Source organism: Manis javanica, chromosome X (assembly GCF_040802235.1).
Source record: "Manis javanica isolate MJ-LG chromosome X, MJ_LKY, whole genome shotgun sequence".
Taxonomy (NCBI): domain Eukaryota; kingdom Metazoa; phylum Chordata; class Mammalia; order Pholidota; family Manidae; genus Manis; species Manis javanica.
This window is the reverse complement of record NC_133174.1, coordinates 134,896,154-134,968,242: the sequence shown is the minus strand read 5'-3', so window position 1 is coordinate 134,968,242 and position 72,089 is coordinate 134,896,154.

Sequence of the window (72,089 nt, the reverse complement as noted above, 5' to 3'; positions counted from 1 at the left end):
GAAGGATTATATCTGTCTTTTTCCTTCTCTCAATCTGTAATTTACTTGAACATGGCTATTAATCATGGATATCTATGCAAGGAATGTAACAGGCAAGAATAACTGATAATGGCTTGGTGAATGCATGTCAGTTGCCTTATGTTCATGTGCACATTCAAAGCTGTGTATTCATCTAGAAAGTGTGCTGCTCCATATAGGTTGATGTGTGTACAAATGTATACATGCACCCAAGTATGTTTGCTCTTTTAGAGCCATGATATTAAAATATATTAGCATGGTGTTTTTTAAGTTATCATAAATACTTTCATTCAGTACTTTTAATGTGACTAATTACAGATTGGGAAACTGAGGCCAACATTAGTAATGAGTGCACATCTATGTTCCAGGGGTAGTACTGGTCCCTTAGGCTAATAATGTATCATGTAATCCATTCAGTTGCCCTCATGAGGTAGGTTACCACTTATAAATACATATTATCTCTATTTTACTGATGAGGAAAATATGACTCATAGAGATTAAGGAATTTTCCCAATATCTCCTAGCTGGTTAGTTGATGAGGTTGGATTAAAATACAGGTGTGCGTGCCTCCAAAGTTTATATGTATCTTATCAGAAAACTCACATAACTCCTCATACATCAGAGAATAGTAAACAATGGTGCTGGGACTCTAACCACATGTATGGATGACTCTTAGTTCTATTTGGTAAATATAGTGCAAATGACAAGATGCAATATTAGATCTCTTATGAAATTACAATACCACTTTGAGAAGAAATAAATTTAATATTGTCAATTTAAATTATTTTAAATGTAACCATTAAAGTGTTATATCTTGTTTTCAAAGGAAATCTTTAGTTAAAATTATCACATATTCTCCTAAGTTTTCTTTGGTTTAATACGTGTTAAACAAATGCTGGTTTCAGGTCTGGGATTATTGAAAGTCAAATAAACTTCATGTTGTAAGTAATGGATATGGAACTTTTCACCACACCTCTGTATATTAGATGTCCTATGCTCTAAAGTGACCATTTCATGTAATATCCCATGACACAATTTTAGATATAAACTGCCAATTTGAATGAATAAGAATGCAAATTAGTTATTCATGAAATAATATTACATAATTATTCTCCTTGATTGACATGGTTTAATCATTTATCACTAAAGTGAACTATACTACCCCTATAGGCATTGATTTGTGCTGAGATTTTATTTTCCTCTAATTGTTAGTCCTATTTATATGTGTTCTCAATTGCACTTTTCAATGGAAACTCCTCTACTTATGAAGAAAACAACTGCTGCCATAAGTAGGGTTCATTTTGAAGGAAACTAATGTCATCATGTTTTCTTTTAAATCAAAGCATTAGAATACTTACATAATAATTGGTAAATGCACACAATGGAAAATTCAGCAGCTATTGTGAAGAATTTGATGACATGGCAAAATGAAAGTTGAAAATCACAATACAAAATTTGTACTTGCGCGTTGATCTCAGCCTAGTTATAGGTATGTATAAAAGAAGGAGTGGGCAGAAATTAGAATTATGAGTAGTTTTTATCCTGTATAGCATGTTTTTCATAACCAGGGAAAATGGAGACTATTGAGCCTAATTTGACCACTGGAGAGTATAGGTTTTTCTTTAATACAGTATGCTTACTAAGAGTCTCACAGGAGATCCAGTTTCTGCATCTTTTTTCTGTACTTCCCTCCCTCTTCTCTCTCTCAATGTCTCTCTTTCACTTTCTGTCTTTCTCCCATGTTTATTGCATTGCCTAGAATACCTTTATGACTGTTCCTTATTATAGAAATAATGTAAACTCGTTCTGTAAATTATATCCTGGTCTTTTCAGCAGGAACACAAATTATCCATATGTTGACTCTCCCTTTTCTATCTTCACCCACTCCTGTAACCTTCCCTCTTGTCATATGCTTTTCTCTGTAATATTCCTCTGAATTATTTGCCTCTCTGGCTTATTTCCACATGAATGATTCCATATTTTACAGTGATAATTTGAGTTAATACTCAATCTTTATACAATTTTAAATTCTTTATGGCATTTACAATTAACCCATGTTTATTGCTTATCTCATCCAATATCCTGTGCATCTTAACCTGCTGTCTCATCTCAATTTTTATCTCTTGCTTCCAAGCATATATCTTTCTTCGATTTAGCTGAGAACCAAGCACAGTATTATATTTCTTCTTTATCTTTTATGATACAGCTTTCCACATTTGATACTCCAAAGACTTTTAGTTCAAAAATAACAAACTGAATAAATATGCTTAACTCTGCTCCTTTCCCAATCCCTGTTAAATTTCAAAAGGAATATAAAATTAAGAAAAAAAACCAGGATAAACTAGAGAAAGATATTATCTACAACTAGGTAGAATTGATTACATTTTTTTTCAGAGTACAGTACAGAACACAAAAATATGAGAGAAGAGTAATGCATCCCATAAGTCTTTGTGCTACTAGACAGAACTCTGAAGCAGCCTCAACCTCAGAGCAGTAGGGCCTAGAGGAGAGGGCACAGAGTCGCATAGTTCATGGGATCCAAGTCCCATGCATCAGTAGACTAATATGAGCACTGGGACTGAGGGTGCAACTCTACCTCTGAGCATTTTCTTGACTTGGCCAGCATTTGATGCTGCCCTCATGGATTCCTTTAGTTAACAGTCATTTACTTAGAGAATGTGAGCACTATTCCAGCTACATGAAAGCTAACAAAGCAACAGAGAGGTCACACTCTCTATTCACTTTGAGTGCTCAGCTTAAGTATCCCTTCCTTGGAATGGACTTCTTTGACCTCTTGACTGCCTGCCAAGGTTCAAGGAAGAGGCCTAGAAGAAAACATCAGGAACCCTATTTCAGGGGCAAAGAGAAGAGAATGGAGGCTTTTCTCTTGCTTCTCCCGTCTCATCTGTCACTTTTTACTTGTACTCCTTCATTGTGATGAGCCTTTCTGACTCCTTTTACTTCTTTGAGAATACTAAATTGTTTCCCAACTCAGGGCCTCTCCCATGCTGTTCCATCTGATTGGAGCACTCCTTTCTTCACTTCTGTTTCCCAAAGTCTTAATTGTCATGGGAATCTCAACTTCAATGTCACTTACTCACCAAGAAATAGCCTGCTTACCCAATCTCAAATGTGCTCCCCAAATCCAGGATTCTCCTTAAAATAACCAACCCTATTTCACTGACTCACAACATTTCTAGCAACTGGTAATTATCTGTTCGTATAGATATTTGTTAAATGGCTGTCTCCTCTACTAGACTCTTATGTTTTATGAGGGCAGTTGTCATATCTGTCCTGTCTCTAGTATATAGCACAATGTATAATAGGTATTGAATAAATATTTGTTAAATTAATGAATTTTTAATTCAGCTCAGTGGGGAAATTCATCAGCATATGTTTGACTCCAGTTGTTGGTCTACTTCCAATAAAAAAGAGGCCTTCAGATCTGGCAAATAAATTAAATTTGACAAATAATGAATTTAAAATTTCTCTTTTCTTCTCAGCTAGACCCAAAATATTGGAGCAGGTTTTCATAAAATCTGAGACAGCATCTATCACAAGAACTACCTCCTTCCCCTTAAATTTATTCCATGGACAAGTTGATTTCACAGTGAATTATTCCAAATATTTAAAGGTCTAATACTCCGGATACTACTTAAGCTGTTCCAAAGCATAGAAAGAGAATGAGAGCGGCCAATATTTATTTTTAAGAAAAGAGCAAAGTGCTGAGATTCAAAAATATCAGACAAAAAGAAAATCCCAGAAGATTTTAATATATAAATACTAAGTAAAATGTTAGGAAGACAATCCAGTGGTGCATTAAAAGATTAATTTACCACAGTTTAGCAAGATTCATTCAGAATGTAGGGATTATTTGATACTAGGAAAGTATTAATATATATTTATGTAATTCACCATATTAAATCAAACTCAGTTTTTTTTCATTGTTGGTGACAGAGGAATAGATGGACTCTTCCTTAACATGTTCAATTATGAAATACTGAAAACATCCTTATTAAAATCAGAAATGAGGCAATGATGCCAACTATGTTTTCCTGAGAGTTCTAAAAGTACTAGTCAGTGCAAATAGAGAAGAGAATAAAATCACAAATATGTTAGAAAAGAGAACAGAAAATAAGCATCATGTACAGATGATAGGAATACATTCTAGGTAATCCAAAATAGAATCAACTGCAAAACTGTTAGAGACAAAAAGAAAATTTAGCATGTTGGCTGACCACAGAGTTAATATAAAAAAGAACAGCTTTCCTACATACAAATGGTAAGTAGTCAGAAGACACAGTGGAAGGATAGATTCTCTTTCCCATAGCAGCCAAATGATCAAATAGAAAGAATAATATCAACACAAATTATACAGGTCCTATAGAGAAAATGCAGCTAGCAATGGATTTTCAAATAAAAAATCAACAAAAATAAAACCATTTGGACACTTTGAAACTCTTTTTATATAACTCCTGGAATAAAGCAGTGACCAAAACTTCAATCTTTGACTTTATAGGAAATCACAGGAATTAATCACACTGCAGTTTAAACCAAAGATAATGTGACAAAGTCTGTAGTTAGAGAAAAATCAATAGCTTTAACTGTCTTTATTTTAATACAAGAAGACTTGAAATCAATTTGGCATTCAAGAAGGAGGGAAAAAAGTAAAGTTGAGGATAACAAGAAGTAATAGTTGGAAAAAGATACTAGAGCAATTCATTAAATTGAATTACCAGTAGAATAAAATTGTGGGATCACTAAATAAAAGGATTTGGGTTTAAAAAATAGCAATGAAAGACAAATTAATGAATAAGTCTAAAGAAACAGGAGACATACATAAAATTCATTATTTTTAAAGGTCTATATTGTAGCCACAAATAAAATGTGATAATAAGTATGTATTATTCTAGGCTAAAAAATTTTAAAGCTTAGATTAAAAGGGTTATATTACCAAAAATGGTGCAGGAGACTTTCAGCCAAGGTTGTCCTTTTAAGTCTGTGTATTTTTTTCCTCTTCTGCTTCAAATACATATTCCTATAGAAATATTTTTTATGGAATAATACATAAAAATCACCACTTATTGAAATGACATGATGTAAATTGGACATATAAACAGTTCAATGAAATGTAACCTCTACTCTTACAGATTAAATATCTTGATTTAAGAATAAATAAGAACTAGAGAGTTTTTCTTAGTTATACTAAAAATCTAAATGCACAGGAACAAACAATTTTGTTAGGTGTAAAATTTTAACTCCAAAGTAAAAATTAGTAACAAGGTGTTCAATAATATGCACTATTAAAGCTATCAAGCATGCAAATTTTATTTTCTAGAATCTCTATAGAAGAAGTCCTTTTCTTTTAATTGTGCAAATTGTGCAAAGTATCTTTTCTCTTGACTTTTCCATTTCATAGTAGAGATTAGGTACAATTAGTTAGCTTATTTTATCATTTGCAAGATATAGACTTTTATTTGTCTTTGTTGTTTCCCCATTATGAGTCCTGTTGTGAACGTGCATAAAATCTTTGGAGTTTATGGTCTGAACAGATGCATTAATCATATTAACGTGGGCTCCAAGAAAGCAATTTTATTGTTGCTCTTAAATTCTGGGTTCTAGATCTGAGGCCTGAGGAACATCTCTTAAAAGGTGTATTCTTTGAGCTGTGTTCCTTTTAAAACATCAAAGAAGCCTATCTCTGTATTTCCCAAGTTTTCTTTTCACTTCTTTCTCAAATTATGACTTGTACACACACACAGTAATTCTTAAAAATTGTTCTTGAATCAAAAGAATTGACGAGTCCTCTGTTTCTTTTGTATTGTACATGAAAGTTGAAATATACTTTATTTTGCACGAGTACAAATTTTAGGAACCTAAAACTAATCACAAAATAATAAAAATAGACCAATTCAATTTTCTAGGAGAACTGACCCAGTCTGTAATGCTTTCTCTTCTCAAGACCTCCCCTTCCACAACCACATGTAGCCTATTTGCATGGACTTAACCAATGAAAGAATTGAGTGTTAGTTGTCACTATCACCTTTGAAGTATCAACATATCTCTTTAAATATATGTGTACTCTTTCTTCAAATACTGTCCCATTTGGTAGGAAAAATTCATTAGCATCAAGTACAGACACTGGGTGATAGACAAAATAATGGTTCCCCAAATATGTCAACACTCTAATCCCCAGACCTGTAAATATGTTAATTTACATGACAAAAGGGACTTCATATATGTGGAATTGTACTTATGTATAATTGAAGGAAGAGATATAATTAAGGTCATAGATTTTAAGATAGGGAGATTTTCTACATTATCCATCCAGGTCCAGTACACTCACATGAACCCTAATAAGCAGAGAACTTTCTCCCACTGGAGATAAAAGAGGTGGGGCAGAAGGAAAAGTCAGAGAGATTCTGAGGACTTGATCCACTTTGAAGATGGATGACATTCAGCTTTTGGATTAGACCACTGGGGAAATCAAGGATGGCACTAGATTTTGGCTTGAGCACCTGGATGGATGGAGGTATCATGTATTCAGATGAAGATGGGAAGAGGACAGGATGGGCAGAGAAAATCAAGAGCTTACTTTTGAATACGAAAAGTTTGTGCTGTCTATGAGACTTCTATGTAGAAATGCCAAGAAAACCCTTGTATATTCAGAGTAGAATTCCAGGCTAGATATAAACATTCAGGATTATATGCATATAAGGTTGACTTAGCAATTAGGGTGGGAATGAGGTGAGAAAAGAAGGCCTATGGGGAAAGTAATTCCACACAGAAAAAAGATGGGTTGGCGATTTCTTATTAGCAATTCTGACATTACTAAAGCCATGAAAAAATATTTTTAAAATTGAATTTTCTTAAATGTTGAACTAATCCTAATTAACTTAGTGGCAAAATCTAACTGGCATTTATGTGAGGCTTTTTATGGTCTATTTGTCCGTCATGTAAATATTTAAATGTGGATATGGTTTTAAACCTAAATATCCATGTGTTTGATTAGAGGTTGCTGTTCCAAACTGCACTAAGGTATTAGGTAATATGTAATGTGTATACATGCTCTGTGTTACTTCCTGAAATGTAATATTCTGATTTGTGCACAATAATTGGTCCCAAGTGTTTTAGATGATGTACCTGTAACATGCATTAATACACAAAAGGACAAAAGCACATGGCATGTGTCTGGGGTAAAATGTGGAATGGTGACAATTGAGCTGAAAATATAAGAAGAGGAAAGGCCATGCAGGACTTTGTAAGTCATATTGAGGAACATGATTTTTAGATTAACTCCAATGAAACTATTCGTTTATTTTTTATAGGTGACATTTTCATTCCTATTCTATAAATAACAAACCTGAGGCTCAGACAAGATAATTACCTACCTAAGTCCAGATACCTAAGTGGTTGGATTTCTACCCAAGCCAAAAAATTCTAGAACCGCTCTTAAGCACAGCATTGTAGTGCACAATAATCAGTGTGAATTGGCACATCTCTTACCGGTTTTGAATAGCATATTTGTATGTGTATATATGCCTATGTATTTGCTACTTTTTAAAAAACAGTGTTATTGAGGTACTGTTGACAAATAGCAAATTGCACTTATTTAACATGTGCAATTTCATGTGTGTTCAATCATGAAACAATCATAACAATCTCAATGATGAATCGCTTCCTTGCCTATCCTCCATACCCATCTCTGGGCAACCACAACACAAGATCTGCTATCACTCTTGATGAAGTTTCACTCTCTAGAATATTTGGTAAATGGAATAATAAAATACGTATACATTTTTGGTTTGGGCTCAATCACTCAGCATATAAACTTCAAGATTCCTTCAATTTGTTGTGTATCAATAGCTCACTCCTTTGTATGGCTGAGTGGTATTACATTGTCTGGATATACTATCGTTTATCTCTTCACCATAGTTGATGGGCATTGTATTTGTTTGTTTTCTAGATTTTGACCATGAAAAATAAAGGTGTTATGAACATTCATGTACAGGCTTTGAATTGTCATATGTTTGCACTTTTGTTTGTTCAGTACCTTGATGGTTTATGCAACATACACGTTTAACTCTATAAAAAACAAAACTATGCACCTGTTTTCCAGGCATCTTCTGAGCAGTGTATGAGAGTTACCCTCAACACTTGGTATTGTCAGTCTTTCCAGTTCTACCCATTGTAAAGTTGTGGAGTGAAGTATTATTGTGGTTTACTTTGCATTTCCACAATAACTAATTATGTGTAGCATCTTTTCATGTGCTTATTGGCCATTTGTATATACTTTGTGAAGTGCCTATTTAAATCTTTTGCCATTTTTATTGGGATGTTTGTTTTCCTGTTACTGAGTTACAAAAACCCTTTCTATTATCTATGCTTGCTTCATGGTTTACGTTGAGACTTTTATGGGTGATTCAAATATAATTTCAGTTCTGTTAGCCTTTGCTGCATTGTTTTGGCTTTGTACTAGCATGTGTAATTTGATTTGTGTGGTTCCATGCACACAGTTAGGGGTTTCTGTGCTTCTGGCCTGCTTCCCTGTATTTCTTCCTTGCTACCCACCTTGCTGGGGCTCCTTTCCATGGTTCTTCTAGAAAGTCAGTGTGGGTTCTATTGGATTTTCAGTGCCAGCCCTCCACTGCTCCATGAATGAGGGCTGTCCTAGGGATGAGGCTGTGAGGGAAGGGAGCCTGGTGGGTAGAGGAGAGGGGAGGGTGAGAAAGGGAGAGAAGAGAGAGGAGAAAAAAAGCTTTGTGAGCATGTTTATGACTTTTATTTTGAAATCTTTATTAAGAAGGTTGGTGATATCAGTTTCACTAAGCCCTCTTTCTGGTGATTTTTCTTATAATTTTGTTTAGACCAAATTCATTTGCCACTTCATTTTTTTTAGGGTCTCCTATGGAATAATAACTTTGTATAGGCAGCACCCTCTAGTTCCCAGGAGCTCAATTTCCTGGGCAGGAGACCCAGCTGTTGGAAAGCAGTGGCTGTGGTGCCTTTCTGCCTTGCTTGTAGAGGGCTGTGTAGGCCATCAGCTGATTGCACATGCAGTGAAAATACCCTCTGGAGCTGCCATGCACCTGCAGCAATGGCAGGGGTCTCAGGCGAGCAGAACCAGCACCTGCTGGGAGGAAAGAGCTCAGCTGGGAGGGTTTCTTACCTTCCCAGATGTAACTCCTGCGTCTCCTGCCAGTTCAAGTGGGCCGTGGGTGCAGGAAGGTGCCTCTGTGCTATATCCTGGTAGCTTCTGTGGGCAGGGCCCCCCTTCAGAAGGCCTAGAGTGATGGCAGGTTGGCAGGTGAGCTGGACCAGCATCTGCTGGGAGGAAGGAGCTACAGGCTGCATGTCACAGTAGGGAACCTCAGGGCTTTGTTGTCAGCCAGGGGGATGGAGCATCTGAATCTTCTGAGAGTTCCCAACCTGCTGGGCTGACCATGCCAGGGAGGTTTTGTCCACCTGCCCTTTTTCCTGAGCAGTGATCATGTAATCTTTGCCCCTTAGGTCCCCTCATGCTGCTTGGAAGTCTTTTAAACTGCCTGCCTTTCTTTTGTGCTGGGGGGCCAGTAGCACATACCTGTTCTCCACAAGCAGCTAGAATCTCAGCCTCTCTGAGTGTTCTGCCTGTCTTTGCTTTCCAACCTTACTAATTGCCAGAGCACCATTTAATGTGAATTCATGCTCCTAGAGCAGATCTCCAGGGCTGGGTGTTCAGTGGTCCTAGACTTCTATTCCCTCCCTGCTCCATTCCATTTCCTCCCACCTGTGGACTGGGGTTGGGGGAGGGCTTGGGTCTCACCTGATTGTGGCTTTGGCACTTTATCCTTTTCTGTGAGGTCTTCTCTTCTTTTTCATATGTGGGCAGTCTGTTCTGTAGTCTTCAGGTCACTTTTTCAGGAATAGTTGTATTGGTGTATTTGTGTTTTATATGATTTGGGGAGGATGTTTCTACCTCAGTTCTCACACCAACATCTTTTTTCCCTCCCCCTTGTTTACCATAGTTTTATAATAAGTCTTAAATTAGTAGGAGGAATTCCCAACTTGGTTCTTCTGTAAAAAAAATTCCTTTGGCTCTCCTGGGTCATTCACATTTCCATATAAATTTTAACATCAACTTGTCAATTTATACAAAACAAAATTTTAAAAACTCCTGGAATTTTGATTGGATTTCACTGAATCTACCAATGAACTTGAGAAGAATTGACATCCTAAGAATGCTGAGTCTTCTCATTTATGGCAATGTACATCTCCCTATTTATTTAGGAGTTCTGTAATTTCTTCAGCAATGTTTTAGTTTTCATTGTAGAGTTTTTGGACATATATTATTAGTGTAATTCCTAAATATTTTATTTTTTGGTGATATTGTAAGTGGTTTTATGAAGAATTTATTTTCTAAACATTTGTTGCTGGTATGTGCAAATACAAATGATTTGTTTATGTTAACTTTGTATTCTGTAATCTCAAGTAGTTCTTTTATTAATTCTAGCAGTTGAAACTGTAGTATCTTTGGAATTTTCTATATTAACAATCATATCCTCTGCAGTAGAGCTTGGTTCACTTCTTCCTTTCTGATCTTTGTGCCTTTTCTTTGAATGAATACAAGTAGCAAATATGGTCATCTTCACTTCAATTACAATTTTATGAAGAAATCATTCAGTTTTTCTTCGTTAACTTTAGATGTTAGCTGTAAGTTTTTCAGAGATGTCCCCTACTGAATTAAGTCCCCACTATTCTCATGTTGCTGAGTACTTTTTAAAAATTATGAATGAGTGCATCTATTAACCAGAACGTATTGTTCTCCTCTATTATGCTGATATGTACTTCATTTACATTGATTAGTTGATTGTTAAGCTCACCTTGTGCCACTGGGATAAACCATATTTAATCATGTATTCAATTTCATATATTGGATTTTGGATTTGGATTTATTTGTACCTATGTTCATGATGGATATTGTGAAATTCAATGTCATTGTCTGGTTTGAATGACAGCTTTGTACTGGCTTAATGAAATGTTTTGGTTTTGTTCTACTCTATTTTCTGTAAGGATTTGTGTAAGATGTCTTCCTTTAAAGTTTGGTAGAATTCCCAAGTTAACCATCTGGACCTGGAATTTTCTTTGTGTGAAGGTTTTGATAAATTATATTTCTTTACCAGATACAATCAGATTTTCTATTCTTATGTTATTTTCTGAATTTTGAATATTTCAAATAGCTTTTGCATCCACCAACACTTTCATTTCCTAGAATGAATTTGATTATAATATTATCTTGTTTTCTTTCTCTTTATTTCTTGATCAGTATAGCTATGGGGTTTGTCGATTTTGTTGATCTTTTTAAAGTACTAGATTTGGTTTTATTTTCTCTGTTGTTTGCTAATTTTCTGTATTGCCAGTGTATGCTTTTTATTCTTTCTTTCTACTTGTTTTCAGCATATTTTCCTCTTTTTAAAATAGCCTTTAATGTAGAATAGTTTTTCATGGATTATAATTATTTTTTCTTCTTTCCCAATGTAAGCATTTGAGTTCCCAAGTGTCCCCTCTAAGTGCTCCTTTAACTATATTCCAAAAAGTTTCATGTGTGCTATTTTTATACCAGTCACCTCAAAATGTTTTCTAATTTTGTTTTGTAACTTCTTGTTTGACTCAAAAATTATTGAGATAAATGTTGTTTAATTTTAAAATATTTTGTAGTGCTAATTTAATTCTGTTGTCATGGAATACACTCTGCAATGTGTTGATCTTTTGAATTTATTAATATTTGCCCAACATATGGCCCTTTTTGGTGAATTTACAATGTAAATGTGAAAGAATGTGCATTCTGCCCTTGTTAGGCATAATGTATACATAGCAATTAGGTTAAGTGGTCAGTAATGTTAAATCTTCTATGAATTGACTAACTTTTGTGTGATTTTTCAATCACTTGTTGAGAGAAAGATGTTGATATCTTCCACTGTGATTCAGGTAATGTTTATTTCTTCCTTTAATTATGTCAATTTTTGCTGCATTTATTTTGAGAATAATTTTGTTATTATGTACAGAACACAATAACTGTTAGGTCATCCTAATGAACTTTCCCGTTTATCATTATGAGAAGTTCCTCTTTATCTCTGGTAATACTCTTTTTCATAAAGCCCACATATAATAGAGTTTTATTTTAAGTTCAGAAGAAGCAATCTGAAAGTTAATTTTCCTAGATGTCTGGAAAGTTATTCTTAATCTAGAATAGTATTTCTCATCCTGTATGGTCCATTAACTACTTGCACAAGAATCCCCCATTCCTATAAAATCCAAATGTGTGGGTCTTCTCCCAAGCTGAAGCAATCTTATTCCAATTTTGGGGGATGGAGCCCAGGAAAAGACATTTTAATAAGTTTGACTAGTCAAAGCATATGTACCCTAAAGTCTGAGTGGTCAAGATTGTTTTATTGTGAAAATAAATGAGCTTGGATCATTTTTATATTGTATGAGATCTATTCTATTTTTACAACACTGGACATGATTTTTCCTCAACAATTACCTTGTAGACTTTTTGTACAGCAAGTTGTAAATTGTGAGACTTCGATTGTTGGATTTGCCCGCAAGCTCTAATGCAGATTTTCTCATCTATTTGGATACTGATATCTTTTTATCTCTAAGAATATGTCAGCTGGTTCTGAGTAGGAATTGTTATATCAAATGCTTTGTTTGTGTATAAATGTCATTATATTAATGAAATTTAGTTGTGTTCATTAGCACTTCATATTTTGTATGTGAACATGTTCTGCAGAATCACTAAGTATTTCAAATGCCTCAAGTATAAATTGAGTACTTATTTATTTCAAATATGACACTTCAGACAGAGATAATTTGTTTGCTTTTGTTTGGCCTCCTAGTACTGAGGCAGAGAGTGACTTTTATCTTGAACTATTCACTCTATGGTTCCATGAAATTTACTGAGCAAATATTAGGAATCAGGGGGCTACAAAGAAGAGAACAGATACAGATTATGCCTTCAAGGAAATTACAGTGGATCTTTGAACAATGTGAGGCTGGGGCACCAATTTTCACCCCACCCCTGACAGTTGAAAATCCATGTGTAACTTTTAACTCCCTCCAAACTTAACTACTGTTGACCAGAATCCTTACCAATAACAGAAATAGTCAGTTAACTCATATTTCATATATTATATGTATTATATACTGTATTCTTGCAATAAAGTGAACTGGAGAAAAGAAAGTGTTTCTTCAAATTGTCACCAATCTCCAAAAATTTTTTCACTAAATGTATTGAAAAATATCTGCATATAGGTAGATTCATGCCGTTCAAACCTATATTGTTCAAGGGTCAACAGTATTGTCCATCTCCCAACCAGCTTTTAAGCTCCAGGAGGATAGGAACTATGTTAACCAGCACTTGGCACATTGCCTGATACATTGAGTGTGATCAATAAATAATTGTTGCATAAATTGATGAGCAGTAGTAAAAATAATATGGGTATCAATAGTAGTGATTATTTCTTAAATAATGTGGTCTGTGTTTTAAAGTGGGGCACACATCTGACCAAAGAAGATTCAGGGAGGATAGAATGTATCCCAGAAGAGAAGGATCAGAAAAGATTTTGTGAAGGAATGACACATGGACTTGAAGGAAAAGGACCTGCATCTCATCCACTCAGGAATTTCTCCTTAACAAAGGTGAGGTATCTTATTTCTGAGTTTTGATATGAGGGACAGCACATGCATACATCTTTCTCTTTCCCCTTATTATTGTTGATAGTGTAGAGGAAGAAAAAAAATAACTTTCCGTCTATCCTTCTAGGTTCTTGGCTGAGAGCCCCCACCCTCAACCTGTAAAGAAAGATTATCAGGACATAAACAAACAGAAGCTTAATGACATGGTTCTCTCCTGTGTACATGGGAGAAACCAAGGGAAACTGAGTAACTCCCTGAGATGGCTCAAGCCACCACCTTAAATACCATTTCCAGCTAGACAAAAAAGATGTGTCGGGCCACCCATGGTTAGTGGCAGATGGCCAGGAAGAGCACAGTTAGTAAACAAGGGTAAGGTTGTTAGGCAGATTTAAGTCATTGCCTTCTGTATTAGTAAGAGTTTCTAGAGATTTAAAGTCATCCTCTTCCTGGGACAGTAAGGGAGACACCTTTCCAAATGGAGATTTCCCTTGTAAATGTAAATGTCTCTTACAAAAAGGTAACTTCTACGTAGTTTTCAGAGCTTCTCCTGTATCAGCAGTTTCTCAAACTAACCAGCCCCAAATAACCTTATGCCAAAGAGCTATATTTTGTGTTGGCAAATTCTGCTCCCCTTCAGTAGTGAGGCTGAGTATAGAGAGGGCGAATTGTGTCATGTTTTCCCACGCCATAAATTTTACATGATGCCTTTTGTAGGAATAAGACTATAATTGTTCAGTGATGCCTAGGACCGGCTAGGTTAAGAGTACAGCATTACGAAGGCTATTATTGTCAAACAGCTAAACTACATTCTTCAATATTAGTATTATCAGTAAAAAAAGGCTTCTCTGTTGTTCATCTACTGACTTTTTGGTGTCTTCCAATTCTTGGTCCAGTTATTCCATGTGGAAAGGAGTGGTATGCACTAGCACCCTAAGGCACCAACTATTACTATTTAGTGAGTACCTACTGTATGCCAGATATTGTGCTAAGTGATTGTGGGTAAAATTGCAATATTTCCAGAATCTCTTGCCTGGTTTTAATGCATCTCTGTATTCAATAGGTAATTACAAGGTTGAGAGAGGGTGTTTCTGGTCCAGAGAGGTTGGATGGGGCCCCTTCTTCTGCAGTAGGGTCACAAGAGACATAGGAGAGCAGAAGTGGACAACTGCTTATGGGCAATAAATGGTTTCTCCCACTTTATTTCTCTATTTGACTGATTTCAGTTTCAAAGGTATTTTGCTCTGGGATTTCCACCCCCCAGAGTTACAATGATTAATGTATAGTTTTGCTCAGTCTTCATAACAATTGTTTGGGGCAGTGGGGGAAGAATCACTTCCATTCTACATGTGAAGAAATTGAGTTCACAGGAGTCAGGCCTCATATCCAAGGTCACACATCCATATAATTGATGAACCTGGGGGCTAAAACCTTAATCTGTCTGGCTCGTTTATATTATGTAGAACAGGTGTAGAGGTGAATGGCACAATTGAGTATAGTCAAAGATACAGAAAAATGGGCAGGGAATTAACTATAGAATAAATACTTCAGTTTTATTGGTGTGTAGGATCTGAAAAGTATGCTATAGACACATGATTGAGTTCTCAGTGCAATGTACTTATAGTTTAACATTAAAGGCTAAAAGTATAGAAACAAACACAATCAAATAGTAATGATTAGCTTTCATAAAAATTTAACTATGTGATGGACAGTGACTGTAATGAGGTTTGTGGGGGGGACTTGGTGAAGGGGGGACCCTAGTAAACATAATGTTCTTCATGTAATTGTAGATTAATGATAACAAAATAAAAAAATTAAAAAAATTTTTGAGTTAGAGTTACTGCTATTTGGTGGGGGACATGCAGTGGATGGATTGCTATCATGACATAGGGAGTAATCATGACACCAGGGTTCTTGTTCACGGAGTCAAAGAATGAAGTTTGCAAACACTCAAGGTAGGAGAGCAAGGCACAGGCTTTTATTTACATAAAGTGAGAGGAAAGAGCTCCTGGCTCATGCCAGGAGGGGACAAGAGAGTCCAGCGTGGTGCGTTGTCTAGGGGATTTATAGGTAGTTGAGGACTTTTAGGAGCTGAGCGCTTAGGGTGTGGACTTGCACCACCTGCTCTGCCCTCAAGGTGGGCTGGGTTGTTGTCTGTTTGCTAGGGCTGTTTAGTGAAGTCAGGAGTTATGCTGAGATACCCTTGCCCAATACTCAAACACTCCAGGCCGAGTTGCTCCTGGTCTTTTGAGCTTTAACTGATCTCACTGAAGATGTCCACATTCCTAGTCTGGTATCTTTACCCTAGACAATTAGTGTGACCTTGACTTTGCATAATGCTTAACACAGAGTTTTGATAGGGACTTCTTTACATTGTTACATTGCTCTGACTGTAAATATCCTGCCTTGCTTTTTCCAGAGGTCCTCACCCTACTGTGACTACACCCAAGGTCCCTGTCTCAATCATAGTATAAATTATTTCAGAATAGGGTCTGACTTCCATTTAGCTTTCAAATTGGAAGATACTATCTTCCCTGATAAAGGAAAGGACGGATAGTCTATGGAACCTCTCCCACTGCAGCTATAGAAGGTGATTTTTAGTAAGGAATATCTAGACAATCAGAGGTAGCTTCATGGAATATTTTTCAGAATTGGAAGAAAGTAATTTATACATTGAGGTGGTAGTGAGGAATTTCTCAGAACTTTGAAATACATTTTCCTTTGGGAGTTTGTAGCTCCAGGGGGAAAATCTGAGGGCAAAATACTTTGAAACTGAAATAAGTGAAAGAGAGAAATAAAGTGGGAGAACCCGTTTATTGCCTACAAGCAGTCATCCACTTCTCTCCTTTGTCTCTTGTGACCTGGCTGCAGAGGAAGGGGCCCCACCCAACCTCTCCTGTCCAGATATGACCTAGCTCACCCTTGCCCTTGTAATTACCTATTAATATGCAGATGGACCACTTCTCTCCACCCCCTGAAATAACTATTGATTTGGAGATGGACTACTTCTCTCTACCCCTTGGAAACACCTATTGATATGGAGATGCACTAAAGCCAGGCAAGAGATTCTGGAAATATTACAGTTTTACCCACAGTGATAGTGACATATCAAAAGACAATGATTTAAAAATACCAAATGCTGAAGAATTAATCCAGGCCTAGCATGTAAACATTTCTATATCCTGTTTGGCTAGGGATTTTGCCCAGAATTAGGAGTGGAGACCTTGGTGTTGCACAACAGAAATCATGCCTTATCTTGACCCTGATCACTCTTATTATCTTAATCAGGAATGGATTCACTTTTTTTGAGCTAATCTTTGTTTTTGTCTTTATTATCTCCCCAAAGGAAAATAAACTTCAAATACTGCTCTGGGAGAGAAACCTGAGTTGGGTGGGCATAGTGAACAACTGGAAATACTATCTTGCTGCCAAGCATGGGTAGACCAAGTGAGCTGAACCATTCCAGACTGACAGCAAAACGGGACTTCTTCATGTCAGTTGAGTGCATGATATCTGATGAGGTCTTCAGCTTTACAAAAGATAATCATCATCATAATTATAATTGGTGAAATTAACTGTAGTATTTTTAAGGCATTATCTCATTTTATAAAGAAGATGGCATATTCTTAAACGTTTTAATCTGGTAAATAGCATGAACAATGATGCAATTCATACAGAACAGTTTCAATCTGAATATGCAGTTCTGGATTTTAATCAAGCTTCAGGTTATATACATTCTAAAAGTTGGCCCAGAAGATACAGTTTGCCCTTTTCAGAGGAATCTAAACACATTTAATCATTTTTTATTACTTTATTCACTGAATATAATAAATACAAATTACATCCAATTACAGCACAATGGGATTAAATCCAGAAAGTTGCTGTGGTCCAGGATTTAATGTATCAACCCTATTGACTTTTCAATTTTCATAAACGTAACCCATATTATCTGAAAGGAATGTTAGCAGAAATAATTGGTGAAACATACTATGAGGACATTGCATTTTTATGAATATGGTAAAAGATTCTATATGTTAAGTCCAATACTAAACAAATCCTAAATTAATTTGTAAGAAAAAAGACATATTTACTAAATTAATAACTGGCAATGCTTGAATTAACATATAGAAATGCTTCTGAGGTTGATACCACACTGTATTTCAGTTTTCTATTGACTTTAACAGGAAGGCCACAGTAAACTTAGCAAGAGCCATTTCAGTAAAGTGAGTGGGCAGAAACCAGACTGAGTGGGTTGAGGAATGAATGGAAAGCAGAGAAGCAGCCATTCTAAACAGCTGGTGAAAAGTTGTCAATAAAGAAGATAGAAGTTAGGTACTAGCTAGAGGAATGCAGTCGATGATGAGGGAAATTTTTCTTGCTTTTTATTCTTTATTTTTAATACATTAGAAGCTGGAATATGTTTCAGTTTACAAGGGAAGACAAAGTTCCACCACAATGTGTTTATTCATTATTTGATGAATACTTGTCACGTCCCCTACCCACTGTCCCAGTTTCTGGTGACTTTTAATAACTGTTGCAAATAGTTGGATATACGATTTTATATGGGAATAGAGCAAGCAAACATTCCCAGAACGTGTTGTTCTTACTAATATTTCACTCTGTTTTTTCTTTCTAACACTCCTTAGATGGCTGAAAGCCTTTTGGTTAATTTCCAAAGTTATTTAAAGTTGACCATGTCCATTTTTTTTGCAGTGTCTTTACTGTTTATATGGAGGATTGGCGTTACAGTGTTCCAGCCACTTTGCTTGAATAACTGCTCCCTGGATTGCTTCAAGCTTTTCATTATTTTTCCAGAGTTCTGAATTGTTGATTCTGGCATTTCTTTTTTCCATTTTCTCATTGATTTTATGGTGGAGAGAATTTTTGTTGGTTCTTATTGTACTTTTGCTGACAGCCTAGGCTTTACTTCTTTAAATATTTTTTCTGCCCTTTACCTCTCTCCAGTTACACACATATGTTCGACTGTTGCATATTTCCCCGTACATCTTTGAGACACTTTTTATTTTTACAGTATTTATTCTGTGGCTTAGATTGCCATGTCTACAGATTCAGCTACTTTTTTCTCTTGCGGTGTCTTAACTGTTGTTAAATCCATGTAGTTTTTCATTTCAAATAGTGAATTTTGGAGCTCTAGAAATTCAGTTTTATTTAATGTCTTCTGTTTCTTTACTTACTTTATTTATGCCTTTCATTAAAAACTTGTACATTGTTGGAAGAACTGTTTTAATTTATATGACTGTTGTTTTCATCCTCTCTCTCATATCTGGATCTCTTTCTAATGACTTATTTTTCTCTTAGTCATGAGTATGTCTTTCTGCTTCTTTGCATGTCTAGGAACTTTTTATTGTATACCCAACATTGTCATTTTACATTGTTGAATGTCTGGATTTTGATGTCTTCCTAAAAGAACAGTGCTAATGTTTATTTTTCAGCAGTGATTCAGGTTACTTGCAAGCCTGCTTGATCCTTCTGAGACCGATATTTAGGCTTTCTTCCATCATATTTACAGCAAACTTTACTCCAGGTGTATCCTATGCCTACTCTTAAAGCATAATCCTCTGGGTCTCCACTGGGTCTAAAGATGTTCAGTATAGTCTTTCCATATTGGCTGATTAGAACTCAGAAGTCTCCATTTCCTATGTAAACTCTAGCAATTGTTAAGCTTATCAATTTCCAGGATATGTTATCCTCTTGGAGTTTTCTACATGCTATATATGCATAGCTTAATATTCAAATGAAAACTCAGGGGATCTCTACAAAGAAACCTGCAGTTCTTCTGCATATCTCCTGTATCTCTAGTTACCTACTCATTATTTCTAGATGCTTCATCCTCCTCAAACTCTGATCTTTGCTTCCTTGAGTCAGCAAGATCACTAGTCTAGCTTCATTTCACCATGCCTGTTGTGTGGTCCAGAAATACCTCCAGGCACACAGCTGTGGTGGTCTTAGTGCTCAGTTGATTTATTTTATTTGTTTGCTTTGGGATTCACAGTCCTAAACGGACTGTTGTCCACTATCTGGAAACAACTGTGTCATTTATTTTGCCCAGCTTTCCAGTTTCACATCAGGAGAGGATGGCCACTATCAGCTAATCTATCATGTCATGTAGAGAATAGAACCCTCTTTGTAATTGACTTGTTATTTCTTCCTGAATTCCCACATGTATCTTCCTTTATCCTTGAAATGTATTTACTTCTCCAGATAGGTTCTCATGCTGAATGTTCTGTACTATTTGTTCCTGGGATACAATATACCCTTTTAATCTGCATAGTCAGGCCTTTCTCAGCCTTTGGGTATCCTGCTGCATTCTTCAGGAGCCCCAGTTCTGTGCAAGTTGGAAATCTTTTCGGTGTCTGTTTTCAGGTATTGCTTTTAATAATTTAAAATCTCTTTTGTCTTTTGCTTTTACTTGATGTAATTTATCCATGCTTCTCCATTAAGTCTCACTATATTTTCAATAAATTTTGTGTCTAATTTTATTGTTCTAATATGATCTTTTATCTATATTGTTTAATTCTTTCTTTTCCTCTTATTTTCTGGGTTCTTATTGGAGTTCTTTTTTTTTTGTGATCCAGCTCATGCTATTTGCAATTTTTTTGAGACTGTGAAGAAATAATTGTCGAAACCTGCCTTCTGATTCCTTGGATAATTTTTCCTATGATGTGTGTTATTCTCTGGCCTTTTGCTTGCGTTAAAGTCCTCCTCTTAATTGAAAATAACATTGTTTTCAATTTCTTTGGATAATTTAATGTTTATTTCTTTGCGATGATTGCTCATCTTTTAATGGGGTCAGCTATACTTTAGTGGTAGGGGCAAAGATAATGATGTGAGAATGCAAATATCTTTGATGGTTTATTTCCTGGGCTAACTTCTCACCAAAAAGATGTCTGTCCTTTTTCCCTAGTAGCGTATCTTCTCTCCGTTATTGCCGTTCAAGTGATCGGTCATTCATAACAAATCCTTAAGCTGTGGGCTCTCTGTTGTATATGGTAGTGATTATTGTTTCCCTTCTGTCGCTTATTCCATTTCACCTCTGGCAGTCGCAGCTCGGTATAAGGTTAAGATCATGATTAAAATGTTATTTCAGCATGCTTTCTTCTTCAAGTCCACATCCCATGCTACTCTGCAACACCAGTCTCACTTGCTGCAGAAGTATTCCCTGTTTATCTAATTGTCTGCCCATTCTTCTAAATTTAATTACTCTAAAAGATTGTTGAATAGATGCTAAAGATAATAATTGTTTTTAAGGAACTCAGAAGTCTTTACAGAGTGTAAAGAGGTATGTCCTTTATGTCTGAATCCTCTTCTTCCTCGTTTTGCATCACATCTCATGGTGTTTTGTAGACATGTTTCAAAATTTGTGCATTGAGGTTGTGGTCATTTCCTCATGGCTCTGAAGACAGATCAGCCCCTCCCCCTGATAAAAACACATGCATATATACACTCCACTTTGTTCTTTCTATGCTATTCATGGTTATTGATGAGACAGGGGACTAGAACAATAAAGTAACATTGCTCTTCAATTTTTAAGTTGTGATTTTATATTCATTTTAATAGAATTTCTTGTAAAATTAATAGTTTATTATTAAGGGAAGATAAATTGTTGCCTGTTTTGTAGAAGAAATAGGATATACTTTTGTCCTGTTCTACCCCTAAAAATTAACCAAAAGCCATTTATGTAAATGATTTTCAAGAGCTTGGTTCCCATACCAATAACTGGGTAGAAGGGTAGGGGGAGAGTTATTGCTCAATAATTAGAGGGTTTCTGTTTGAGGTGATGAAAAAGTTTTGGAAACAAATAATACGAATGTTTATATAACATCACTGTAAACATAATTAATGCCACTGAATTGTATACTTAAAATGGTTAAAATGACAAATTTTATGTTATGTATCGTTTATCACAATTTAAACAATCCATTGGAAACATACACAAGGCCTCAAAAAAAAATTCACATGGTCATCATGATGCCTTCATTTGTTGAGAATAATCTCTAGAAATGCTCCAAATTACTTTTTCATTCAAACTCTAAGGAAAAGTTTTTTTTTATAAACAGAAGTAATCCTGATAAGAATGTCTAGATTTGAATGGACCTTTTGTAATTAGGGAGAAATTATATTATTTTACAAAAACCCTATTAACCATATGGGGGCCTTTTGATTACTACCAATCATTGTATTCATTTTCCACCAAAGCCAAATTATAATCAGAATTTGAGGTTTGGTGAAATGTTCGTAGTGAGAAGAGTACTCATGCTCAGGCCCAGCCTTTAACTTCCAGTTACTTTGTGGCTTTTCCCTGAGACCTTATATTATATTTACAGACACTTTTACAATCCTCTACAGATGGTCCATCTTTTCTATTATGTGTGTGATTTTACTGATTTGACTGTTAATTCTCAGATTTAAACATTTTATTGCAAAAAAAGATTCATGATTCTCACCATCCAGGTTTGGCACTCCCTGTTGTTGTGCGACCCCAGGGTTTCCCTCTGACTCTCCTTTACAGTCCCTGGCTAATTGATTCATCATTACTGGTAATTATTTAATATCTGTACTTCCTATAGGACTATATGTTCCATAAAGATAAGGATGGAACTTCCCTCATTATTGTATCTCTTTAGTTTTCATTTATACTGAATGTTATTCTCATCATCCAGAAAGACATCTTGTTTTTATCCTCAGGGCTGCTGTGTACGTAACCTTCTGCTTTCACCCTGCCATTCATGTTTCCATTTAACAATACCCATAGAAAGTTTTTTCCTGACCATCCCAATTACATCCCTATTCAACTCACTACTGTTACACACTCTATTTCCTCTAATTAACTTATTGTGTCTTCTATTTCTATATTAATCTGTGTATTTTTTTGTATGTCCAACAAAATTTTTTCTTTTTTTTATTAAGGTATTATTGATATATACTCTCATAAAGGTTTCACATGAAAAACAATGTGGTTACTACATTCACCCATATTATTGAGTCCCCCCATGCCCCACTGCAGTCACTGTCCATCAGTGTAGTAAGATGCCACAGTCACTATTTGCCTTCTATGTGCTACACTGTCTTCCCCATGACCCCCTCCACACCAGGTATTTTTTATTGTCTCTCTCAAGTGATTGTAAGCTCAGTGGCAGGAGAGACCATATGTTTCACTAGCCATTGCATTTGTAACACCTGGCCTAGGACTCAACACACAGTTGACACTCTATATATGTGTTGTCTGCCTAACTGACTATCTACTTAGGGTTCTTTTTAGGAGATGTGGACATAAATAATAAATGAAAGTGAATAACATCATATAGAAAATCTACATGGATAATGCTTATACATACATTTTTTTCTTTTTCTGACATTGTTAAAAGGCATTCTGTAGACATAAGCTAATCGTTGTTATAGTTCATTATTTCAGTTTAAAGTGAACTACAGTACATGGTTAAAAAAATGCCTCCTAATGAGAAAATTTATTCTGGATGTCTTCTTAAAATGGTATTTTAAAAGGGTTGAAATATAGATCTCAACGTGCTTCTGCATTTTCTGAAGGTTGAGAACTTCCTGAAGTTGTTGGAGCAATAAATGGATACCTCTCTACTATTCAATGGATATTCTGGTGAGATACCTACACATTTATTAATATTTTTGAATTCTTGCTGCTTTGCATGTCCAAAGTCTGTGTTTTTCTTGAAATACTGATTTTTTTATGTGTCTCTTGCAAAAGGTTTACTTCTGACCCTGAGGTATTTTTGCTTAAATAAGTCATCTAAAGCATATTTTACTTGGGGTTTTTACTGTAAGTAGCAGTACAGTACACCTACTAAATGGAGTCTTCTGTCTTTGTGGAGTAGAGATTAGGTTTCAGGAAGCAGTGACACAGCTGTGGTGGACTGAGGTCAGAGCTGGATATGTCCCCCTAGGCAAGGTAAACAAAACCCAAAATGAGTAAATGGGATACATCAAACTGAAAAGCTTCTGCAGAGTGAAGGAAACCATCAACAAAATGAAAAGGCAACTACTTCATGGGAGAATACATTTGCAGATTATATCTCATAAGAGGTTAATATCCAAAATGTAAAAAAGCTCATACAACTCAACATCAATTAAACAAATAATTGGATTGAAAAATGGGCAGAGGAGCTGAACAGACATTTTTCCAAAGACATATCGATGGCCAACAAACACATGAAAAGATGCGCACCATCACTAAACATCAGGGAAATGCGAATCAAAACCACAATGAGATACCACCTCATGCTAGTCAGAATGGCTAGTAGCAGAAAGATAAGATATACCAAGTGTTGGCCAGGATGTGGAGAAAAGGGAACCTTGCAACACTGCTGTGGGAATGTAAATTGGTACAGCTTTGGAAAACAGTATAGAAGTTCCTCAAAAAATTGAAAATAGAGATGCCATACAACCCAGTAATTCTACTTCTGGGAGTTTACCCAAAGAAAACAAAGTCACTGGTTCTAAAAGATATATGCATTCCTATGTTTATGCAGCACTGTTTATCATAGCCAAGATATGGGAGTAACCAGTGTTCATTGATGGATAAATGGGTAAAGATGTGGTATAGATATACAAAGGAATGTTATTCAGCCACAAAACAAATGAAATCTTGCCATTTGCAGCAACACGTATGGACCTAGAGAGTATTATGCTAAGTGAAATAGGTCAGACAGTAAAAGACAAATAACATATGACTTCACTTATATGTGGAATCTAAAAAACAAAGCAAATGAATAAACAAATATGAATAGACTCAGATACAGAGATCAAACTGGTGGTTGCTGGGATGGGTGGGAGTGTAGTGCAAAATAGATGAAGGGGATTAAGAGGTACAAACTTCCAGTTGCAAAATAAACTAGTCATGGGGATGAAAAGTATACGGAATATAGTCAATAATATTGTAATGAATTTGGATACTGACAGAAGGTAACTAAACTCAATGTGCTGAGCATTTCATAATATGTATAACTGTTGAATCAATATCTTATACACCTGAAACTAATAAAATATTATATGTGAACCAGTTTTTTTTGTTCAACATTTATTTATTTACTGAATTAACACTGATATACACTCTTATGAAGTTTTCACATGAAAAACATTGTGGTTACTACATTCACCCATATTATCAAGTGCCCCCATACCCCACTGAAGTCACTGTCCATCAGCATAGTAAGATGCCAGGGAGTCACTACTTCTCTGTGCTACACTATTCTCCCTGTGATCTCCCACACCATGTGTACTAAACATAATACTCCTCCATCGCCTTATTCCTCCCTACCCACCAGCCCTCCCACATCCCTCCCCTTTAGTAACCACTAGTCCCTTCTTGTAGTCTGTGAGCCTGCTGCTAGTTTGTTCCTTCAGTTTTGCTTCATTGTTATACTCCACAAATGAGAGAAATCGTTTTTTTATTTGTCTTTATACGCCTGGCTTATTTCACTGAGCATAATACACTCTAGCTCCATCCATGTTGTTGCAAATGGCAGGATTTGTTGTCTTCTCATGGCTGAATAATATTCCTTTATGTATATATGTATATATATATATACCACATTTTTATTCAGTAATCAATTGATGGACATTGGTTGCTTCCATATCTTGGCTACTACAAACAATGCTGCAATAAACATAGGAGTGCATTTGTCTTTTTGAATATGAGATCTTGTTTCCTTTGGATAAATTCTTGGGGTGGAATTCCTGGGTCAAATGGTATTTCTATTTTAGCTTTTTGAGGAAACTCCATATTGCTTTCCACAATGGCTGAACTAATTTACATTCCCACCAGCAGTGTAGGAGGGTTCCCCTTTCTCTGCATCTTCACCAGTATCTGATGTTTCTTGTCTTTTGGATGTTGGCCATCCTAACTCGTATGAGGAGATATCTCATGGTGGTTTTAATTTGCATTTCCCTGGTAATTAGAAATGTGGAGCATCTTTTCATGTGCCTGTTGGCCATCTGATTTTCTTCTTTGGAGAAGTGTCTGTTCATATCCTCTGTCCATTTTTTAATTGGGTTATTTGCTTCTTGGGTGTTGAGGCATGTGAGCTCTTTGTATATTTCAGATGATCACCCCTTGTCAGATATGTCATTTTTCAAATATACTTTATTATTTTTTATGCAATTGTGAATGGAATTGTTTTCCTGATTTCTCTGTCTGCTAGTCCATCATTATTGTATAGGAATACAACAGATTTCTGTGTATTAATTTTGTATCCTGCAACTTTGCAGAGTTCAGATATTAGTTCTAGTAGTTTTAGAGTGGGTTCTTTAGGGTTTTTTTTATGCATCATGTCATCCACAAACAGTGACAGTTTGACTTCTTTCTTACCAATCTGGATGCATTTTATTTCTTTGTGTTATCTGAATGCTGTGGCTAGCACCTCCAGAACTATGTTGAATAAAATCAGGGAAAGTGGGCATTCTTGTTTTGTTCCCGATCTTAAAGGAAAAGCTTTCAGCATCTCACTGTTAAGTATAATGTTGTTTGTGTGTTTGTCATATATGGCCTTTATTATGTTGAGGTACTTACCTTTTGTACCCATTTTGTTGAGAGTTTTTATCATGAATGGATGTTGAATTTTGTCAAATGCTTTTTCAGCATGTATGGAGATGATCATGTGGTTTTTGTCCTTTTTGTTGATGTGGTGAATGATGTTGATGGATTTTCAAATGTTGTACCATCCTTGCATCCCTGGAATAAATCCTACTTGATCATGATGGATGATCTTTTTGATGTATTTTTGAATTCGGTTTGCTATTATTTTCTTGAGTATTTTTGCATCTATGTTCATTAGGGATTTTGGTCTCTAATTTTCTTTTTTTGTGGTGTCTTTGCCTGGTTTTGGTATTAGAGTGATGTTGGCCTCGTAGAATGAGTTTGGAAGTATTCCCTCTTCTTTAACATTTTGGAAAACTTTAAGGAATATTGTCGGTTTTAGGTCTTCACTAAATGTTTGATAATATTCAGTGGTGAAGCCATCTGGTCCAGGGGTCTTGTTCTTGGGTAGTTTTGTGATTACCAATTCAATTTCGTTGCTGATAATTGATCTGTTCAGATTTTCTGTTTCTTTCTGGATCAGCCTTGGAAGGTTGTATTTTTCTATAAAGTTGTCCATTTCTTCTAGGTTATCCAGTTTGTTAGCATATAATTTTTCATAGTATTCTCTAATAATTCTTTGTATTTATGTGGTGTCCTTAGTGATTTTTCCTTTCTCATTTCTGATTCTGTTTATGTGTGTAGGCTCTTTTTTCTTCATAAGTCTGGGTATGGGTTTATCTATTTTGTTTATTTTCTCAGAGAACCAACTCTTGCTTTCATTGATTCTTTCTATTGTTTTATTCTTCTCAATTTTATTTATTTCTGCTCTAATCTTTATTATATCCCTCCTTCTACTGACTTTAGGTCTCATTTTTTCTTCTTTTTCTAGTTTTGTTAATTGTGGGTTTGACTGTTCATATGGTACTGTTCTTATTTCCTGAGGTAGGCCTGTATTGCAATATATGTTCCTCTTAGCACAGCCTTCCCTGCATCCCACAGATTTTTATAGTGTTGAATTATTGTTGTCATTTGTCTCCATATATTGCTTGATCTTTGTTTTTACTTGGTCATTGATCCATTGGTTATTTAGGAGCATGTTGTGAATCCTCCATGTGTTTGTGGGATTTTTCATTTTCTTTGCATAGTTTATTTCCAGTTTCATACCTTTCTGGTCTGAGAAACTGGTTGGTACAATTTCAATCTTTTTGAATTTACCAATGCTCTTTTGGTGGCCTATTACACAATCTATTCTTGAAAATGTTCCATGTGCACTTGAGAAGGATGTGTGTTCTGCTGCTTTTGGTTGGAGAGTTCTGTAGATGTCTGTTTGGTCCATCTGTTCTAATGTGTTGTTCAGTGCCTGTCTCCTTACTTATTTTCTGTCTGGTTGATCTGTCCTTTAGAGTGAGTAGAGTGCTGAAGTCTCATAGAATGAATGCATTGCATTCTACTTTCCCTTTTAATTCTGTTAGTATTTGTTTCATATATGTAGGTGCTCCTGTGTTGGGTGCATAGGTATTTATAATGGTTATATCCTCTTGCTGGACTGACCCCTTTATCATTATGTAATGTCCTTCTTTATCTCTTGTTATTTTCTTTGCTTTGAAGTCTATTTTGTCTGATACAAGTACTGCAACTCCTGCTTTTTTCTCCCTATTAGTTGCATGAAATATATTTTTCCATCCCTTCACTTTTAGTCTGTGTATATCTTTCAGTTTAAAGTGAGTCTCTTGTAAGCAACATGTAGATAGGTCTTGTTTTTTTTTAAATCTATTCAGTGACTCTATGTCTTTTGACTGGTGCACTCAGACCATTTACATTTAGGGTGATTATTGGTAGTTATGTACTTATTGCCATTGCAGGCTTTAGATTCATGGTTACCAGAGGTTCAAGTAACTTCCTTACTAAGAGTCTAACTTAACTCACTTAATATGTGATTGCAAACCCAATCTAAAAGTTCTTTTTTTCTCCTACTATTTATTCCTCTTCCATTCTTTATATATTATGTATCATATTCTGTACTCTTTGTCTATACCTTGATTGACTTTTGGGATAGTTGATTTAATTTTGCATTTGTGTAGTAATTAACTGTTCTTCTTTCTTTACTGTGGTTTTATTACATCTGGTGACAGCTATTAAACCTTAGGAACACTTCCATCTATAGCAGTCCCTCAAAAATACACTGTAGAGAAGGTTTGTGGGAAGTAAATTCTCTCAGCTTTTGCTTATCTGGGAATCATTTAATCCCTCCTTCAAATTTAAATAATAATCTTGCTGGATAATGTATTCTTGGTTTGACACCCTTCTGCTTCATTGCATTAAATATATCATGCCACTCCCTTCTGGCCTGTAAGGTTTTTGCTGAGAAGTCTGATGAAAGCCTGATGGGCTTTTCTTTGTATGTAATCATATTTCTCTCTCTGGCTGCTTATAATAGTCTGTCTTTATCCTTGATCTTTGCCTTTCTAATTACTATATGTCTTCATGTTTCTTGGGTCCCTTGTTTTAGATCTGTCCACCTCCATAGCCTGAGAGAATATGTACTTCCCCAGAGTGGGGAAGTTTTCCGCAATTACCTCCTCAAAGACCCTTTCCATCCCTTTTTCTCTCTCTTCTTCTTCTGGTACCCCCTATATTGCGAATATTGTTGTTTGGATTGGTCACACAGTTCTCTCAATATTCTTTCATTCTTAGAGATGCTTTTCTCTGTCTGTGCCTCAGCTTCTTTGTAATTCTCTTCTCTAATTTCTATTTCATTTATCATCCCCTCCACCATATGTAATCGGCTTTTAAAACTTTCATTTGTGTGTTTCATTTCTGATACTGTGTTCTGTAATGATTGCATCTCCGACCAGAATTCATTCATGAGTTCTTGAATATTTTTCTGTACCTCCATGAGCATGTTAATGATTTTTATTTCGAAATCCCTTTCAGGAAGATTCATGAGGTCGATTTCATTTGAATCTTTCTCACGTGTCATATTCATAATTTTATTTTGAAACAGGTTCCTTTGGTGTTTCATATTTGTATATGGCACCCTCTAGTGCCCAGAAGCTCTACTCTATGGAGCTACTCAGTCCCTGAAGCAATCAATGTTGGAGGTCACGGGGGAGTGGTCTTGGTGCCTTGGTGGGAGGAAAGAGCTGTTTCCTGCTTCCCAGCTGCTATGCCTGCCTCCACTGCCAGAACCAGTGGGCATAGCACACAGGTATAAGCCTCTATGCTTTGTGTTTGTAGTTGCTGTAGACAGGGATTCCCTCTGACTGGCCTAACGCCAGGGTAGGGTTTGCTGGTTTGTGGGCCAAGTGGGGCTTGCTGGGAGAAAGGCGCAGTAGTCTGCGTATCATGGAGGGGGTCCTTGGAGCTGTGTAGCCAGCCAGGGAGCTGGAGCACCTGTAGATCATGAAAGTTCCCAACCTGCTGGGCAGAGTGCACCCAGACAATTTTGTCTACCTGTCCTTTCTTCAGAGCAGTAAGCTCTGTGCAGTCCTTGCCCCTTTAGCAGCCCTCTTGCTGTTAGGAATTTGCTCAGACTGTCCACCTTTGTTTTGTCCCAGAGCAGCCAGGTATGGATCCCTGCTTTCCACAAGTGGCTGGAATCTCAGTTTGTCCAGACATTCTACCTGTCTTAGCTTTCCAACCCCCTAATCATGAGAGTACCATGAAAGCACAATGAAATGTAGTTTTGTGCTCCCAGAGAAGATCTCCCTAGATAGATATTCAGCAGTTCCAGGCCTCCACTCCCTCCCGGCTCCATTTTTATTCTTCCAGCTGGGGAGCTGGGGTGGGGGAAGGGTTTGAGTCCTGCCAGGCCATGCCTTTGGTACCTTACCCTGTTCAGTGAATTCTGCTCTTTTCTCCAGGTGTATGCAGTCTGGCACAGTACTCTTTCCTGTTGCTCTTTCAGGATTAGTTGTATTAATTATATTTTAGTATTATATGTGGTTTTAGGTGGAAGCCTCTGTCTCACCTCTCACGCCACCATTTTTCATCCCTGATCCCTTTATCATTATGTAATGTCCTTCTTTGTCTCTTGTTACTTTCTTTGTTTTGAAGTCAATTTTGTCTGATACAAGTACTGCAAGTCCTGCTTTTTTATCCCTGTTAGTTGCATGAAATATCTTTTTCCATCCCTTCAGTTTTAGTCTGTGTATGTCTTTGGGTTTGAAGTGAGTCTCTTAGAGGCAACATATAAATGGGTCTTGTTTTTTAATCCTTTCAGTGACTCTGTGTCTTTTGATTGGTGCATTTAGTCCATTTATGTTTAGGGTGATTATCAATAGATATGTACTTATTGCCATTGTAGGCTTTGGATTCATGGTTACTAAAGGTTCGAGGTTAACTTCCTTACTGTCTAACCATATAAGTTCATTCATTTACTATGCTATTAAAAACACAATCTAAAGGTTCTTTTTGTTTGTTTGTTTACTCCTTCTTCTTCCTTCTCCATTCTTTATATATTAGGTATCATATTCTGCACTCTTTATCTATCCCTTAACTGACTTTGGGGTAAGTTAATTTGATTTTGCATTTTCTTGTTAATTAATTGATCTACTTTCTTTTCTATTTTATTTTTGTTTGTTTGTTTTTTGGATTGAGAGGAGTGGCCTTGGCCCACAGCACCACTACCCCATCAGCCTTGTCTACTTTCTTTACTGTGGTTTTATTTCCTTTGGTGACAGCTATTTAGCCTTGTGAACACTTCTCTCTCTAACAGTCCCTCAAAAATCCACTGTAAAGATGGTTTGTAGGAGGTAAATTCTCTCAACTTTTGCTTATCTGGAAATTGTTAAATCCCTCCTTCAAATGTAAATGATATTCTTGCTGGATACAGTATTCTTGGTTAAATGTCCTCTGTTTCATTGTATTAAATATTATCATGCCACTCCCTTCTGGCCTATAAGGTTTCTGCTGAGCAGTCTGATGATAGCCTATGGGTTTTCTTTTGTATGTGATCTTTTTTCTCTCTCTAGATGCTTTTAACAGTCTGTCCTTATCTTTGATCTTTTCCATTTTAATTATTGTATGTCCTGGTGTTGTCTTCCTTGGGTCTCTTGTGTTGTAAGCTCTGTGCACCTCCATGGCCTGAGAGACTATCTCCTTTCCCAGATTGGGGGAGTTTTCAGCAATTACCTCCTCAAAGACACTTTCTATTTCTTTTTCTCTTTATTCTTCTTCTGGTATCCCTATAAAGTGAATATTTTTCCTTTTGGATTGGTCACACAGTTCACTCAATATTCTTTTATTCCTGGATATCCTTTTTTCTCTCTGTACCTCAGCTTCTTTTTATTCCTGTGCTCTAATTTGTGTTTCATTTACTGTCTCCTCTACTTCATCTAATCTGCTTTTAAATCCCTCCATTTTATGTTTCATTTTCATTTCTGTATTTTTCAAAGTTTCTATCACCTTCTTGAATTCCTCCCTGAGGTCTTGATTATTTTTCTGTAGCTCTGTGAGCATGGTTATGATTTTTATTTTCAAATCTCTTTCAGGAAGGTTGGTGAGTTCAGTTTCACTTGGCCCTCTTTCTGATGTTTGTGTGATTTTTATTTGAACCAGGTCCTTTGGCATTTTATATTTGTAGGTTGTGCCCTCTAGTCCCCAGAGGTTCTACTTTCTGGAGCTGCTCAGCCCCTGGAGTGATGGTGTGGGTCACAGGTGAGTAGCACTGGTGCCTGCTGTGAGGAAAGAGCTCTTTCCTGCTTCGCAGCTGCAGTGCCTGCCTCCACTGCAAAGGCCAGTGGGTGGAACATGCAAGGAGGAGCCTTTATGTTATGAATTTGTAGCTGCTGTACCTGACCCCCCCCCCCCCCCCCGGCTGGCCTGATGCAATGGCAAGGGCAACCAATTTGCAAGCCAATGCTAGCTGTGTATCGCAGTGGGGGGCCTCATAGCTGCATTTCCAGCCAGCAGGATGGAGCCCCTGAATCTCCTGAAAGTTCCCAACCTGCTGGGCTGAGTGAGCTGGGTCAATTTTGTCCATCTGTCCTTTCTCCTGAGCAGCAAGCTCTGTGAAATCCTTGCCCCTTTAGCAGCCCTCTCACTGTTAGGAAGTTTCTCAGAATGCTGCCTTTCTTTTGTCCCAGAGCAGCCGGTTGTTCTCAGTCTCTCCAAGTATTCTGCTGCCTTAGCTTTCCAACTCCACTATGTTGAGAACCTCTAATGTGCTCTGCAGAGCACCATGTAATGTAGGTTTATGCTCCCAGAGCAGGTCTCCATGGCTGGGTGTTCATCAGTCCCAGGCCTACACCCCCTCTTCCTCCTGCTGGTGAGCTGGGGTGGGAGAAGTACTTGGATCCTGCCAGATCACGACTTTGGTACTTTACCCTTTTCTGTCAGGTCTGATGTGTTTCCCAGGTGTAGGCATTCTGCCACAGCATTCTTTCCTGTTCCTCTTTCAGGATTAGTTGTGTTTGCTATATTTTCATATTATTTGTGGTTTTGGGATGAGGTTTCTCTCTCACCTCTCATGATGTCATCTTTAAGCCAATCTCCTAAACTACAGTTTTTTTAAAAAGCAGACCACCTTGTGTCTAGAGTTTATTTATATCTTTCTTGATAAGGTCACATGCTCACATGTGCCTGTAAGAAGAAGGGTTAGCAGTGGGAGGTCTATTTTAACTTAGCTCATGCTGTGCATCAGATTCAGATACTGGCCCATCTTTCTGTGGGATAATGGAGGACTTGTGCCTTCTTATTTCCTGTTGATTCAGGTCTTGCAAGTTTTTCCTCCTTCCCAATAAAATCTATATTCCTTAACTCATGCCATTTGAAATTGTGGAATTTGTCCAAAGCTCTCTTAAATGACAGGTGGTGACTGCAAACGGACCAAACATGCCTTTCTCTGTATTCCCCTTCACTTACTACCAAATGACCTTTTTCTTCCCTTCTGGGAGGTTTTGGCAGTCATTGATCCTATATCATCCCTTCCTCTTTTCTCTGTATTTTCCTGTCAGAAACTTCTACTTGTACCCTAAAAGACCTCTCACTAATGTCATCAGTGTCCAGAAGATACTCTAATTCTGTTAATGAACAAATAACAGGCTCTAGGAGCCAGGGAATCCTGGTGGTATTAGTTTTTTGTGGAACTAAGAGTTTATGGATAATAGTATATGCATGGTTAAGGAATGAATTACTGTAAAGATTTGTATAGCTCATGAAGTTAAGTTTAGCTCATGCTATAACAATTTTCAAGTCAAATTATCAAAATCCTTTGTCTGCATTATGTGTTATCTGTGGATAATATAACTGGATACTTCCAAATATGCTAGGCCATGTTTTGTCTGATTTTGCATTCTGTGTGTGTCAGTACATTTCATCCTTACCAATTCCTGACATAATTTCTGGCTCATTATACAACGATTAAAAATCCAACTTAGTGATCCAGATTCAGTGAGTTCTGTAAAACCTTCCAACCTCTGACTGACTACAGAAATACATAATCAGGGAAAGTGACATGTGATTTAATGTAATAAAGTTTGGTATATGCACCTTCATTCCTAATGAGATATCAGATGATCCATCTCAATCCTCATGTTGGCGGTTGTGTACCAATGCTGTCGTTTAAGAAACAGTAGCATCACAGCTGCTATTTTCTCCAGTTTCTATGAAGTAAGTGTTCTTCATAGTATTTTGCGGTGTAAATGGCTAAGTTTGTTCATGTGGCTCCTCATTCTCATGCTCATAATGAAGCATTGGTAATCACTTGTTAAGAATAGCGTAAGCGTAAGCATAATGCCGATTACATTATCAAACATGATTTTTATCATAATCAATTCACTACTACCTCAGGACAGAGAACTTGATCTTGTGGCTAACACAAATATAAAATATAAAGCTACTTAGTTTTGTCTTCCATTTGTATATTTTTTACAACATCATTTAAATCCTTATGTCCTAAATTTCAGGGTCTATGCAAACTATCACAATTTTGCCATACTCATATTTTACCTTTACTATTATTTACTTCTTATATTCTTTATATTGAATCATTTTTTTGTATGTGGTTTCTTTCTGAGAAGTAATATCCCTGAAACCAAACATTTTATTGACTTTTCTCTAATACACATTCAAATAAAACATAACAGTTAAATTACAAAATGTCTGTTAACATGCCAATTGAAATCACCTCACACCCTGATGATTAATTACAACTTTGAGAAAACAAGTTGTGAAACCATTGTCAAGTCTAAATATATCCCCCTTGGTATACACATACTTCTCATGCCATATGCCTTGACATACATGAATACACGCACACATATACAATATAGACATGCAACTATATGTACATGCAACATACCTTCACTTGATAATTAAATCTCCCTTTTTGTATTTAAGTTTAGATTTTAAGTAGAAATTTAGAATTAAAATAACCACCTTCAATTTAAAAATGGTGAAAATATGAATGTATTGATGTTAAAGAACTTGATTTTCTAAGTTTTTTTACAGCATTTAGCAGATGAAAATTAGCACCCCTGTTGCAGTTGCAATCAGTAATTTGCAATTTGTTAAAGAATTAGTACTTTCTGCCAGCAGGTGTTAATTTGTAACTAAAATGAAAATTCATGAGATCCTCAAGTTAGCTAAAGTCAGTGTCTTTCATTTCTATCCCAGAAAAATTTCCACGGAATGAGTTTTCATAAAAGGCTATTGATAGGTTTGGAGAGGAAATTTCTGTTTTTGTAATTTCTGAACTAGAATTTGCAATTTCTTACTTCACTGTGGAGTCATTATGATAATATCTGTGTGAGAAACATTAATCTCCAGGAACAAATCAAGGTTTGATCTCTAACGAGGAATAAGTTCAGTGGTGGTGCTAGTCTCCTGATACACTTCCGAAATTACCACTGACATACCACAGTCTTAAAAGATAAATTCCATCATATAATTTCACCCTAAATGAAAGCAGAGTCAACTGGAGGGTAAACAAAAAGATGTTCAAACCTATTTGAGTCAGAATCCTACCCAGTTAGCGTTACAGAGGCTAGGAAATAAGAAGCTCATGAATCAAGTGGTGGTAGGCTGGTCAGGGACTGTGAAGGCCCTCAGCTTTTACAGTAGCTGTAATCTTCTTTAGCTACTCAGTGACTCAATAATGGTTGTTGAATGGAAGAACTAGAGAAAAGGGTGTGTGGCCCATGATATAGTGGAGTGTGCACTATGAGCTGATATAATGGCTCTCCACGGTCATAATCACACAAAAAAATAAAGGACAAAATAAAATTATCTTGGATTAGGCTTAAATAGTTGACACATCTGTTTAGAACATTAAAATTTTTTGAAAAGAAAACTGCATGTAATGATTGGCATTCTTTTGTGAATGTCTTTTTCTAGTCAAAACATATTGGCATTTATGTTCATTTCTATCGTCTTCCCTTTTCTTTGCCTTTACTTTTTTTATGCCTTTCAAAGCCTTTTCAAATTAAGTGGCTACAGTGAATTCACCAAATAAACATGCTTTTACAGTCAATAAAAGAACCTCATGGGTTTAACATAATAGGTTGAACCCTGTAACTTCCCAGAGACCTACCTGTGGAATTCAAAAAGGTTTCACTTATAAAACACTTCCATTTCTAAACTTTGTGGAATATTATTATACACTGAACACCTTGTTCAAACATTTCTGACATGATTCTGCAATTAAATGGTACTTTCCCACAAAAACCTGACTGTAAGAACATATGTATCAGGTGACAAGGTGGAAACTCAAGCTCAGGAACTGGAGTCAACTGTTCAGATAATCTTGGCCAGCATTTTCTCTTTGTCATCCTCTCTCCTCCTCACTTTTGGAGAAAATGTTCTCTTTTACATAACATGCAGATTACCTCTCTCCCTTGATCAAGCTCCTAACTAATTGCACAGCATTAAATCCCACTTTGTCCAACTTTGAACGAGAAGCCTTGTAAAATATAGGGAAATCCAGAAAAATATAATCTGGGATGCTTTAAAGTACAGGTGTACTCTAAAATGTACTTAGGTATTGTGAATAATCATCACTAATTGTAACTTGAATTTCATATTCTATCTACATTATCATTTGTTATTCATTTCTCTTGGGTGAAAAGCTAGGAATTGAATTGCTGGATCATGGGATGGGTGAATATTTAACATTATAAGAACTGCCAAATAATATTCTACTATAATTATACCATTTAAACTCCTACCAGCGATGCACAAGGGTTCCAGTTGTTCCACATTTTTGCTGACACTTGGTCATTTCAGTTTGTTTAATTTTAGATATTCTAATGCATGTGTGCATGTGTAACAGTATCTAATTATGGTTGAAATGTGCATTTCTATGGTGATTGATGGCTTGATCATCTTTTCATGTGATTATCAACTATTTGTTTATGTTTGTGAAGCAACAGCGCAAATGTATTGCTACTTTTTATTGAGGTGTTTTATTTATTTATTTTTGAGTTGTAAGAATGCTGTGTGGTCTGGATATACTAAAAACATTTTACCCTAATTTTTGGTCTGGCCATTTATTACCTAATGATATCTTTTTTTTCTGGTATCACTAATGTACAATTACATGAGCAACATTATGGTTACTAGACTCCGCCCATTATCAAGTCCCAACCACATACCCCATTACAGTCACTGTCCATTAGCATAGGACGATGCTATAGAATCACTATTTGTCTTCTCTGTGTTGCACTGCCCTCCCTGTGCCCACACCCCTACATCATGTGTGCTAATCGTAATGCCCCCTTTGCCCCCTTATCCCTCCCTTCCCAATGGTCCTCCCCAGTTCCTCTTCCTTTGGTAACTTTTAGTCCATTCTTGGGGTCTGTGAGTCTGCTGCTGTGTTGTTCCTTCAGTTAATTCTTTGTTGTTATACTCCACAGATGAGTGAAATCATTTGATATTTGTCTTTCTCCACATGACTTATTTCACTGAGCATAATACCCTCTAGCTCCATCCACGTTGTGGCAAATGGTAGGATTTATTTTCTTCTCATGGCTCAATAATATTCCATTGTGTATATGTACCACCTCTTCTTTATCCATTCATCTACTGATGGACACTTAGGTTGCTTCCATTTCTTGGCTAATGTAAATAATGCTGTGATAGACATAGGGGTGCAGACATCTTTTTGAATCTGGGCTCCTGCATTCTTAGGGTAAATTCCTAGGAGTGGAATTCCTGGGTCAAATGGTATTAATATTTTGAGTTTTTGAGGAACCTCCATATTGCTTTACACAATGGTTAAACTAATTTACATTCCCACCAGCAGTGTAGGAGGGTTCCCCTTTTTCCACATCCTTGCCAACATTTGTTGTTGTTTGTCTTTTGGGTGGTGGCCATCATGACTGGTGTGAGGTGATATCACATTGTGGTTTTAATTTTCATTTCTCTGATGACTAGAGATGTGTAGCATCTTTTCATGTGCCTGTTAGCCATCTGAATTCCTTCTTTGGAGAAGTGTCTGTTCAGATACTCTGCCCATTTTTTAATTGGCTTATATGCTTTTTGTTTGTTGAGGTGCATGAGCTCTTTATACATTTTGGATGTCAACCCTTTACCAGATATGTCATTTATGAATATATATTTTCCATACTGTAGGATGCCTTTTTGTTCCATTGATGGTGTCCTTTTCTGTACAGAAGTTTTTCACCTTGACATAGTCCCACTTACTCATTTTTGCTTTTGTTTCCCTTGCCCATGGGATATGTTCATGAAGAAGTCGTTCATGTTTATGTCCAAGAGACTTTTGTCTATGTTTTTCTCTAAGTTTTATGGTTTCATGACTTACATTCGGGTCCTTGATCCATTTCGAGTTTACTTTTGTGTATGGGGTTAGACAGTGATCCAGTTTCATTCTCTTGCATGTAACTGTCAGGTTTTGCCAATACCAGTTGTTGAAGAGGCTTTCATTTCCCCATTGTATATCCATGGCTCCCTTATAATATATTACTTGACCATATGTGTTTGGGTTAATATCTGGACTGTCTATTCTGTTCCACTGGACTGTGGGTCTGTTCTTGTGCCAGTACCAAATTGTCTTGATTACTATGGCTTTTTAGTAGAGCTTGAGGTTGGGGAGTGAGATCCCCCTCCTTTGTTCTTCCTTCTCAGGATTGCTTTGGCTATTTGGGGCCCTTTGTGGTTCCATATGAATTTTAGAACTATTTGTTCCAGTTCATTGTAGAATGCTGTCAGTATTTTGGTAGGGACTGCATTGAATCTGTAGATTGCTTTAGGAAGGATGGCCATTTTGACAATATTAATTCTTCCTAGCCAAGAGCATGGGATGAATTTCCATTTATTAGTGTCTTTAATTTCTCTTAAGAGTGTCTTGTAGTTTTCAGGGTATAGGTCTTTCACTTCCTTGGTTAGGTTTATTCCTAGGTATTTTATTCTTTTTGATGAATCTGGGAATGGAATTGTATTCCTAATTTCTCTTTCTTCCAGTTCACCATTAGTGTATAGGAATGGAACATATTTCTGTGTATTAATTTTGTATCCTTCCACATTGCTGAATTCAGATATTAGTTCTAGTAGTTTTGGAGTGGAGTCTTTAGGGTTTTTTATGTACAATATCATGTCATTTGCAAATAGTGACAGTTTGACTTCTTCTTTACCAATCTGGATTCCTTGTATTTCTTTATTTTGTCTGACTGCCATGGACGTCCAGCACTATGTTGAATAAAAGTGGGGAGAGTGGGCATCCCTGTCTTGTTCCCGATTTTAGAGGAAAAGCTTTCAGCTTCTCGCTGTTAAGTATGATGCTGGCTGTGGGTTTGTCATATATGGCGTTTATTATGTTGAGGTACTTGCCCTCTATGCCAATTTTATTGAAAGTTTTTATCATGAATCGATGTTGGATTTTGTTGAGTGCTTTTTTGGCATCTTTGGAGATGATCATGTGGTTTTTGTCCTTCTTTTTGTTAATGTGGTGGATAATGTTGATGGATTTTTGAATGTTGTACCATCCTTGCATCCCTGAGATGAATCCCACTTGATCATGGTGTATGATCCTCTTGATATATTTTTGAATTCAGTTTGCTAATATTTTGTTGAGTGTTCCTGCATCTATGTTCATCAGGGTTATTGGTCAGTAATTTTATTTTTTGGTGGTGTCTTTGCCTGGTTTTGGTATTAGGGTGATGCTGGTTTCATAGAATGAGTTTGGGAGTACTCCCTTCTCTTCTATTTTTTGGAAAACTTGAAGGAGAATGGCTATTATGTCTGCTCTGTATGTCTAATAAAATTCTGCAGTAAATCCATCTGGCCAGGGCGTTTTGCTCTTGGGTAGTTTTTTGATTACTACTTCAATTTCGTTGCTGGTAATTGGTCTGTTTAGATTTTCTGTTTCTTCCTTGGTCAGTCTTGGAAGGTTGTATTTTCCTAGGAAGTTGTCCATTTCTTCTAGGTTTTCCAGCTTGTTAGCATGTAGGTTTTCTTAGTATTCTCTAATAATTTTTTGTATTTCTGTGCTTTTTCCTTTCTTGTTTCTGATTCTGTTGATGTGTGTTGATTCTTTTTTTGTTAATAAATCTGGCTAGAGGCTTAACTATTTTGTTTATTTTCTCAAAGAACCAGCTCTTAGTTTCATTGATTTTTTTCTATTGTTTTATTCTTCTCCATTTTATTTATTTCTTCTCTAATCTTTATTATGTCCCTCCTTCTGCTGACTTTAGGCCTCATATGTTCTTCTTTTTACAATTTCAATAATTGTGACTTTAGACTATTCATTTGGCATTGTTCTTCCTTCTTTAAATATGCCTGGATTGCTATATACTTTCTCTTACGACTGCTTTCACTGCATCCCACAAAAGTAGAGGCTTTGTGTTGTTGTTGTCATTTGTTTCCATATATTGCTTGATCTCTATTTTAATTTGGTCATTAATCCATTGATTATTTAGGAGCATGTTGTTAAGCTTCCATGTGTTTATGAGCCTTTTTATTTTCTTTGTACAATTTATTTCTAGTTTTATACCTTTGTGGTCTGAGAAGTAAGTTTATAGAATTTCAATCCTTTTGAATTTACTCAGGCTCTTTTTGTTGCCTAGTATGTGGTCTATTCTGAATAATGTTCCATGTGCACTTGAGAAGAATGTGTATCCTGCTGCTTTTGGGTGTAGAGTTCTATAGATGTCTATTAAGTCCATCTGTTCTAGTGTGTTGTTCAGTGCCTCTGTGTCCTTACTTATTTTCTGTCTGGTGGATCTGTCCTTTGGGGTGAGTGGTGTGTTGAAGTCTCCTAGAATGAATGCATTGCATTCTATTTCCTCCTTTAATTCTGTTAGTATTTGTTTTACATATGTTGGTGCTCCTGTATTGGGTGCATAAATAATTTATAATGGTCATATCTTCTTCTTGGACTGACCCTTTTATCATTATGTAATGTCCTTCTTTATCTCTTGCAACTTTCTTTGTTTTGAAATCTATTTTGCCTGATATTAGTACTGCAACACCTGCTTTCTTCTCCCTGTTGTTTGCCTGAAATATGTTTTTCCATCCCTTGACTTTTAGTCTGTGCATGTCTTTGGGTTTGAGGTGAGTCTCTTGTAAGCAGCATATAGATGGCTCTTGCTTTTTTATCCATTCTATTTCTCTGTGTCTTTTGATTGGTGCATTCAGTCCATTTTCATTTAGTGTGATTATTGAAAGATATGTACTTATTGCCATTGCAGGCTTTAGATTTGTGGTTACCAAAGGTTCAAGGTTAGCTTCTTTACTATCTTACTGTCTAACTTAATTCGCTTATTGAGCTATTATAAACACAGTCTGATGATTCTTTATTTCTCTCCTTTCTTATTCTTCCTTCTCCACTCTTTATATGTTAGTTGTTTTATTCTGTACTCTTTTGTGGTTTCCTTGACTGCTTTTGTGGATAGCTGATTTTATTTATTGTCTTTAGTTAGTATTTGGTTTTTCTGCTTTCTTTGCTGTGATTTTATTTTCTCTGGTGACGTCTATTTAGCTTTAGGAGTACTTCCATCTCCAGCAGTCCCTCTAAAATATCCTGTAGAGGTGGTTTGTGGAGGTTTGTGGGAGGCAAATTCTCTCGAGTTTTGCTTATCTGGAAGTTGTTCAATACCTCTTTCAAATTTAAATGATAATCGTGCTGGATACAGTATTCTTGGTTCAAGGCCCTTCTGTTTCCTTGCATTAAATATGTCATGCCACTCCCTTCTGGCCTGGAAGGTTTCTGTTGAGAAGTCTGATGATAGCCTGATGGGTTTTCCTTTGTAGGTGATCTTTTTTCTCTGGCTGCCTTTAATGCCCCGTCCCTTTCTTTGATCCTTGCCATTTTAATTATTATATGTCTTGGTGTTGTCCTCCTTGGGTTCCTTGTGTTGGGAGATCTGTGGGCTTCCATGGTCTGAGAGACTATTTCTTTCCCCAGTTTGGGGAAGTTTTCAGCAATTATTTCTTCAAAGACATTTTCTATCCCTTTTTCTCTCTCTTCTTCTTCTGGTATCCCAATTATGCAAATATTGTTCCATTTGGATTGTTCACACAGTTCTCTTAATATTCTTTCTTACCTGGAGATCCTTTTATCTCTCTCTGCCTCAGCTTCTCTCTATTCCTGTTCTCTGATTTTTGTTCTATTAACAGTTTCTTGCACCTCATCCAGTCTGCCCTTAAGTTCTTCTGTTGGTTGTTTCATTTCTGTGATCTCCCTCCAGACTTCATCCCTTAGCTCTTGAATATTTCTCTGCAGGTCCATTAGCATGGTTATGACTTTTATTTTGAATTCTTTTTCAGGAAGATTGGTTATATCTATCTCACCAGGCCCTCTCTCTGGAGTTGTTTGAGTGATTTTTGACTGGGCCAGGTTCTTCTGCCTTTTCATGGTGATAGAAGTGATCACTGGCTATTGGCACATGTTTCAGCTGGAAGAACAAAGTCCCTTCCCTCTTGCTCTTCGCCTTGCTCTTTGCCACTGCCTGTGCCAGTTACCAGCTCACAGAGAGCAGTCTCTGGTTTAATTCCCTGAGCTTCCATGGGCAGGGCAGCTCTCGGGATAACCTAGGGCACTGCCAGGTGTTGCAGGCATGTAGCATGTGTTCTCCTGTGAGAACGGTGCCCCTTCATGCCTTCTGGACTTTATGCCGGCTTCCTCTGTCTGTGCTGGGCAGCTGCATGCTTGCAGTAGCCTCTGGGTCTGGCCCGGTTAGCTGCACACTGGGAGAAGACTCTGTGTGGTTTCTGTGAGTGTGGCTGCTCCCTGGCTGGTGCCCAGGAATGGTGGGTCAGACGGTTTGCTTGCAGTGCCAGCAATGGGGAATGATTGGCAGGCTGCTTATCGCGATGAGAGGCTTTGGAGCTGTGTTGTCACCCAGGGGGTTAGGGTGCCTGAAGTTCCCTAAGGTTCCCAGCGTGCTGGGCTGTATATGCCGAGACAATTTTGTCTACCACTTAAACCCTTGTCCCTTTAAGACTTTTAACGCACCCTCTTTTCTTTGGCTCCAGGGGAGCCCACTGTGGGAACCTGCTCACAGTCTCCATCTCGGATTTTACTTTTCCATTTCTCTAATGTCCAATACACCATGCAATGTGTGTCTGTGTTCCCGGTGCTGATTACTAGGGCTGGTTATTTAGCAGTCCTGTGCTTCCACTCCCTCCCCACTCTGATTCTTTTCCTCCCTCCAGTGAGCTGGGTGGGGAGAGTGCTCGGGTCCCGCTGGGTCATGGCTTTGTATCTTACCCTTTTCCTGAGATGCTGAGTTCTTGCAGATGTAGATGTAGCCTGGATGTTGTACTGTATCCTCTGGTATCTCTTTTAGGAATAGTTGCATTTGCTGTGTTTTCAGAATATACATGGTTTTGGGAGGAGATTTGCACCGACCTTCTCACGCCGCCATCTTGAGCACCTCCAGAACTGTTTCTTTTCCTAGTGATGTCTTTTGATGAGCAAAGAATTTAACTTGATGAGCATTTGTTAAATCAGTATTTGATTTTAGATTTTGTACCTTTATGTACTAAGAAACATTTGCCTACCCTAAGGTCACAGTGATATTTGCTGTTTCCTTTTAGAAGCTTTATTGTTTTGCTTTAATGTTAACGTGCATGATCCAGCTTGCAAGCAGACAAGTCTTGGATTATTCCTGAGGATATCCGGATTTTAAATTCAGGTCAATTAAAAACACTTTTCTTTTACCATTAGGTTGCCTTGCTACCTTTGTGAAAATTAACTGGACATATTACTATGGGTTCATTTCTAAAGTTTCTATGCATTTCGATTGGTATATCTCTGTATTCTTCTTGGATACTTTACCTTTATTGTAAATCTTGAAGTTGAATAGTGTGACACTTACAAATGTGTTAATTTTTTTCAAGATTGCTTTGGTTATATTTTGTTTTCATGTGAATGATGAAATTATAACGTATCATTGATTTCTATATAAATTTTAGAATCAACTGGTAAATGTCTATAAAAAGCTGATGGCAATTTTGAGACACATTTCTTTGATTCTATAAACAAAATGGGAAAATTGGTATCTCAACAATATCGAGTCTTGTAATTTTAGTCCAAAATATACCACTCAATTTTTAAAAATGAATCTTTATTTTGGAATAATTCTAGATTTACAGAAAAGTTGCAAATGTAGTGTGAGATTTCCCATATACCTCTCACCCAGTTTTAGTTTCCTTTTCTTCTTAATGTTGCCAGCTCATGTTATTGTGTCACATTATTCAAAACTAAGAAAACAACATTAGTATATTGTATTAACTAAACTCCAACTTCATTCTGATTTCACTAGTTTGCCCCATTAATATCCTTTGCCTGTTTCTGGGTCCAAACCACCATATCACATTGTATTTAGTCTTCATATCTCCGGTCTTCTCCAATGTGTGAGAACTGCTAAGCCTTTCCTTGGGTTTTGTAACTTTCTTAGTATTGAGGAATACTAATAATGTACCCTTTTGGCTGTCCTCCAGTTTGAATTGGTCTGATATGTTCTTTTTCCTCAAGATTAGATGCAAGATACTGAGTTTTAGGAAAAAAAAGTACAACAAAATTGAAGTACACTTCCTATTGTATCACAGCACATCACATCACATCAGGGGGTCCATGCCATACACCTGATATCACTGATGATGTCAGCTTTCGTCACTTGGGTATGTCAATGCTTGTCAGCTATCTCTGCTGGAAAGTTAATATATTTTCCCTTTTCATAACTTATTATTTTAAGTTGGTCATTAAGTCAAGCCCACACTCAATGATTTGGGGGTAAGGAAAAAGGGGGATTAAGTGCCACATCTTGGAGGGGCACTATACACATATATTACTTAGAATTATTCCATAAAAAAGATTTACATCTTATTTATTAAATCGTATGTTTGTATCAATATGCACTAATATGTATTTACTTTGTGTTTTGGGTTATAATCAAATAATGTATTATTCTTTCTGTTATTATAATTGTTCCAGGTTTGGCCATTGAGAACTCTTTCCGGTTAGTTCCCATGTCCTCTTGATGTGTCCCATCCTTTTGTTTTTTGAGCGATTCATAACTTTCTGGTACTATAAGATGCTCCAGGCTGCTCTTATAATTTTCTGTTCCCTCCCTATATTTAGTCATTTATTCACAGAATCCTGGTCCCTTTTATTGGAGAATATCAAAAGCCCAAAAGGATGCTGAGCCCTTACACGTTTCTGACATCAAAGAGGCAGAATGAGGCGGAGGGAGGCAGTGGCAGTTTGCACTCTTCTTTTCTTCCTCTCCTTAAGGCAACAGAGCTCAGGGAGGAGCTGAGTTCGCACCCTTATCAAACAGCAACAAAATAGGGTGACTTGGCTGCCACTTCCTTTCTGTGTAGTGCAAGTGAGGCCTGGTGGGGAGCTGAATTTACTCCGATGTGGAGGTAATTATTCCATATGAGTCGATGCCCCACTTTCACTGGGATAATGTCAGTGCGGCTGAGGTACGGGGGGAGCTGTAACTCTATCCCACGTATCTTCAAGGAGGCAGTATGAGTCAGTGTCCCAATTTTGCTAATGTGTTGTCAGCAGGGTCCAGTGGGAAGCTGAACATACATACTCATCGGGCCTTCAACAGAGAGGCTGCTTGCTTACCAAAAAAAGAAAGGAGTAAAGTGATAAGTTGTCTCATTATACAATTATTTTCCTAATGTCCACCTTCTGTTTAATAGGAAAGGACTTGTTATACCAAGAACCAGGAAAATAGCAACATTAATGAGAAAAGATAATCAACAAACTGAACGGACACTAACACTGAAATTAATGAGATGTTGCTTGAGGGTTAGTGACCTTGACATGACTTTGTATGATGCTATGTCTGCTATTGTATATCTGGTATTACTTTATTCTTTCATGTTCTCTTTATTTTGTACTAACCAACCCTCATTACTCGAATCTCCTGGGTCAGTTAATAACTCACTATATTGCATATTTCTTGTGCAAATTACTGTGTCATTTCTCCATTTTTATTGGACTTTTGAGTATTATGAAGGTGCAGTATTGATGGTTGTGTGTCTGGGTCTTCTCTGAGCACCAGATTCAGCTGCTGCTGCAATGTGCCAGGACGTGGCTCTGACTTCTTTGAAGTTACTATGAAAGAGGAGAGAGAGGAAGAGGAGAAGAAATGGTGCTTGGCCTGGTAGATCACAAATAAGGATATTTATTTTATTGTAAGGTGCTAGGTTTCTATTGTGGTGATGGAAGTGGCCATCCAGGGAAAAACTTCTGTGTGTGAGAGAAGCACATAGAAAGGAGAAGTGGAATGTATTAATGCAGAGGTATACTCAACTTCAGTCCCTTTCATTGATGTCAATAAATTTGAGAGAAAAGTTTGAAGTATTTTGAATACTTTGTTGGGTAGAGGATGTTTCTTTGACGGTGATTCAGTTTCAAAACTCAGTACTGTGGTGAAAGTATCAAATGAGTCTGGCAGACTGGTAGGAGCTGGGCACAGGAAAGACCAGAAGAGGGAACCCGTCTAGTTGTCCTAAATGGAGTACATGGCTGCCGCTTCTGCTACTGCAGTCCTCTGTCCTTCACCAGAGGAGGCCGATGTCAGACTCATGCGGTACTATAAGGGAGATTCAAGTTGGGAAGAAGGAAAGAACTCTTTTCCAGTTAGAGCTTTGTGTGGCCTACAATATCTACATGTGATGGATGAGTAGAGTGGTCCTTTCTGCTTAACAACTGACTTTGGTACATGCAGACTATTTTTATGTGCCAGCTATATTAAGTTGAAGCTCAGCATACAAGGCAATTAAGTATTCTAAGTCCCAGAGAAAGATGGAAAGGGAGGAATGCTTATTCTCTCTCAGTCCTAAAGTATTTCCCATTAAAAGCACAGTCAATGAGGGGATAGGCAGTCAGAGAAGGGTGAAAGACAGAGGGGCATAGGGAGGTTGTTTTCCACATTTGGGGTATACTCCACTGACGTTTAATCAAGGGTTCAAGGGTTAGGGTATTGATTGAAATGGTTTAGTGAGACATGTTTTGAGTATGGGCAGGATAGACTACTTTAGCCATTTTGTGTGCAGTATCCTGTTCCAGGAAGAGCCATCCATGTGACTAAGAATATGATTGGAATCTCTAGGGTAAAGTAATGCACAGTGGGTACAACATAGGTGTTGGTCCTAAGGGAAGGTGTGTGTGGCTATCTCTGTCCTTGAGCCAAGGTACCATTCTTTCACTACTGGGCCACATTGGGGTCCCTAGTACATGCCTTCTGAGTAGTAAGATATAGGGAATGAGGGCTCCTAGGAAAATCATCATATGTATGTTCTTGAAGGACTTAAAACTTTGTTAAAAAGAGGCCTGTACATATGAGACCAAAACATGACATCTGGTTATGATGCCCCTCTGTCTTGCTGTTGACTTTCTTCTCTGCAGAACCAAATTTTCTCTAGTTTGGATTCACCTTTAATCATATTTGAAATCACTGAAGTATTAGGGGTTAAGCATGGCTAAGCTAGATGAGGCTGTGTCAGTAGTCTATTATATAACTTTCAGTTCTTACTTATTGATGCATTAGCTTATGCTTGTTTGTTCACTTATTCCTTAGTTATTATGTGAAAGATATATGGGCATGGAGGAACCACAGTTCAGCACTGTTGATGATGATGAAGCATTGCCTTTTCCCTTCTTATTTACCTTCAGATTTCCATTCTTGACCTAGTACACTGAAGCAGACAAGTTGGACACCATCTGAAGAACTGGAGGAGTGTGTGGGAAGCAAGTTATCAATCTTACAATCTTGTGTAGGAATGTAGACAGAATCTTGATGCTCCTGCAAAGAAACGTAAGCTGTCTTTAACCAAATCAGGGGTTATGGAAATCTAAGCTTTTGGGTAGTCCTGCATCTCAAACACCACAAGTTTCACCCCTACTTCAATCCCTGGCAAAATTTAGCTGAAGATCAAAAGGAAGAAAATTTCTCTGTATTGCCTCTTAACATTATTATGTTATCTTTACATATGCTTATGGCGTCTTCTCTTCTCCTTCACACAGTCTTAGGGTTTCTCTACACAGAAAGTAAGACTTATTCCACATATGCCTAGGAACTGACTTGACACCATGGAAGATTGTTCTCAGATTTCATTGTGTGTTTATTTTGAGAAGATGTAAGAATTTATATGTGAGTGTGTTTCTGTGGAATTGTTCTGGAATATGTAGGGCTTCCTGTTTGATGCTGGCATGGTCTTGTATGAAGAATGCACTCTCACAAGTGAGAGAACAAGTGTGAATGTATGTTCAGAAGAATTCTGTTTCTTTGCACGTTGGCTATATCGTAAAAACATTAAATCACAAGTAAGAAGTACAGCAGATAAAGTCTGATTCTTGCAGACAACATTTCAGAAAGGTCAACTATGAATATTAGGTTCAGTGGTGGAGCTGGGAAGTCAGAGTAGGTCCTTGTCATGTCACAAAGACAAGGGAACCAATCAGTCAGCCCAGGAACTTGGCAATCTGGAAATATATTATTTTAGTCTTTCTTACCAGGTCTCTAGCAGGACCAAAATGCTCAAATTTACTACACAATCTAGTTTAGTACTGAACTGCCTACTTCAAATAACTCTCCAAATTCTTACTCTTCTGCCTAAAGACAAACGTAAAGGGATGCATCTGCTTTTAATTTGTTCTCCAGGTGGGAGCACCCTCTCTGCCCCATTACACTTCCTTATATAGTAATAATTGGCTGCAGGGCAGAGCTAAGTATCAGCCAAAAGACTGTCAGAGCTGAAAGAGGCCATGGGGATTTTGTCCATAACAACCTTCTCATCACAGACCAGATACTTGGATCACATTTGGCTCAAATGTATTTATTGAAGGTATGAATGTTCTAACAGGTTTGCAAAATGGAAGCTTGATTTTCTTTTTGATCTTTCGAAAGACAAAAAGACTTGGGAGAGTTCAGTTTAAATTTCCCTTCCCTGAGTCTTTTTTCTCTCTCCAGGGCAGGTAACTTAGCCAGAGGTGTGTTTCCAAATCCCACTTCCTCTCTGTCTGCAGGATTTGCATAACATGGCTCCCATTCTCAGACTATGACTGGTTTATGGTCTCCTCTCTCCTTTCTACGCCGTCATTCATCTTCTGTGGGGCTCAGTTGATCATCAGAAAGTCCGAGTGCCAGTCACCTGTGTCACAGAACAGCAAAGTGGGAAAATACCCTGTTAACAACCAGACCTCTGACCAAGGGCTGAAACAAACTAGAGCTGAGAGGAGGAAAAGAGGGAATCTCTGGGATTTTAACTCAGTTCTCTCTCAGAATTGACCACTGATGAGTTCAATGGTTAGGTTCCTCTCAAGAGATACAGGAAATGGAATTTCTGCCCTCTCATTATTTGTACCCCTTGACTGACTTCCTCTTTCCTTCTTAAGGATTTTACTGTGTTTTCACTAATATTATGTGGATGTGGTTATGGAATGAAGGAATTTGGTGTATCAAAAAGTGTGGGGCTATTGTAAGTATTTGTTGTTTTGTTGGAATTTGGTTTGGTTTACTTTGGGGGAAAGAAGATATTTTTAATACTTATAACTAAGAATGCGAAAGACAACACTCTAGAGAGAATAAAGATATTTCTTAAATGAGGAAGGAAAACTACCCAATGATACATAGAGCAGGTGAGATGGAAGTTGGGGGGTGGTACGCTGGGCAATGCCAAGTTCTTACAGAAAAAAGATAGATGTCATACTGTGGTCATGGCAAGTGGGCAGGTTTGAGAAGAGCTACATTGATGGAGGATAGGTTGGGCAGAGAAGCCACCTTTGGCCATGCTGTGTACAGTGCCCTATTTATAAAGGCACCAGTCACATGTACTCAATTACGAAGTTCGCCTTTCTGACTACAGTAATGCTCCTCCAAGTACAACTTTGGAGGTGGTTAGAGTCCCTGAAGAAAATTTGTCCCAAATACCTCATTCAGTAGTCTGCAATCCTTTGTAAAGTGATATGGCCAATGAGGAGACTTGCACTGGGGATATAAACCTTCCTAAATTCTGCTAACCAGAACTCCCCAATTTAGACAGGACCAATATGCGGTCAACAAGAGCACTCTCTGTACTCAGTATAATCCCACTCTGTCTTTATAGGAACATCAGGATTCCCTGTTGGAACTTCAACGTGGGTTTGGACATATGTCCCATATATGCACAGGACATCTGAAAACCCCGCATGGGACATGACCTGGAGGCTGAGACTAGATGGGAATACGCACTGATTTGTTAAATGAAAAATCACCAAACATATACTGTATACCAGTCCGTCTGTGAGGTGCTGCAAAAACAGCTGGACAACAGGACAGGCAAAACTTACTGTCCCTTTTCCTCCTCTGATCTGCTACCATTGTAAGTATAAAATAGTTAGTGAATGAATAGAATGTGAACTATGCATAACAGCCCAAAGTACTGTGGAGAAACAATAAAACATATTGAGGGTTGGGCAGTGCTCCAGAAAGGAGATGTGGCGACTTTAAATAGAGTGCTTGGAGAAGGCTTCTCTGAGAAGGTGCTATTTGAGCAAAGTCCTCTATTAGGTAAGGGATAGAGTCCATCTCCAGTCTCTCACTGCTCTAAGACTCCCTGTCTTCTGTGGCAATAAAAGTCCATCTAAGTTTTTCCTGTTGATCTTTTTTTTTGCTGTCCATACCCACCTCCAGTCCCCATGGTTCTATCCTGCTCCCAAGGATTTGTTCTTGCAAATTCATGAAAATATTGAGGCACTTTGGTGTGTGAAGTGAAAAGGAAAAGGGAACACAGAAAGAGGCTCTCAAGCTGTATATCCCCAAGACAGAATAGGAATTGGGGGAAATAAGGAAGACGTAGCTGATGCTCCCTCTTCACTGGGAGGTTTCCGAAAATCACCAGTAAGAAACTGAACAATTTTTTTAAAAGAAAAAATGAAAGAAAAGGAATTGAACACATTTTAAATTGTGCTTTAGCCAGTACTCATTATACTTGACCATGAGGAATCCAGATCAGAGACTGAGACATCAATTTCTTGCCTTAAAAGCTTTACAGCTGCCCATTAAACTGGTAGTGGCTGTGCACAAGTATGTCTGGGAAAATCAATCTAACTTGCTATCCTCTACCAACCTACTAACAGCTGCATGGCTATGGCTGATGTTTCTGTTTCTGCATTCCTACTAACCTGAATGGAGAATGACCTAGCCCAAGATAACATGTTGGCAAAAGGAAAGGTTGAATTGGGCAGACAGATTGCAATCAAGCTCTCCGATAGCAGAGCTCATCACATCTGCAGTATCAGCAGGAGACTGGGCCCTCTCTCTACTCTGATTTACTCTATCTCCCATGGGAAATGATGGGGGAAAGTGATGTTTCCTTATTTTGAGTACAGAGAGAACAGAGACATAAAGTGGCCAGTGGACCTTAAGACATTCAGTTGGAGAGAGGATTATGGGTGCTAATAATCTTGGGAAGAGTTTAAGTCTCATTGGTACTATTTGGAAAAATGTGGGTCTTCCTACAGCTATGAATAGGGGCCAAGTATTTTGCTATTAAAGAAGGAAGATATCAAGACTTTCAGGCATCAATATGACTTCCTTTGTATTAGTCTGTATTGTTGTTCCAATGAAAACTTATAAACTAGGTATGTTTCTCAAATTTACCTGCCTCCCTATTTAAAAGACCTTTCAACCCCTAGTTCTCAAGTTCTGAAACAAACTCCAATTTAAGCCTGGGAATCTTCTCACCTGACCTTCGTTCCAACATTTTCAGGCCCATTTTTTTACATATAGTTTAACATTTCAATTTGTATACAACTCTATGCCTTCTTTTAAGTGAATACTCCTATGAGTTTAAATGAATGTGAAATTTGCCTAACAGTGACAAAATTTAAGACATAAAACAGTACTGCCATGACAAAAAAAAATCTTACCAGTTTGGAGGTGAAACATGCCTCGATTCCCAGACTCTGGAATACATTCACCATATTTGTTTCCCTATATTTTGGTGTCCCAGGCTTAATATTTCAATACAAACACAAGTACCTGGTAACATGCATATTAGAGAAGAAATGCAAAAACATCTCAACATGACTTTACTCTAGGCAAAGGCTCAGAAAACCCCGGTGCTGAGGGGACTATTACAGCATTGCTACACCCCAAGCTTATATCTGTCTTATAGATCCTTCCTGATAAGTAAAATATCTTTTTTCACTCCAGAGTCTGAGAAACTCACCCACCAATAACTGATCATTTCCCTCTACTTTGCTTTCATATTTTTAATTTTTTCAACTGCTAGTTCTGTGGTTCTAGAGTTGAGGCAAGTAACTCAAGAAAAAGGGCCTTGGATCATTGAGTGATAGGGCTGGGCTTGGTATGATAGAGTGTATTTTCTGCTTGATGGGATCTGAGGAATGTAGATTGCATGTTAATGCTTTATTATAAGAATGGGAAAAGGAACAAAATAAGGCATGCAAGGATATTTCTTCCTTGAGCAAGAGAACCTAGGAAAAAAGGCTTAAAGGTTACCAGTTCTGAAAACTGCCACATAAAACCTGCAACATGTGAGAGCAGAGCACTCGGGAGGGACAGCTAAGAAAAGACAGTGGGTTGGGTATTGTGCAGGTCCTTTGGCCAAATGTCAGTGGCCACTCGCAGCTTGAAAACATGGAGTGAGTTTCAAAAGTGCATAACTGGATAGTTCATCAGGGCTGTCCTCCCTAGACGTCCGTTGTGTGGTACTCTACTTAAGAGAGTGGCGATCATGTATAACTAAACGTGATGGACACCTCTGTGAGTAGAGGAACACATGACATGAGCAACATAGACAATGGAACTGTGGCTGCATTGGGAGGCTGAGAACACTCATGTGTGCCCTCCCACCCCCCTACCCCTGGTGCTGACCTCCATCAAGGGAACTCTCTTAGGTGCCTTTTCAGAAACAAGACTTTGGATATGAGAGTCCCATGGAAAACCCTTCCATTGCTTCTGGGATTCATATATTCTGTCGCCAAAGTTGCCTGACAGGAATGGAAACAAGGCTTTCAGTGTGATCATAGCATTCCTCACTGCCTGTGGTGTATTTTCCCTTTTTGTAGAAACTGTTCCCTACACCATCCCCAAATCCTTTAACCCATCCTTTCCTATCAGTTGCACTCACTATTTTCAAGTCTTCTTTTGGCCTTCCCAAATTCCCTACGGTTTCTCCTCATTTACTGTGCTGAAGCTCATTTTTTTTTGACCCTCAGGTATTAAAGTTCCATCTTTCTTTATAGGCCTAGAAGAAAAGTTCTTCATTCTTTTAAAAGTACTTTTGAACCCTCTATAAGTTATCAATATTTTAGGGTGTATGTGTAACACTCAGAAAATTTTACTCATTGATATGATTTTACTTCGTTACTTAAAAAGTTATGTATCTTTTGTTACTGTGCAGAGGCAGGAGCTGGAGACAGTCAGCGTCAGGTGCTCTGGCGCTGTCACCTGGACTGGAGGGGTGTCTGAGAAGCAACACACACATTTTACATCCTTGTGTTGGACAAAGGAAGATAAGCTAGTGCCTCCCTTCTTTAATTCTGATCAGAGAGTTGAGGTACAAATGGGTCCTTTTGGTGTTTTGTCTCTATTAACAAGCCATATAGACTGCCATGCCTCAGTCTTTTGTAAAAGTTTAGTTACAAGAGGGGAGGAGTTATTCTCTCGTCTCTTACCAACATGGCCACTTTACAAATGTCTACTGATACTGATCACAGGACTTGGATTGTGGTTTGATTTCATTTTTTTCATTTCATTTCATGTCTTTTAATTTAGTTTTTGATATGTGTTTTTGGAGAAACAGGTTTTTGGATGTTTTATGTATGGGATTTTGATGCAGATTTTTCTGTGTTCACATATTTTCATTGTGAGTCATTTCATTTGGTTGTTATTGATGTGTCTGATCTGTATATAACTGGTATATAAAACTGTCCCATGCCCCAAGGCCCTCCCTGAATTCCAAAGAGTATCAGAAACAGAATTTTGTTCTTGGGACACTGATTCTGAGAAATAAGCGTTTGAATATTAACCTAAAATAAGGCTCTTCCTTTATGATGGATAATTCTTCAGGTTTCAAAAAGTGTATATAGCATCATATCCACCACCATGGCCATGATATAGTGGAGTTCCACTGCCCCGCCAAATTACCTCATGCTGCCCCTTGTAGTAAAACCCCACCCCAACCTAATCCCGGGCAATCATTGCTCTGTTTTCCATCCTTAAAATTTATCTTTTCCAGAATGTCATATAAATGCAATTACACAACATGTTGCTACTTGGTCTGGCTCCTTTCAGTTAACAAAATGCATTCAAAATTCATCCATGTTTTTATTTGAATCAATATTCTATTTATTGCTAAGTAGTATTGTCTGTGTACCTATATTGTGGTATCTAGGACTCAGTCTTTCCAGGGAAACTCAGGCACCGTATAGCTTATCTCAGAATGGAAAAAAATCAGTAACATGTTCTAAACAATATTGTTCCAGGAAAAGATCCAGAAAATTCTGAAGAAACGTAAGGGCATCTTCAGGTATCAGGTATATTTTACGTCTTATAGATCACTGCTAGTAAGTAAAATGGGCCTTTTATACCCTGGGGTCTGAGGAGGAAAGGGGATTTCTACTCTCTCTACCCACCACCTACTGTTTATTCTCTTGTCCTTTATTTCTAGGCTCATGTGTGCTTTATCTGATTATTCTGTTTCTCAGGAGTTGAGGCAGGTAACTGAGGTAGAGGAACCATATCAGGTGAGTCAAACATGGATTGGTGACATGAAGTATATTTACTCCTTTATTAATGTATCTGGGGAATACAGACTGCTTGTTAATGCTTCATATATAACAATGGGAAAAGAAACAGGATAAGATGTGCAAGTATATCGCTTCCATAAGCAAGAGACCCTACCAGTAGGATTTGATACTTATCAGTGCTGAAAACTTCCATATGAAAGCTTTCACATGTGAGTGGATAATGCCCAGGAGGAAAGTGTAAAGAAAGACAGTAGCGTGGGTGCTGTAGAGGTCATTTGTACAAAGTCCACTGATCACTCACAACCTGAAAAATACTGAGGCATTGTTTCAATGGTGCATGAGTGAGTATTTAGGTAGGGCTGCCATACCTAGACATACTGTGTGTGTTGCCCTACTGCACAGCATGACAATCATGTATAATTAAAAATGACTGATGCCTCTGTGTGTAGAGTAACACATGACATGTTTAATACAGACGATGGCACTGTGGGTGCATTGGAAGTGTTTAGTTCCTCACAGGGTATGCTTTCCCTAGAGTGTCAGTGTGCCACTCACACGCCCTCCATCCCTGTGCTGTCCTCCTTCAGAGAACTCCCTTACGTGCCTTCTCAGAGACAAGGCCTAAGAACATAAGGTGCTAGGAAAGCATCCCATCAAGTTCTTCAAGAATCATAGGAGTTTTTCTCAAGTTGCCTAACTGAACTAGGAACAAGCCTGTCTGTGCTATTGTGCTGTTCTACCCTGTCTGGATGGTATTATTTATTTTTCAGAACCTATTCCCCACCCCAATGAACAAATCTGTTAAACTGTTTTCATCTATTAGCTCCTCTACCATTTTTAAGACTTTTCCCTAAACTTCTGAAACTCAAACGATTTTCTATCTCCAGTCTGGAGATATTTCTCTCTACATGTGCCTAGAACATGCTGATTCTTTTGAAAGAATATTTGAATCCCATGTAAGTAACCAGTTTGTTAGGGTTTGTGCATCATATAAGAAACTTTCATTTTTTGATTTGATTCTTTTGTTGTCACTTAAAAAAATTTATGTATCTTTAGTTTTGCTCTTACTTTCCTTTCTTGTCCCTTCCTAATGCAGTGAGGAAAGAGACAAAGAAGACAGAAAAAGAGAAGGGGGCAAAGGAGATAGGAGACAGAGAATCAATAGATCAGTTGTTTAGGTATGGACATCTGAGTTTTCTCCAGTTGCTATCAATGATGAATAAAGCTATCCTATATATTTGCATACAGATATGCATGTGAACACAAGATTCATTTTACTTGTGCAAATATCTAGAAGCATCAACAGCAGTTTCTGATTCTGTAAGTGAGGAGCTTAGAAGTCGCCACTTTAAGCTTACAAGTAAAACATTGAACAGAATGAAAAATCAGCAGCTCTTCTTGGATTTGTAAGAGAGGGGAGGACACAGAGCAGCCGACTGCCCCAAGAGTGGAGAGACAAACAAGCAAATGCAGGGAGCCTCTGCTTACGAAATCAGAGACTCAGGAGTGGAAACTCTGGTGCAAACCAGTGCCGAGGTAGGGAAAACTGGCCTGTAATTAATAAATTCTGGAGGCTCAGTGTGGACAACTCTGAAAGTTAAAAACTCCAGGGGAACCTAGACACTGGGGAACCTCACAATTTTGTAAGATTTACCTCCCGGAGATTGGCAGGATTCCCACAATAAATATCAGAGAAATATCCCCTTGGTCTTCTGGCAGGGAAAGGAGAAAAGGAATCATTTTGAAATAAGCCAGAGCACTCTGGTCTTCTTAACAAGACCTACCCTCAGGAGAAATTCATTAACCAGAGCCTAATCTGCTGGGGTATTATCAGAGCCTAACTGATCTGGGGAAGAGGAACACCCCAACTTCAGCCCACTCTGGCCATCCTCTACTATCTAAAAGTGTAGGGAAAAAACAGGAAAAATTGAAGTTCACAGCCCAGAGGCATAGGCTTACATTAAGCATGAGACCTAATCATAGGAATACAGCACACTACCCCCCCCCACCCACGATCTCACTACCACATTACTGAAGGCCTGTTTATAGCAGTTCATTTTACTCAAACATCATGTCTAGCTATATGCACATAAACACGTTTCATTTTTCTTGTATAAATCACTAGGAGTGGAATTTATAGTATTTATGGGAAGTGAAGTTTAAATTAAAATAAATAGGGGAGAAACCCCTTTTTTTACCAGAATGGCTTTAATATTTTGCTCTGCCATAGAAAGATGTATAAAATTTCCAGTTCCTCATATACTCACTAGCACCAGGTCCTGGCAATTTTTGTTGTGTTTGTTTTGTTTTTGTATTAGCCATTCTAATATTTGTGTAGATTTTTTTCATTTGCATTTGTGCTTTTAATTTGCATCTCTGTATTAATTGCAAATGTTGACCATCTTTTAATGTACTGATTTGATATTCCAGATTTTATTGCATTGATTTGTAATTAATGACATTTAAGAGTTTTTTCATATTCTGAATATACCTTTGACAGAACTGTGATTTGCATATATATATGTTTCTTCATTCTCTTAACAGTGTGTTGTGTACAGAATATAATTCCAGTTCTGATAAATGCAATTTATCATTTTGTATTTCATGAGTTGTACTTTTAATGCCATATCTAATAGCTTTCAGCCTTAAAAATATTATTCTTGTTGAGCTGTTTTTGTTCAAACTCTTTGAATATACCATCCCACTGCCTTCTGGCCTCCACTGTTCTGAAGAAAAATCAGTTGTTAATCTTATAAGGCTCCCTTGGATGCTGTGAGTTGTTTTTGTCTTGCAGCTGTCAAAATTCTCTTTTTCTTCAGCATCAACAAACTGAATATAATGTCTGTTGGTTTGGATTTATTTATGTTCATCCTATTTGGATTTTATTGCACTTATTGTATGTGTAGGTTTTTTCATCAAATTTAGGAAATTTTCATTGTCAAACACTTACTGGATTTTCTTTTTATTGGTCCTTTCTCTCCTTTTTCCTGGTAATCCCATAATGCATATTTTGTACACTTTTTTTGGTGTTCCACCTCTCTTGAGGCTCTGTTAATTTATACTCATTCATTTTATTGTTTTCTCTGTAGGCATTGTCACTATCAATCTATGTTCAAGTTCATAGATTCTTTGTTCTGGTACTTGAAATCTACTATTGAGAACCTCTATTGAGTCTATTAATTTCAGTTACAGTACTTTTAAAATCCATATTTTCCTATTTTGACAAAAATACTTTCTACCTCTTTATTTCTATACACATTAGACACTTTTATCATAACTTTCTTTACTTCTCAATACATGGCTTTTATTTCTTTGAAAATGTTTATAATGGCTGCTTTAATGTCTTTGTATATTAGTATACCTTCTGCACACTTCATGGGAAGTTTCTGTCATTGTTTTTGTGTTGGCTAATGGTTACATTATCTTTCCTTTGCATATCTCATAACTTTCTATAAAATAGCACATCCTGTATTCTGGATACTGATACCTTCCTTCCAGTGATTGTACTGTTGTATCTGCTTTTTTATTTGTTTATTGGATTGATTGGGGTATGTTAGTGAAGTCTATTTCATCTGCTATGAGTTTTCTTGTGTTGTTCCTAAGAGGGCACAGCCTTGTGCAGGAACACAGTTCCCCTGAGATGACAGTAGTTTTAGTAAGGTTCTTTTTTTTTTCTGATCTCTCTAACAAGATGTGTGGCTCTGCATTTATCTTACCCAGCTGTTAGGTTTCCTAATTGAAGGCCAATTTTTCTATATTTTCAAAAGTGTCATGGAAAAAAAAATCCCTCAGAGTTGAATAAAAATAATTGGAAGCACTTCAAACAAGTCTTTCAGATTAATTTTGTTATTAGGAGGGCTCTCATTAGCTGTCTGTTTACCTGGTACTCTCTGATAAACATGCTGGCCCATGGCTCAGCTTGTTGCTCTCATATAGCTACCAACCTCATCGTATTTACATACCCCTTAAATCTGCATTTTTTTCTAGAGTACCATTAGACTTGACTTTTCCCCAGTCTATTACAAATAAAGTCACAATTTTAAGGAGTACTTTAATACTCTCTCTTATGTAGACCATCCTCTTACACTGGGCAAAATTCTCTGATTCACTGCTCTGGAGCTTGGGGTAGGGGCAGTTGCCTGCTTCTCTCACAAAGACACTACTGCCATATATAAAGGATACTAAGTGGTGGGGATGGATTCTGGTCTTCCCAACATGCAAGTCCTGGTGTTGAAACTCTGCCTGACAATGATCCTTGGTCAGGGATGATCAGTGATCCAGTATTCTCAGTGTGCCACAACTACAGTAGAGCCTCCACCCTGTGAGAGTGGGTTCAAGTGTACAAAACAGAGCACCTGACCTCTCACCACATGCATCTGGTATTTAGCCTCAGAACACAGAGCTAGGAGTAGGGTAGATGAGAAATGCTGGCGACTTTCTCCTTCCCTCCACTGGGAGCTCAAGGGAGGAAACCCCATGTAATAGGCCACACTCACCTCATTCCTTCAATCCTCAGTCTCTAACAGCCAGTTACCATATTTGTGTCCGTGTATTTTGGTGTCTCAGTCTAATCTGTCTGGGTAAATGAGATCATCTATTTTCAGGTCTTCAGAAACAAAAATACAAAAACATGCTCTAAAATATCTCACTGAAGGAAAAGGCTCAGAAATATTACAAACTGAAAGCAATATAAGGGAATCCATAGATGATTAGAATATTTTCTGTTTTACACAATTCCTGGTAAGTAAAATGGGCTTTTTTCGCTCCTGAATCTGAAGAGGAAAAGGGATTTCTATTCTCTCCATCACACCAGTCATTGATTACTCTCCCATTCTTTGCTTCTAGGATCCTGTGTATTTTCCCTGCTTATTCTGTGATTCAAGAGTTGAGATAGATACTCAGGTAGCGAGACTCAGATCTTTAGGTGACAAACATGGTTGGTGATATGGGGTGTATTTCTGCTTAACTATTGGATCTGGTGAATAATGAGAAAAGAAACAGGATAAGGCACACAAAGATATTTCTTCCGTGAGCAGGAGAACCTAACAGGAGGGCTTAATGGTTCCTAGTTCTGAAAACGGCCTTGAGAAAAGTCCATACTGTGAGTGAACAACACTCAGGGAAGGATGGATGTGGAAACACAATGGAGTGGGTGGTATAAAGGTCCTTGTACAAATTTCAGTGGCCACTCATAGCCTGGAAACCTTGAGGGGTGTTTGAAAGGAGCATGAATGGGTTTTTAGGCTAGGCTGCCATGCGTAGACATTCTCTGTTTGGTACTCCACTTCAGGGAGTGTCATTCATACGTAATTAGATATGATTGATACTTCTTTGGAGTAACACATGACTTATGCAACATGTGATGACGCTGTGAGCGCACTGGGAGTGTTTAGTTATGTGCAGAGGAATGCTTTCCCTAGAGTGAAGGCATTTTTCCTAACACCCTCTCCTCCTTGACTGGAATGAGAGTAAGACTTTCAGCACTTTCACGGTGTTCCTCTATACCTGCATTTTTCGTTTTAACAGAATGTATATCCTTTCCCAAATCCCAAATATGGTAAAATACAATCACCTTTCAGCTCCCTTTTCTATTTTCAAGTCTTTTCAAATCATAGCAAATTCCCTTCTGTCTGTTTCTCAAATAGCTACCCTGTTGAAGCTCAAAGTATTTTTTCTGTCATGTATTAAACATCCTTAATTTTTCATGGGCCTAAAAGATGCTCATTCTTTGTTTTTTCCAGAATGATGTCACGCAAATGCAGTACACAGTATGCAACTTTTGGTTCTGGCTCCCATCACAAAAAATGCATTTGAGATTTATCTGTGTGTGTGTGTGTTTGTGTATATATTGCTGAGTAGCATTCTATTCACAGGAAAAGGAAATATGGATTGTTTTCAGTTGATTATTATGAATATAGCTGCTTTACACCTTAGTATATAGATATGTGTGTGTGAATATGTTTCATTTCACTTATATAAATAGCTAAGAGTGGGATTACTGAGTCATATGGGAAGTATATGTTCAAATTTATGAGAAACTGAATAAAACCTACTTTCTAGAATGTCTTTACGGTTTTGTTTCCATGAACAATGTATCAGAAAGCAAGTATTATAAGTAATTGGTGGTGACAAGCCTTTTATTTGTTTTGTTTTATGATTATTTTTAAAACCACTTTATTGAGGCATGATTGAAATACAAAAACTGTACATATTTAATGTATACAACCTGATGGGTTGGAGATAAGTATATACTTATGAAACTATCATCATAATCAATGCCATAAACATATATTACTATTTTTTATTCAGTCTTATTTACATAGTTTATCTCATTGTGGTTTTCATTTGCATTACCTTATTGACTGCAGATGTTGAATGTCTCTCCATGTACTTATTTATCATTCACTATCTATTTTGATGAGGTTGAGATCTTTTTTCATTTTTAGGCTAGGTTAAAATTTTTATTTTTTATTTTTCTAGTGGCTGAGTTTTCAGAGGTCTTTATATGTTCTGAATACAAGTCCTTTGACAGAAATGTGATTTTCAAGTATTTTCTCTCAGTCTGAGGCTTGTTATTTTCTCCTTCTTAACAATGTCTTTTGCAGAGGAAAAAGTGTTCAATTGTGATCAAGTGTAATTTCCCATTTTTTTAATTTCATGGGTTGTGCCTTTCATGCCATATCTAACAACTTTTGCCTTACTTGGAGTCATAAAGATTTTCTTTCTTTTCTTCTATAAGATTTATGTTTTACTTTTCACATGAAGGTCTTTAATCCATCTTTATTCATGTTTTTTATAATGTGTCATGTATTTGTCAAAATTCATTTTTTATATATGGACTCCAATTATTCCAGCACTATTTGTTGAAAATCTAGTCTTTCCCCATTGAATTGTCCTTCCATCTTTACTGAAAATCAATTCACTATATTTTTGTCAATTTATTTTGGGACTATTCTTATTCTTTTCGTTGGATCAGTCTCTCATTTTGCCAATAAAATACTGTCCTGAAAACTGTGATAACTTTTGACATTGGACAGTGTGAATCCTTGAAATTTTTTCTACTTTGCAGATTTTTTTTGCTATTGTAGTTCCTTTATCTTGTCATATGAATTTTAGAGCTAGCATGTTGATATACAATATAATCCTACTGAGATTTTGACTGGGATTATGTTGAATCAGTAGATCAATCAGGAGAGAATTAACAACTGTCATAGAATAACCCCAAACTCACAGAGAACACCAACGGATAACTCCTTTGTGGTAATAATATACAATGAACAGAACAAGTTTCGCACAGCACAACACGTAGCAGGAACATCAGCACGGTTGTTCCATTTCCTTTTGCCCCCAAATACCCTTAGGTAATACACAGCAGGCCATATGGTGGTTATATATCACGTGGCTGCCGCTGCCGCTGAGGAACACAGGTACAACGGGAGAGCATGTTTCATAGCAAGCATCAAACAGGTCAGTCCCCCTCTCCCACAGGTGAGCATTCACAGGCTAGTAGTCATGCTGTGCTCACTTTGACCTACTTAGTTGCCTGTGTGGCCAGCTGCAGAAACTTCTCAGTTTCCAAAGGCAGTGATTCCTGCAGTTTGTCATACTCAGCAAGGGCATGCAGGGACGGGACATTTAGGGCCCATGGCAGACTACTGCTTTTGAATAATACTGTCAAAATATTTAATTATTCTAATATAGGAACATATTATATCTCTATTTGTTTATCTCTTCTTCCGTTTCTTTCATCAGGGTTTCATTGTTTTCAGCATTAGAGTCCTTGATCACATTTTACTACATTTCTATCTCCATGGGGATTTTGTCCATAACAATCTTTATATCACATATCAGATAGCTTGAGTCAGACAGCTGAGGACTGGCTCAAGGAAACATGTTGACGTGGGATAGAGTAAAAGTAACAATAATAATGGTGAAAACAGATGATAACACAATGTTTCATGTCCTTCGTTTCATGCTATGTGCCAGGAATATTTCTAAGCTTTTAACACACATGAATTCAGCTAATATTTACAAGAACTCTGTAAAGAGTGGTATAACCACCTTCATTTTACTAATGAGAAAGAGAAGAAAAAGTTTAATAGCTGCCTTAAGATCAAACAGGAGCAAGAAGCAGAGCTGTTACTTGAACCCAGGCAGTCACTCTCCAGTGTCCCTGCATGAAATCAACACACTGCCCTGCTTCAGACCCTTTGATTCTAAGTCCAGCACTAGAATGTATTGAACATCTGAGTGAACTACAGGCCCTATGTGGAGTTTGGATAATGGCTCTGCTCACAAAGAAAAGGGACTCTGAGAAGGCTCTCCTGAAGAGTGGAATGGCTCAGATTGCAGTGGGTTGCATTTGTACCCACAATCTTCAACCCTTAACTAAGGACCCCAGGATGTTTCATGATTTGTCTACCAGCTTCCTCTTGGGATTGAGTCATGGGGTGTGATGGAATTAGATAGGGGAGAAAGTCGAAATTTTTGAACATACATGCAGTACTTAAAGTAAAATCCTTTTCAGGGTTTTCCGCAAAAAAATAACAACCAAAAATGTTTTTGAGATACTTAAATTATGTTGGTCTACTGGATAACATATTTGACCTGACTCCGATTCCAAGCTGACGCATGTTCCCATTTTTTACTTAGTTACATTTTTAGGTGGGTTAAAACTAGAATAAAATTCTTCTTGTTGGCTGACATTCAGGCATTGGCGGTCTGGGTCTCAACAAACAGAAAACACTCACCTTTACCTTTCTCATGCTTGCTACAGAGAGGCATACTTTCATCCCTGCCTCTGTTCCTTTTACAGTGGGTAATGGTAGCGATAAATAGGTACAAATTATGGAAACCATAATCTCATTATTTATGTATACAATGGAGGGTAAAGACAAATCCAGAGTTTTTGTGTTGTTTTTTTGGTAAGTGTTCAGTTCTTTCCATGGTAAATTAGATGAGTAAGCCAGGCTCACATGTGAATGTAAAGAAGGGTTAAGTGGGGGTGGGTGGGAAAGATTGATGTCAAATTCTCTGCCTACCAGGTCTCTGAGATGTTCAGAGTCTATAGATACTGGGTAAGTTTCTTGTCTACTCTGTTTCTTCTGATAATATTCCTCCTGGGAATAAAGGGGAAGGGGCTATGACACAGATAGGAGCTAACTGGCAGGCCAAAGATATTTGGTGAATATAAATATTTAGAGTCTTCTTTGTTTATGGACAATGTGGGACTTCTCACAGTTTGGTAAGATGCAAGCTTGACTTTTTAGCTAGTGAAGGCAAGATAGGACTCTGAATTTTTGGAGGATTGGGAAAATCCAGTTTAAGTGGCCCTGACCTTATAATTACTTTCCCTCCTCACAGCAAGTAATATGAACAGGAATGTACTTCTCCAAATTTTCCAACTTCCCAATCTATGAACTTTTTCATAACCTGGTTTTCACACTCTTAAACCAAGAATATTTTGTTTTGGTTTTGGAATCTATTTATCTGCTTCCTTCCATGTTATCTTAGGGTGTTTGTTCATGCCAGGGAGATACGTACATGTGGAAGCCAGTGGCTCAGAATGGGAAGTTTGAAAAAGACCCTCTCTACAACCAGATCTCTGATAAAGGCTGAGAATTTCAGTGATAAGAGGAAGAACAGGGCATTCCTAGGCTCTATGCCCATCTTCTTTCTTGGAAATCAATCCAGGTAAGTTTTGCATTTTATTTCTTCTGTGGGGAAGGAAGAGAAGACAGGGCTTTGCTTTCTACTTGTTGGAAACTACCATTTCCTCTTTCCTGTCTCCCTTGAGATCTATGCATGCTTTCTCTGCTTCTTTTGTGGTTTTGTCATTAAGATTTGGAACTCCAAACAAGGCTGTATTAATTTTCAATTACGAATTACTGCAATTCAACAACTTAAAACAATATGCACTTATTATCTTATAGTTTCTGTGGGTCAGGAGTCTGTATTCAGCTTAACTGGGTCCTTGGCACAAGGTCTTACAAGGCTGAAATCAATATCTCAACTGGAGTTGTGATCTCATCTGAGTCTCAAGGTCCTCTTCCAAAATTGGCAAAATTCACTTCCTTTCAGCTATGGACTGAGATTCTCGCTTCCTTGAGACCCTGTGCTATTCCTTGCCATGTGTAACTCTCCAAAAGATGGCAGTTTGCTCCCTCTCTCTTGTCCCTGGCCTCTATATTCTCTCTCTCTCTCTCTCTCTCTCTCTCTCTCTCTCTCTCTCTCTCTCTCTCTCTCTCTCAATCTCTCTCTATTTGGGGGCGGGGGAGGGGTTGGAATTGCTTTCTCAGAGGAAATGTTGAAGAGTTAATGCCTCAGTCATTTTCAACAGAGCAGGGAAAAACATTCAGACATTCCATTAGATCTTTCTATCTATGGAAAGATTTTCATCAATAGGGTGGTGGAAAGGGGATGATCAGACAAATCTTCACTCTGGTTAAAATCCAAACATGTATTTTTAAGCCCAAGACACTGATAACATATTGGTGCGTTCTTGTCCCCACCTATGTGAACCATACCAGCCACCCAGAATATGATAATGGTAAAGGACATGTTCAGAGACAGGATGGTGAAGAGATACTATAAAGAGGTTACCTAATGGGGTGAAGTCCCTTCTGGGTAATCTACCTTTTGATTAAAACAAATTCAAAAGATTAGTAACCTCAATTACATTTGTAACATCCATTTGGCTATACAGCAGAACACAATCGTGGGGATGATATCCCATATCATTCAGAAGTCCTGCTCGTGGGAGAGGGAGGAGACTGTACAGGGTGTGTGTATGGGGACTCATCCTGGAGATTGTCTGCGAGTTCTGCCTTCCCCTAAGGGACGTGGAAGTTTAAGGAGGAAGTTTGGGGTGGAGAAGTGTGTGATGGGGTGTGGATGGAAACTCCAACTTCGGAGGAAAACAAATCATATATAAAGCATCACTTGTAATGAATGACTTGAAATTCAACAGTTTAACACAGATGACGATGTATCTTATCTGAGTGAGGGAAGAAAGAAGTCCGAGAAACATCCAACAGGTGAAGGGAGACTAATGCAGGGAGAGATGGAAGAGGGAGGGCACTGGGGAAATTGTTTCATAGATCTTCTGTATAAATCCTGGGGCCTACCCAGGGGCTGGAAACATCAGGTAACTGGAGGAAGGTTAACTTGGCTGGGGAGCATTTTGGCAGCGTCACTGCATTGAACCATGCTGTGTGCAGTACTGCACTCAAGAACATACCATTCAGGTACACTAAAGTATGACTGGCTTGCTTTTGAGTGTAGTAATTCACAACATGCACAACCACATGTGGTTGCCCTAATGGGAGAGGGTGGGGGCAGGGCAGGTGTATGTGTATGTGCACAGCTGCTCTCCCTGTGTTTCTGGAAAGACCACACCTGGGATCTGAGGGCCCTTAGGAAAACTTCCCATCCAGGTTCTTCAAAGATTTGCATACCTTTGTCCACAAAGGGCCCGAGACCTTGAAACAAAGTTTGGGTCGGGTCCATTTCTCTCCCTCTTTCCCGCTTTCCCTTGGTGCACAATGTCACTTTTCTTCTTAGGAACCTAGAAGTCTTTCCTTCTTTAATATCCCTTCTGATAACAGGGTAACAATAGCAGTTCAGGTGGTGACAAGAACTTTTCATTCAGTTAGTCTCTTTGCATATTTTAACTGTATTTTGTGCTTTATGGGAAATATAAGCATATTTGAAATATGAGAGATTTCTATTCCTTTGGAACTAAACACATATTGTATACGCTCTTCTCTCTGTTCTTAAGGGGTCCTATCTTAACCCAGAAATTTCACAGACAGACTAGAAGACAGGGACAAAGAAAGGTAAAAGAAGGAAGTGTCCCAATCCTGGAGACCATTGCAGGACTGCAGTAATTCATGGGAAGCACTTTGTATATTGTAGGTACCTATGTTGGGAAATCAGCATATTCTGATGTCCCCAGATTTTGAATCATCACAGCATAGAGTTGGCAATGGATGTTGGTCAATATTGCTACCTCCAAGCAGCGGCTTGTCTCACTTCACAAATTTTGGTGAAAATTTAGGTTATCAATGAAGAGAGTGCTCTATTTTATCTCTTAATATGTTCACAAGTGTCTACTGCTCAGTGTTTGTTCCTTTCTTCCCACCACAGGTCTCAACCACTCCTGATACCAGCTAGACTGTGGAAGTGACTCTGACATTTGTTCTTGAATTTTGTATATATGTGGGAGAGAGTGTGTGTACATGTGCACATATGCTTTGGAACGCTTGTATTTGGGAAGGTACCTTGTATTATTACTATTTTTTATTTTGGTTTGTGGATATTATTCTTATTTGACCTTTATATGTTAGTTGTTCACTTCTATTTTGGTTCCTATGTTCAATTTCTGTTGTTTTGCTTTTATGCTGCAGGGCTTTGTACATATGAATTTATGTTTGGACTTTTTATGTTCCTTGCTCATATTAATAATTTGGTTTTAAGAATTTGTGTTTTTGCTTTTGTTCTTTAAGAATTTGCCATGTTTTTTTTTTCTCTTTGTTGTCATTTCAGTTGGGTTTACTATGTGTGTATGTGATTATCTGGGCCATGATTTGCTTTTGTATTTCTTTTTCCTTGAAATTGTCTTTATATGTGTTGGGGATTCTTTTGCTTGTATTTGAGTTGGGATCATTCCTTTTATTATTGTTTACTTGTTGATGCATTTTAGTTTATGGTTTCTCTTAGAAGTTAGCCTCAGATGTGCCCGAAATGTATAATGCTGTTGAAATGGATACTCTGAGATTAGTGAGAGAGAAAAGGTTAGGGGAAGCAAAGAAGAAATGGCATTGGTCTTGTGGTGGTTGAAGAAGTGATAGTCCTCCTTTTTTGGGCCATTGTTTTCCTTTGGGGAGTCTCTCTTTTTGTTCCATGAAAGGATGAAGGGAGAGGAAGGTACTGATATCACACCTCTTGAGAATGAGGATTTGTCACTTTTGTCTTTTCGCTTCCACTTTCCTTCAGTTGTTCCTTCTAAACCCTAGGTCTTCACAGAGAAAAAGCAAGAATCAGAGAGAAGATGGATGGCATTAAACCCCCAGAGACCATTTGTAGGGCCGGAGCAGTCACTGGGCAGCATGCTGTGTGCACTACAGTGCTGGGAAATGGAGGTAGAGGGCCGTCATCTCCAAGCCTCTTCCCGGAGGAGCTTCCATAAACTACATCACATCAGCACATTGATTGGGCAAGTACTTTGTGGAATTTTGCTGTCATCTAAAATTAGTTACATGTCTTACCCTGCTCCAAATGTTGGAGTAAATTTAAGTTATAACCAGGAGAAAAGGAAGTCCTCTATGTTATCTCCTAATATTATTTCATTCTATCTATATACAACCAATGTCCACTGCTCAAGAGGTCTCCTCGCCTCTTCTGAGCTCTTCACATTTCCCTGGACAGAAAGGCTCTAATCCCCAGATTTGTGCCAGGCAGTGAGGGTCATATCATTACAGGTTGTTCTCAGATTTGATTGTGTGATTATTTGTAAAAAAAGTCTCAACGTTTACGTGTCAGTGTGTGCGTGTGTTAGTGTTTGTATGTTAGTTGATCGGTTCGTTCATACACATATTGTATTGTTTGAATTTCGTTTGAAATTTCAGATTGTTTTGTTTAGTAATACTGTTTATTTGGCCTTTGATACCTGACTGTATTATTTGTTTGTTTCTTTGCTTTTTAAGATGATTTTTTTAATAGTTGTGCTTTCATTTGTAGAGTCTGTGCTTCTGTTTTTAAAATATGACTTTTGTTTTCTTAATTAGTGTTTTTGTTTCTGTCTCAGCATTCATGGCATTTTGGGTTGTTATTGTTTGTATGCTTGAAGGTTTCTTTTAGCTAGAATTTTGGCTTTTTGTTTAGTGAATGTTTTATTTTTGTTATTGGGGACATGTTATTTTTAAATTATTTGTTTTTGGCTCAAGTCTGGGTATTCTTGTTCTTGATTTGATTTTGATTTGTTCATGTGTTTCATTTGATTTGTTCTAAGAGGTGTTTTGGAGTTTTAGTTGTGTGTGTGTTTTCCTTGTGTTTTGGGATTTTAAAATTTGTATTCTTTTTGCTTGATGGGTTTTGCTGTTTTTTCCTTTAATATTTGTGTGGGCTCTTAAAGTTCTGTCAGTGGCTACTTATATGTGTACCTTGGATTTGGGGTTTGGTTTGTGAAAGTTTTGAGAGTTGTTTTTGTGTGTTTTGCCACAGTGTCTGTGTGTGCATGCATGTTTTGGTATTTCCATTATGTTTTCTTTATTATTCATTTACTGTTTTTATTTGGACTTTGTTGTACATGTTTTATTTTTTTTAATCCTGTTTATTGAGCTTAGCTTGTATGAAGGGTTATTGGTAGGGATTTTTTTAAGGGTTTTATTTTATAATTGATTTATTTGTACCTTGTTTTTCTGATTGGATTTTTCATTCTTTATTAAGGTTTTAATACACTGGGGTACAAATTTTTTTGTTAGGGGCAGATTGTTTGTATTGTTGTTTGTTGATTTTTTAAAAGCCTACATGGTATTTGCTTTTTGAATTGTATTTATAAATGTCTGCTTGTTATTTGGGAATTTTGTATTTTGGGCAGTTACTTTATTTTGTTTTTGGCTGTTCCAGTCCTTTGCATTTCCACTTATAAGGCATTACTAAGGTAGATTTGGCATAATTGAAAGTCTCTAATTTGATACATTCTGGCATATTTATGCTCCCACAAACCATCACCACACTCAAAATAGGGAACATTGTCCATTATCTCTAAACAAGTCCTGCTGCTCCCTCACACCTCCCCTTCCCCACACCACCAAAAGTGCAGGCAACCACCCGGCTCTTTTCAGTCACTAGAAATAAGATTTTATTTTCTAGATTTGTATCAAATGGAATCATAGAGAATATATTCTCTTTTTTCTTCTAGTTTATTTCTCTCAGCATAATTATTTTGAAATTCCTCCATATTGTTATGTGAATCAATAGTTTATTTATTTTTATGGCTGAATAATATTCCATTGTGTGGACAGCCCACAGATGTTTCTTTTTTTTTATTATTGCATTTACCTGTTCATGGGCATTTGTCTCCAGTTCGGAGTGATTTTGACTTTGACCATTAGAAATAAAGTTGCTATGAGCCTCGGTATAAAAATATCTGTATGGAAATATGCTTTAATTCTCATTGCAAAGATGGATCACATACTATAGTAGGCATATGTCTGCCTTTTTAGGAAATTAACAAGCTGTCTTCTGAGATGGTTGTACTCTTTTCCATTCCTACTACCAGTTTATGAGGCCACTTGCAGCTAGGTTTGGACTTCCTCAAATCCTCCCACTTCCCTATCCACAAAAACTTAACTTCTGTTTGCTCAACTCTCAAAGTCCCATTTAGTTTTGGAAACTCTTTACCCTCAGCTTTGTTCTGAGTATGTCCAGTTGCATGTTGTCATGAGATTTGAAAACACCTCAAGAGACATAATGGAAAGGTGGGAAAAAATGCTCTCAGCAAACAGGTCTCACATGAAAGCCTCAAATCTGTTTTGCAAACTGTTTGTTTGTTGGTATAGGCTGGGATTTTTTTTCTCCAGCATCTGAGAAAGAAGTGAGCTTTCTGATCTCACCATCCTGGCACCTAAATCCCTGCTCTTTTCCCCAAGGAAGTTTTTGCTCTTACTCTGGCTCTTCTGTGGGTTGGAGTTTAGGTAAGTAACACGGAAAAAGAAGCCAGAAGTGTTGAGACATTTGACTTTTCTACCTAAAGGATTACTTTGGGGTGGCAAACACTTTTTAATGAGCCATCTATAATATCATTAATGACTTGAAAATTGCTAGAATAATACAGATGGACATTACTATTCCTTAGGGGGAGGAGAGGGTGGGAGGTTTATTCTAACTTTGCTCCTGAGACCTGGCTCCTCAGAGACTTGGGAGGTGAGGGGCTACAGAAGAGGAAGAATGGTGGGGTGGGGGTTGCAGAGGCATTTTGGGTAAATGTGGGTGTCCAGTCAAAGGCTTACAGGTGTGACATGTAGAATGAAAGCTGCACGAGACATGTCTTTGAGTGTGGCTGCCACATTCAACCACGTCATATGCAGTGCCCTACCCTACTCAAGATGCTGTGATTCACACAGACAAAACTATGAGTTTTGCCTTTTTGGAGTGGAGTAATGTACAATGCGTACAGGACAAGTGCCAGTCCTGGGGGTCGGGGTGGAGCTTCACAGACAGCGCTGCCCACCTGTGTCTAAGGGGCCACATCCTGAGGGCTGAGCTCTGTCCGAGGACTCTCAGAAGCCCACTTTGAGAGGCCAGCCCCAGCGTATAAGAGTCCCTGGGTAAAGATGCTTATATTCATTCTTCAGGGATTTGCATTCCATTGTTTTAAAAAGGCCTGACCAGATTGGAAAGAATTTTGTTGGAAATGTGGCCCTCTCCATAGCCTTAGAGTCTTGTCCTTCTGAAGAACCTAAGTACATCACCTATGTTCAAAGCTACTCTCTGCTCTCAGCTTTCAGTTTTCCTCCCAGAAGCCCTCTTCTTTTTCGTTGCACAAATGCTGTCCTATCTTAGAATCTTGTGCTACTGAACTTAAGCCCTTTACTCTCTAGGAGACTGAATCTGCCTGTTTCCTCAGGGTATAGAGGCTCTTTCTTCCTTTAAATGTTACTTTGCATTTTCCCTGCTCACCGTTAACAGTAGGGAATTAAAACATTGAATAGAAAATTTCATGAAATAAATCTATATTTCAATTTTTTAATTTTGTGTAGAAGCATGACAAGATGTGAAAATCCACTTCTTAGAACTTTTTAGAATGAGGAAAAACTGCACTGGCTTCTCTCTCTTGCTTATTTTCCTTTAATTAAACATTTTTAAAAAATTTCATGAGATCCCACATACAAGTGAAACCATACAGTATTTGTCTTCGTTTTTTTTAACCTAGCATAATGTCCTCCAGATTCATCCATGTTGTCACAAATGACAGGATTTACTTCTTCTTTATGAATGAAAAATATTCCATCATATATATATATATATATATATACATATATATCCATCTCACATTTTCTTTATCTGCCCATCGATGGACACTTAGGCTGTTCACGTATCTTAGCTATTATTGTGAATAATACTACATGAACATGTGAATGCCGATATCACTTCAGAAGTGGGATTCCTGGATCATATGGTAGTTTTATTTTTAATTTTTTGAGGAACCTCTGTACTGTTTTCCATAGTGGCTATATCAATTTAAATTCCCAGCAACAGTGCACAAATGTTCCATTTTCTTCATACCGTCACCAGCATTAGTTAACTCTTGTCTTTTTGGTAATAGCTATTTTAACAGCTATAAGGTGATATGTCGTCTTTTTAATTTACATTTCCCTGATGGTTTTTAGTGATGTTGAACAACCTTTCATGTACTTGTTGGCAATTTGTTTACTTTCTTTGGAAATATGTCTGTTTAGGTCTTCTGCCTATTTTTTAATTGGATTGTTTGGGTTTTTTTGTTTTTTGGCTCTTTTTTGCTATTGAATTGTTTGAGTTTTTAATACGTTGGGGATATTAACCCCTTATCAGCTATGTGGTCTGCAAATATTGTATCCCATTCTATAGGTTGCCTTTTCAATTTATCGCTTCCTCTACCGTGCAGAA